Source organism: Aquarana catesbeiana, linkage group LG02 (assembly GCF_042186555.1).
Source record: "Aquarana catesbeiana isolate 2022-GZ linkage group LG02, ASM4218655v1, whole genome shotgun sequence".
NCBI classification, from domain to species: Eukaryota; Metazoa; Chordata; class Amphibia; order Anura; family Ranidae; genus Aquarana; species Aquarana catesbeiana.
The window spans coordinates 595918187-595990275 of NC_133325.1; positions in this window are offsets into that span (position 1 = coordinate 595918187).

The following is a 72089-nucleotide window of genomic DNA, read 5'->3' on the forward strand; positions in this document are numbered from 1 at the left end:
GATCAAGGGGTTAAATGCGTGTCCTAGGGAGTGTTTCTAACTGTGGGGGGATGGGACTGCCTGGAGGAGGAGGCCGATCGATGTTCATAACCCGTATGAACAGCAGATCTGTCTCCTCTCTCCTGACAGAACGGAGATCTGTCTCTTTACATTGACAGATCTCTGTTCTGTCTCTCTCAGAAGTGTTCACGGGTGCCCGGCAGACATCGCGGCTGCCGGGCACACGCATTGGCTCTGTCGTTGTGCCGTAGGCGCGCACGTTTGCGTGCTCCCCCAGAGCTCTTAAAGCGGCCAACATACAGCTAGGGCAATTTGCCCAGGGGGGCCAAACTGGTCCTTAACTGGTTAAAGAGTCATTGTAATCATTTGATGAAGATTTTTCATTTGTTTGTTCACTTTGCCACATTCGAATCGAAAAAAAAAACTAAAGTTTTCGATTCGACCAATGAAAAATGTATTGATTCAAACTTTTCAAATAGAAAAAAAAGGTAAAGTCGAAGAAAATCCGAAAAACACATAAAATGAATTCCAAATATGAACTGAACAAATCAACTGAATTTAACGAAAATAAATAACTAGATTAACTAATCAAAACAATTTTTTTCATTGTGCACATGTCTATAATACATATATTACTTTTTAATTTTTGTATATCATTTTTTTCTTTATTTTTGGAATACTGGTCCAAACTATTTTCATTAAAATGTAATCTTTTTGTGACACAGTATTTTTTAAGAATTTATGTTAAAGAACTGTGAACATTTTTCTTGCTGTGCCTTTTTATCATTATGTATTTTTTCAACTGACTCATTTGTCATTATCCTTTCTTGTCACTTTTTTCAATTTATCTCAATTGAAGCAGTTAATGAGGTCATACCACAAGAAGGGTGTTCATACATTGCATTAGGTATAGTATTGCTCCATTCTTTTTCTTTTGTTCTATATTTTATTCTGCACAGTGTTGGATAACTACCAAGAATTGCTTTAAGAAGCACTACGTGGGAAAGAAAATCTCAGAGAGATAAAACCTTTTTATGGGTTTTAGCCAAATCCTACTTCTTATTCTTTGTGAAATAGAAGAAATATTTCTGGATTTAAAATTAACATTTCTGAGCTTTGACAATCAGGTCAGCACCAATAAACCTCGTAGATATTGAGCAAATGTCCGAAATGCAGGGGCGGACTGACCATTCGGTCGATCGGACGCCGACCGAGGGCCCGCAGCCAGTAGGGGGCCCGGGAGACATGCTCGTCGGATCTAGGGGTATGCTGCTGGGCGTGCTGCGGTGGAGCCGTTCTGCCGACTGCCGCGGGGGGGGGGGGGGGGGGGATGAGGCGGGCATCTCCTCTTTCAGTTTGGGATGCAGTGAGGGGAGTGGGAGGCGGCGATCAGCAGCTCTATGGTGCTCGCAGCATCTCCCGGGGACTTGTATTTCTCCTCCAGATTGTAGAGTGGAAAGGGGAGGGGCCACTGACCCGGGCAGCTACAAGTTTCACTCTCTGCTTGTACGCTGTTGCCGACTGCTGCCCGGGTCAGAGGCCCCTCCCCTATCTACTGTTCAGAATCAGAAGGAGGACTACAAGCCCCAGTGAGATCCACAGGCACCATAGAACTGCCGATCGCCACCTCCCACCTCCCCCTTGGGTTGGAGGTGCACAGCCAGGTACAGGGGAACCTCTGGGGGGGTTAAGTCTGGGGACCCTGATGTATGGGGGGTTCTCTGGGGACCCTGATGTATGGGGGGGGGGCTCTCTGGGGACCCTGATGTATGGGGGGCTCTCTAGGGACCCTGATGTATGGGGGGGGGGCTCTCTGGGGACCCTGATGTATGGGGGGGGGCTCTCTGGGGACCCTGATGTATGGGGGGCTCTCTAGGGACCCTGATGTATGGGGGGGGCTCTCTGGGGACCCTGATGTATGGGGGGGCTCTCTGGGGACCCTGATGTATGGGGGGGGGCTCTCTGGGGACCCTGATGTATGGGGGGCTCTCTAGGGACCCTGATGTATGGGGGGGGCTCTCTGGGGACCCTGATGTATGGGGGGCTCTCTGGGGACCCTGATGTATGGGGGGGCTCTCTGGGGACCCTGATGTATGGGGGCTCTCTGGAGACCCTGATGTATGGGGGGCTCTCTGGGGACCCTGATGTATGGGGGGCTCTCTGGGGACCCTGATGTATGGGGGGCTCTCTGGGGACCCTGATGTATGGGGGGGGCTCTCTGGGGACCCTGATGTATGGGGGGGGCTCTCTGGGGACCCTGATGTATGGGGGGGCTCTCTGGGGACCCTGATGTATGGGGGGGGCTCTCTGGGGACCCTGATGTATGGGGGGGGCTCTCTGGGGACCCTGATGTATGGGGGACTCTCTGGGGACCCTGATTTATGGGGGGCTCTCTGGGGACCCTGATTTATGGGGGGCTCTCTGGGGACCCTGATGTATGGGGGGGCTCTCTGGGGACCCTGATGTATGGGGGGGCTCTCTGGGGACCCTGATGTATGGGGGGGCTCTCTGGGGACCCTGATGTATGGGGGGAGGCTCTCTGGGGACCCTGATGTAAGGAGGAGGCTCTCTGGGGACCCTAATGTAAGGACGAGGCTCTCTGGGGACCCTGATGTATGGGGGAAGGCTCTCTGGGAACCCTGATGTATGGGGGGAGGCTCTCTGGGGACCCTGATGTATGGGGGGGCTCTCTGGGGACCCTGATGTATGGGGGGAGGCTCTCTGGGGACCCTGATGTAAGGAGGAGGCTCTCTGGGGACCCTAATGTAAGGACGAGGCTCTCTGGGGACCCTGATGTATGGGGGAAGGCTCTCTGGGGACCCTGATGTATGGGGGGAGGCTCTCTGGGGACCCTGATGTATGGGGGGGGCTCTCTGGGGACCCTGATGTATGGGGGGGGGCTCTCTGGGGACCCTGATTTATGGGGGGGGCTCTCTGGGGACCCTGATGTATGGGGGGGCTCTCTGGGGACCCTGATGTATGGGGGGGCTCTCTGTGGACCCTGATGTATGGGGGGGCTCTCTGGGGACCCAGATCTTTGGGGGGCTTTCTGGGGACCCAGATCTATGGGGGGCTCTCTGGGACCCTGATGTATAGGGGGGCTCTCTAGGGAGTTGACCCTGATGTATGTGGGGCTCTCTGGAGACCTTGATGTATGGGGGGGCTCTCTGGAGACCTTGATGTATGGGGGGGCTCTCTGGGGACCTTGATGTATGGGGGGGCTCTCTGGGGACCTTGATGTATGGGGGGGCTCTCTGGGGACCTTGATGTATGGGGGGGCTCTCTGGGGACCTTGATGTATGGGGGGGCTCTCTGGGGACCCTGATGTAAGGGGGGTTTCTCTGGGGACCCTGATGTAAGGAGGGGGCTCTCTGGGGACCTTGATGTAAGGAGGGGGCTCTCTGGGGACCCTGATGTAAGGAGGGGGCTCTCTGGGGACCCTGATGTAAGGAGGGGACTCTCTGGGAACCCTGATGTAAGGAGGAGGCTCTCTGGGGACCCTGATGTAAGGAGGAGGCTCTCTGGGGACCCTGATGTTTGGGGGGCTCTCTGGAGACCCTGATGTATGGGGGGCTCTCTGGGGACCCTGATGTATGGGGGGGCTCTCTGGGGACCCAGATCTATGGGGGGCTCTCTGGGGACCCAGATCTATGGGGGGCTCTCTGGGACCCTGATGCATGGGGGGGCTCTCTGGGGAGTGGACCCTGATGTATGTGGGGCTCTCTGGAGACCTTGATGTATGGGGGGGCTCTCTGGGGACCTTGATGTAAGGGGGGCTCTCTGAAGACCTTGATGTAAGGGGGGGCTCTCTGAAGACCTTGATGTAAGGGGGGCTCTCTGGGGACCCTGATGTATGGGGGGTTTCTCTGGGGACCCTGATGTAAGGAGGGGGCTCTCTGGGGACCTTGATGTAAGGAGGGGGCTCTCTGGGGACCCTGATGTAAGGAGGGGGCTCTCTGGGGACCCTGATGTAAGGAGGAGGCTCTCTGGGGACCCTGATGTAAGGAGGAGGCTCTCTGGGGACCCTGATGTAAGGGGAGGTTCTCTGGGGACCCTGATGTAAGGGGAGGCTCTCTGGGGACCCTGATGTAAGGGGAGGCTCTCTGGGGACTTGTTTACATAGGCAGACCACAGTTCTGCCTCTGTTGGAAACGATCGTCGGGGCCTGGCGGACATGGGGTCCTCCGGACCCGCTGGTTAGCTCTCGGTGTGTCCAATCACAGCGGCAGCAGGTCAAACAGCATGCAGACCCGCAAGTGCAGAATCAAGTACCTGTACATGATTCTGCTCACAGGAGACGCAGCCCTGCAGTAAATGTATATGGTTAAAGTGAGTTTATTTTTCTTTAATCTTTAAACATTTATTTTGAACATGAAGTAGAGAAATTCTGTGACCAATGCATGTAATGTAGCAGTGCAATATATACGTGGGGCTTTGTGAGGGTGTGGCTTGTGTGTGGGTGGGTGGGGACTAAGGGGGCCCCATGAGCCCCTATTGCCCGGGGGCCCCATGAGTTGTCAGTCCGCCCCTGCCGAAATGCTTTGTGTAAATTATTCACACTAGACTGAATCACTGTACAATCCAGAGGTACAAAGGCAGGCATATAAGAATTCAGATTTACACAAATATTTATAAACATACCCTATATTATTACATGCACACAAGTTATCGCCTGCCTATCATGGAATTAACAGTATAAAAAATATATGGAAATTACCTGAAATTACCAAATTCTATAAATTTTACTCTATTTTTTTAATTTATCTAAAAGATAAAAAGGTTGTGAAAAACTCATGGATTTTGCTAAAACTAACAGAATAGGTAATTAGCTGAATGATCAGACATGGAGTAATTGTAACGTGCAGTTTACTAAACAGGTGCAGAGTTAGATTAACTAATGTAAAACAAATTCAAGGTAACAAAGAACATGCATTCCCTGCACAATAATAAAAAACGTAGGCTTTTCACACTAGACATGTGCACACTGAAATATTTCATTTTGGAATTTTGTTTTCGTCCGAAAAAAAAATGTATTTAGTTACTCCCGAAATTCGTTTTTATTTATTTTGTTTCGTTAAAAAATGCATTCGTCCGGAAATCCAAAATAATTATGGTTGAATCTTATATTGAAGGCTTATGGTGTCTGTCGAATGTTCTAAGAAGATTCGACGGAGCAGCTAAACTGTACAATGCCGCAATTGTACATTTCCGGTCAAATGTTCCGCTTACAAGCTAAAGTGGAATTCTAATGTTGTATGACACTAGTAATAATTATATTTATTAATTATTATTACTAGTCAACCAACATTAGAATTCTTCTATAGCCTATAGGCTGAGCATTTGACCATAAATGTCCACTCGTGGCGACTGCCTCGTCGAAACTTCATGTCGAATCTTTTCTCTCTATGTCCAATAATCTTGGACTAATAGAGTTAGGTTAGGCACATTCGACCTTTTTTTGCTATTGTCTCTATAATGTCGAATCTTTTCTCTCTATGTTGAATCTTTTCTCTCTATGTAGAATAATCTTGGACTAATAGAGCTAAGGTTAGGCACATTCGACCACATGTTTGATGGACACAGATCGCTATTGTCAGCGTCATGTCGAATCTCCTATCTATATCGAACCATTGTCGCAACGAAAACGAAAATAAAGCATTTGTTTATGTTGGTTCTTTCGGTTTTCGGATTCTGCACATTCGCTATCGTTTGTTAAAACGATAACATAAATACCCGAAATTCGGACGAAAATGCATTCGGACGAAAATGAATGCACATGTCTATTTCACACTAATGTAACCAGGGTAGCATGTGCCTGTATAACATAGTCCCCATAATAAACTATAGCAAGAGAGAGTCTAGATGAAAATCATTACTTCAGTAAAACAGTTCAGGGCACAACTACTTATGCTCATAAACTGTTTCAAGGCCTAGAGTAGCTCTTGTAGGCAGGTCAAGAGCTGGTGAGATCTAAGGACAAAGAGCCAACCCACTGAAACTGTAATATTCTGGTAGCAATCAGGGAGGGACTCCCCACAGTAGCTGGGTCTTCTGGAACTGTTGCATGCTCTTAGACTCTGGCCTGGCTGCTTCTACCCTGGTTCTGACAGTGAAAGGCTCTCACCTGGCTGTAGATCACTTGCCCAGCTCCCACTGTCTTATCAGGTGTGGATTCTGTGAGCTACTGAGAGAGAGAAGCTGATGAATCTGTACTCCCTGATTGTGCCCAGAAACCCAGGGGGCAGTATAAAATGGAGTTAAAGGGGCCTCCACCTACATCTGAGCATAGTATACAGGAGATCCCCCAAAGTTAAATGTCTGGAAGCATCTCAGGGTTGAGTTTCAGGATGATCTTCTGGGGCAAGAGATGACACATACAGTATATGTCTTTAGGCACATCAGTTGATCAAGCATAGACTTGAGCTGGGTGACCATTGTGCCGTGTAATATTGTCAAGATCCGTGATTACTCCTGGGAATTTTGCAGATATTGGTGGAAAAGAAGAAGGCAGCCATCATTGAACCACTGGTGGAAGAGATGTTTGTTGCTCCCAACCTTGGCAGATTCCTCAAAAACTCTCTGTGGATCTTAATTGGTTTGAAATAGGTTTTTTTTATTGGGTTCCTTCCTTCTGGGAATCATAGACTGGCACACCAGTAATGAACTGTTTTAGGACAGCTTCTGGGATTCTTACAAGAGTGCTTGCAACTTTCCTTATTAGTGTGCGCTTTAGCATCAGACTAGCACTGTTCCCAGGTTTAAGGTCAAAGTCTTCTGCTTCAAACTCTTCTTACTGCATCCATGACTTGTCTTTAACAAACTGTTCAACTTCAGATAGACTTTGTTTCTACACTCAAATACAAAAATTCTGTGGATATTTGGCCCATAGATTTGTGGGCAGAACAGAACAGAACAAAGAGGACTTTGGCAATATGACCTGGCAGGGCACTGACAAGTCAAGGAGGAACATTATTCTGAAGAACAATATACAACGTCTCAGGACAAAACGGGACCACTCACTGAACAGATTGTAGGTTTCAGGTAGTAGCGGGGTCAGTCACTGGATTTTTGCAAGTTTTACTCTTCCAGTACATCCAGTACATAGATAAGGTTCGCCTGAGTCCCACTTTAGGCCTTTAAGTCAGGGATTTCTATCTCTTCAACTTTTTCATCCACATCTGAGTGAGGCCTGGCTAGTGAGTACTGTGATAAGGCATCTTCCACCATGTTGCTCTTTCCAGAGAGATAGTACAAGCAGAATTCAAACTTCTTCAGATAGGCTGCCCTACATTGCTCCAGAATGCCAAGTTTAGTTATTTTGTGATGTACCTGTGAACAGAGGCACAGAGAAAAACACATGGATTACTTCAGAATAACAAAAGGTCTGATGGAGTGTTAGAACTACCGATCCCGTATTGTACCTTGGGTTTTGGGAGACCATAATCCCTATGCTGGGCGAGACTGCCATAATAGCAGTCATCGCCGTCTGGTAAGCAGACTCTACTCACACACGTTTTGGTGGACCATATCTAGGCACCTTTTGTCACAAACCTCTCTTGGATGGGTGTTCTTCATTTATTTACTTTATTTGTGGACTTATCAAGAATTTTTGGACTTTTTTTCACATACATTTGTGATTTTAGTTTCATTTGTTATTTGTAATATGTTTTTTCACTAATTGTTTTACATGTCACTTGGTGGAACTCAATTTTAACTTTTCACATATGTTATTAGCGCTGCACTTTGCTGTTTATTATACCTGTGAATTGTTATCTGTCCAGACCTCAAATTTTTCTCCTGTCAGTTACTCAGCAAAGTGATTGCTCACACCAAGGCCAATATCTCCAGCTTGAAGGAGCTGTAGTTTGCAAGGTTCCTCAGTGACATATTTTTTTTTTTTTTTTACCATATAATCTGATGACAGCACCACTGTGTTCTTTTGCCTTACCATATCAGCAATGGTAAAAGTAATAGTCATTCGAGTGCCACATGCATGAAGAAACAAATGATTCTATACCAAAGACCTTGGTGGGAACAGCACCTCAATGAGACAAGCCAACAGAAAAAGATGCAGCCTCCTTGATCTTCAAGGGTGCATAACAACCACTTTCTTTGAGTGTTCTGATAAAGCCCCCCTAACCTCCCTCCCTTCAAGGTTGCATAGCAACCATTATTTTTAGGACCGCTAATAAACCTTTTTCTTCCCCCTCTTCTTTTGCTAATCCCATCATAGGGGGAGGTGAAGAGAAGAGATGTGGTGCTGACACTGAGTAGTTTAGCAAAACCAAAAAAGACTGCCTGCCCTTCCACAGCACATGGAAAAAGGCAGGCAGCATGAAAAGAAGGGGGGAAATTATGCAGAATGGGGAAGGGAAGGCAGCAGCTAAAATGTAGAATTCTCTGGTCATAGAGGATAGAGTGCCACAGCACCACATCCAATCAAGCCAGAGAAGATGAATTAGGCAGTACTGAGCTGCTGCCTAGCAACAACCAAATGGAGGCACCATCTGCCAAGCAACAGAGATGCTGACCAGGCAGGCACTGCCACTGCCTGATAAAAGCACAGGGGGTGTTGATTCTGTAAACAGAAATGCAGGCAGCAGAGAGCAACTGGGCAACAATTTGCAAAGTAGCATTACCCCTCCACAAGGAGGGGCCCCAGGACTCTTTGGGGCAAATTTGTTAGGGCTAACATGATGAGAATTACTTTCCCCTGTCCTAAGCCTAAGCCTGTTCAATTGATGCAGAAAGAAGGGAGAGATGAGTGTACTCTGGTGAGGCTGGGTATACAGTCCTTAGTAGCAGTGGAAAGATGGCACTGAAGGCAGCACTTTGTAGAGAAGAAGCAGGTCCGGAGGGTCATAAAGGAAAGAGAAAGGCGCCTCTAAGTGCAGTGGTTAAAAGATTTATTACAGGCACAATGGGATTAAAAACACTTACAAGATAGTAAGAGGTCATATGCATATAATGATTTGTCCTCATGCAGATCACTGTAATCCTTGTCGGGGGGAGAGAGAGAGCCATCCTGCAGCTGTCAGAGTCCCTGGTGACCTGGTGAAGGTGTTGGGCAGGAAACGCGTTTCAGAGCATGCACAGCTCCTTCGTCATACCTACGCCCATGCTTGACGAGCTTATGAGGGGGGGGAGAGAGGGGAGGGGTTGGTGCCTGCTAATAGCCTGGGAGAAAAGAGGGGCAGAATGTAGACCTGTTGATGGATGTTGGTTTAATAAAGGGCCAGAGTCATGTGACTGAACATGTGACCTATTCAGCACATTCAGTTTAGTGTGGGTCTGGTCTTAATGGTCCCGAAAGGAACAGACAGGGTTAGAGCAAGATTAGCACAATGTAACAGCATAATGAAATGGAGGCGTGCGTATATATATATATATATATATATATATATATATATATATATATATATATATATATATATATACACAGTACCTGTCCGTACATACATATAGGGGTGGATAGTTTATAACCAAAGTTACCATGTTGGGTGATGAAGGAAGTCAAGTACATTTGATGTAAACAAAAAAAAAAAATATATATATATATATATATATATATATATATATATATATATATATATATATATATATATATATATATATATATATGTATATGTATATGAAGCGCCACCCCCGAAAGAACCGCTGGTATTTTTTTATTGGGTCCCTTCTGCCCTGCACCCGTGATGACTCGTTCCTTTCCTGGAACCGAGAACACTGACACAACTCAAAGGTTTAAATGGGCTTTATTTAATGGCAAAGCCCTAGAAAGGAATGGGTTAAATAACAACAATTTACAATATAGCAATGTAGGCACCTTGTTAAGTGACACCATTCACAGGGTGTCACTGTTCGTTCACCACATCTGCCTGGGAAGCAACTGGTGCACAAACGTACACTAGGCAGGTGCTAGTGAGCGATACTGGCTTGTAATTGCTGAAGAAAGACAACCGAACACAGTAAAGCAATACAAATGGCATTTTTCAAAGGTGATACAGCCTACCTACTACCTAATTATAATTATTTTTATTATTATACACGATTTACATAGCGCCAACAGTTTACGCAGCGCTTTACAGTGTAGAGGGGGACAGCACAATTACAGTATAGTTCAATACAGAAGGGACAGGAGGGCCCTGCTCATAGAGCTTACATTCTAAAGGTTGAGGGCGGTGGTACTAAAGGTAATAGATGCAGGGAATTAAATGTGAAAGATGATGTTACGCCGAGTAAATAGATACCAAACATGTCACGCTTTATAATTGCACGCACTTGTGGAATGGCGACAAACTACGGTACCTAAGAATTTCCATAGGCGATGCTTTAAATTTTTTTTATGGTTACCAGGTTAGCGTTACAAAGGAGGTCTAGTGCTAGAATTATTGCTCTTGCTCTGGCGATCGCGGCGATACCTCACATGTGTGATTTGAACACCGTTTACATATGCAGGCGCAACTTCCATATGCGGTTTCTTTGCTGCGCGAGCTCGTGGGGACGGGGACACTTTAATTTTTTTTTTTATTATTTATTTTATTTATTTTTATATTTATAAATTGTGCTTAAAAAAAAAAATTGATGATTTATATTGCTGTCACAAGGAATAATAGGTGGTGACAGGTACTCTTTATGGAGGGATCCCTCCTTTGCACTTCAAACTATTCAGATCGCTGAAAACAACGATTCTGAATACTGTGTATTTTTTTTAAATCGGCGCCATTGGCAGCCGAGTAAACGGGAAGTGATGTCATGACGTCGCTTCCGCATTTACAATTAGTTGGCTGGAAAAAAGCCGCCCACAGCTTCGTTCCAGCCCGCCCCCAGCCGCCGGAGGTAGCTGATTGGTAACCGGGAGGCCCGGTAAGAGCGGCGGGAGGCAGCGGGAGGGAGGGACATCCCCTCCCGCTGCTCCGGTATAACAGCCGAGCGGCTTTTAGCCGCATCGGTTGTTATACTCGGGTAGCCAATCGCCCGCTGTAAAAAACGGTACCGGGATGATGCCTGCAGCTGCGGACATCATCCCGGTATAACCCCGGAAAGCCGAGTACGCACATCTGCGTACACTCGGCAGGAAGAGGATAAACTGAAGGGGGGATAGCACGCGTAAGGGTAGGCCATTAAGGAGAGAGTTGCAGTAGTCAAGGCAGGAAATAATCAAGGAGTGAATAAGTTGCTTTGTGGTGTCATTAGTCAGGAAGGGTCGAATTCTGGGGATGTTGCGGAGGTTAAGGCGGCAGGATTTAGCCAGTGATTGGATGAGGGGGCTGAAGGAGAAGTCAGAGTCAAGGATTAAACCCAGCACCCTGGTATGTGTGGAGGGACCAATGGTTGTGCTGTTGATCTTAATGGTAAAGTCATGGGGGGGACCGGGAAGGAGGAAATATAACAAGCTCAGTTTTAGAAAGATTGAGTTTGAAAAAGTGGTGTGACATCCATACCGATATGTCATTCAGTAAGTTTGAGATCCGAGGAGATCAAGGGGGTGAGTTGAGGAGTGGATAGATAGATCTGGGTGTCATCGGCTAAGAGGTGGTATTGGAAGCCATGGGAGGTTATCAACTGGCCCAGGGAAGAGGTATAGAGCAAGAATAGGAGGGACCCAAGCATGGAGCTTTGGGGTACCCCAACAGAAAGAGGAAGAGGAGCGGAGGAGATGGAGTTGTAAGTGACACTGAAAGTGTACTGAGATAGGTAGGATGAGAACCAGGATAAAGCAGAATCATGGAGGCCAGGGAAGTGTAGTTTGCTGAGCTAGGAGCAGGTGGTCAACTGTGTCGAAGTCAGCAGAGAGGTCTAAGAGTATGACTATGGAGTAATGGCCATTGGTTTTAGCAGTTAGTAGGTCATTGGTGAGTTTTAGTAGGGCAGTTTCAATGGGATGTTGTGGACGCAAGCCGGACTGTAGGGGGTCGAGCAGTTTGTTGTCCTTGAGGTAGAGACTCATTCGGTCATGAACAAGGCGTTCAATGAGAAAAAGAGGGGATAGGTATGGCGCTGCTCTTATTAAGAGGTGACCTACAACCTCTAAATACTTGAGGGGTGTGTGTCACGGGTGCATTTAGTGGAAAAAGTAACAATAAAAGTGCAGAAAATAAATATTTGTATATTCACAAAAAACCACAAAAAAATCCTACTGTGTAAATTTCCTAACCGCTTATACATAATACATATTGTTATGTTCAAACGAAAATAAAATAAAATAAACACAATCCTGTGCAAAACCTGCAATTCAAAATGACATTTCTGTGCAAAAAAAATCTAACATATATGACTTTTGTATATTGTTGCTGTGAAACTAGGTTCAGAAATATGCATATACCGTCCTTAAACCCTGGTGTATTAAAAAAAAAAAAAGCCCAATAAAGTGACAATGTGCTCCTTCAAATTGTTCTTTGCTTCCTGGAAAACAGTGCCCCATAAGAAACGCACTCACTGCTATTATTCACCCCACACAAGGAGGTATTTCACCTTCACAGTATGAGCCACTGTGCAGCCTGTGGAGTGGGAGGAAACTTCCTGTTCTGTGTTCTCCAAGTGCCTCCTTGTCTGCGATATAAGTGGTCTCCTCACTGTTAACCTCTTAGATGTTGCCCACATGTAGAGAGGAAAGAGACTCCATAGTGTGATACCGTACAAATATCCAAAAATGTATTAATAATACTGATGGGTACTCACATTTAATAAAAATCATTAAAAGCGAAAACAATGTTTAAAAACAGGAAACTGGAGAGCTCTGTGCTCCACGGCTCGAAACCGGAAGTGATGCAATGATGCTGTATAGTCTCTCCCTATGAGTTTCATCAATGGGACGTCATCTGACCACTCCACTGACTGAACTAGAGCATGGTATAGAGTCCACAGACATTATCAGGATCAGGCAAAAGGGCAGGGTGGACAGCAGCAGGTGTAGTCAGATACAAGCTAAAGACAGTAAACTGAGAAACAGGAACAAAAAAAAAAAACATGAACTGGGGCTAGGAAATTAACCAAATTCCCAGGCAACAACTGTTGGTCCGAGCATAGCTAAACAGTAAGTTTGATTGACATACGGTGGGGACCTATCCTAACCAAACCAGTAGGTGAGTTTTTGTTATCTATATTCCACAATCTTATAAGAAAGCATGTAATTTTTCCATAATTTACCTTTCCTTGTGCATCTTCATGGCAGCTTACAGACTCCCACCCTTGAGGTAATAGATACAGAGAATGCTGTAGTAGGCTCCTTTTCAAAATGTATAGCTAACCAGTCCTATCAGATTGTGGCAGTGGAGCCACAACCCAGTGTATGCTGCCATGATGTGCCAGGAAATAAAATTAGCGCCTGGATTGACTGTCAGCAACAACTGAAAAAAGTGAAATGCGGGCTTAGCACATATATATATATCCACTCAAATAGAGTGGTCACTCATAGATCATTCACCGTGTAGGGTGCTGCGACCGTAACCAAAAGAAGAGAATATATCAAAAATGGCAGCCCGGCAAAAGACACCGGGTAAGGGTTACAAATGGTAGCAGAAATCAGATCATATTAGAGTTATCATAAAAATCATATGTTTTTATTATATTGCAAAAAGGCTGGCACAATCTCAGGCCCAAATGTAGAAAAATACAGCTTCACCATGGGTGGCCTATAGGGAGTCACTAAGATGTAAGTAATCACCACACAAAAAGACACAGACACAAGACAACAATTATAACAATTAAAAAGAAAACATCCGGACACCGTGTGACGACACGCGGGCAAACTGTGAGATGAAAAAAATCATCATAAGGTAGTTCCTAAAAAAGGGGGAAGAGCCTCAATGGCTATAACAGTAAATGACAGCCCAGCCGTGAGTGGCCCCAGGGGAGATCTCAATAGAGGAAAGGAAAATAGGCTAGTAAATATTGATATAGGGGTTGATTTACTAAAGGCCAGTAGACTGTGCTCCTTGGGAAGTGCAATTGCACTCTGCAAGTGCAGCTGCTCCAGAGCTTAGTAAATGGGGTAAAGCTTCACTTTGCAAAGAATACTGAATCACATGCAAGGAAAATAAAAAAAAACAGCATTTTTGTTTGCACATGATTGGTTGATGAAAGTTCAGCAGAGCTTCTGCTCATTTACTAAGCTCTGGAGCAACTGCTCTTGCAGTGTGCAGCTGCACTTTCCAAAGTGCACAATCTTTTTGCCTTTAGTAAATCAACCCCATAGGGTTTTAAAGAGCTTAACCTGCTCACATTATCACAGTGGTTGGAGGTTTTAATCCTGATTGGTCCATCTAGAAAGTAGTCATGACCACCTTATATTGAGCTTCAAAAGCGAAAGGAAAAAATTATTTTTTCAAAAAATTATTCTTTCAAAAGGAAGTCCTGATTGTATGTAAACCTTAGCACATATAAGTCCCAGTATCGGTATCAGATGTACCCTTGATTATGGGTGGGTATCTGGAGTAGATCTGTAAGTTAGAAAGAGACACGCTCTGGCAGTGAGTGAGCTTGGTCTACCATTAACCACTTGAGCCCCGGACCATTATGCTGCCTAAGGACCAGAGGTCTTTTTCCAATTTGGCACTGCGTCGCTTTAACTGGTAATTGCGCGGTCATGCAATGTTGTACCCAAACGAAATTTGCGTCCTTTTCTTCCCACAAATAGAGCTTTCTTTTGATGGTATTTGATCACCTCTGCAGTTTTTATTTTTTGCGCTATAAACGGAAAAAGACCGAAAATTTTGAAAAAAAATGATATTTTCTACTTTTTGTTATAAAAAAAATCCAATAAACTAAATTTTAGTCATACATTTAGGCCAAAATGTATTCGGCCACATGTCTTTGGTAAAAAAAATGTCAATAAGCGTATATTTATTGGTTTGCGCAAAAGTTATAGCGTCTACAAACTAGGGTACATTTTCTGTAATTTACACAGCTTTTAGTTTATGACTGCCTATGTCATTCCTTGAGGTGCTAAAATGGCAGGGCAGTACAAAACCCCCCCAAATGACCCCATTTTGGAAAGTAGACACCCCAAGGAAATTGCTGAGAGGCATGTTGAACCCATTGAATATTTTTTTTTTTTTGTCCCAAGTGATTGAATAATGACAAAAAAAAATAAAAAATATTTACAAAAAGTTGTCACTAAATGATATATTGCTCACACAGGCCATGGGCCTATGTGGAATTGCACCCCAAAATACATTCAGCTGCTTCTCCTGAGTATGGGGATACCACATGTGTGGGACTTTTTGGGAGCTTAGCCGCGTACGGGGCCCCGAAAACCAAGCACCGCCTTCAGGATTTCTAAGGATGAAAATTTTTGATTTCACTCTTCACTGCCTATCACAGTTTCGGAGGCCATGGAATGCCCAGGTGGCACAAAACCCCCCAAATGACCCCATTTTGGAAAGTAGACACCCCAAGCTATTTGCTGAGAGGCATATTGAGTCCATGGAATATTTTATATTTTAACACAAGTTGCGGGAAAGTGACACTTTTTTTTTTTTTTTTGCACAAAGTTGTCACTAAATGATATATTGCTCACACAGGCCATGGGCATATGTGGAATTGCACCCCAAAATACATTTAGCTGCTTTTCCTGAGTATGGGGATACCACATGTGTGGGACTTTTTGGGAGCCTAGCCGCGTACGGGGCCCCGAAATCCAATCACCGCCTTCAGGATTTCTAAGGGTGAAAATTTTTGATTTCACTCTTCACTGCCTATCACAGTTTCGGAGGCCATGGAATGCCCAGGTGGCACAAAACCCCCCCAAATGACCCCATTTTGGAAAGTAGACACCCCAAGCTATTTGCTGAGAGGCATGGTGAGTATTTTGCAGCTCTCATTTGTTTTTGAAAATGAAGAAAGACAAGAAAAAACATTTTTTTTTTCTTTTTTCAATTTTCAAAACTTTGTGACAAAAAGTGAGGTCTGCAAAATACTCACTATACCTCTCAGCAAATAGCTTGGGTGTCTACTTTCCAAAATGGGGTCATTTGGGGTGGTTTTGTGCCACCTGGGCTTTCCATGGCCTCCGAAACTGTGATAGGCAGTGAAGAGTGAAATCAAAAATTCACGCCCTTAGAAAGCCTGAAGGCGGTGCTTGGTTTTTGGGGTCCCGTACGCGGCTAGGCTCCCAAAAAGTCTCACACATGTGGTATCCCCGTACTCAGGAGAAGCAGCAGAATGAATTTTGGGGTGTAATTTCACATATTCCCATGGCATGTTTGAGCAATATATCATTTAGTGACAACTTTGTGCAAAAAAAAAATTTGTCTCTTTCCCGCAACTTGTGTCGCAATATAAAATATTCCATGGACTCGACATGACTCTCAGCAAATAGCTTGGGGTGTCTACTTTCCAAAATGGGGTCATTTGGGGGGGTTTTGAACTGTCCTGGCATTTTATGCACAACATTTAGAAGCTTATGTCACACATCACTCACTCTTCTAACCACTTGAAGACAAAGCCCTTTCTGACACTCATTGTTTACATGAAAAAGTTATTTTTTTTTGCAAAAAAATTACTTTGAACCCCCAAACATTATATATTTTTTTAAAGCAAATGCCCTACAGATTAAAATGGTGGGTGTTTCATTTTTTTTTCACACAGTATTTGCGCAGCGATTTTTCAAACACATTTTTTGGGGAAAAAACACACTTTTTTAAATTTTAATGCACTAAAACACACTATATTGCCCAAATGTTTGATGAAATAAAAAAGATGATCTTAGGCCGAGTACATGGATACCAAACATGACATGCTTTAAAATTGCGCACAAACGTGCAGTGGCAACAAAATAAATACATTTTTAAAAGCCTTTAAAAGCCTTTACAGGTTACCATTTTAGATTTACAGAGGAGGTCTACTGCAAAAATTACTGCCCTCGATCTGACCTTCGCGGCGATACCTCACATGCATGGTGCAATTGCTGTTTACGTTTGACGACAGACCACCGCTTGCGTTCGCCTTAGCGCGAGAGCAGGGGGCGACAGGGGTGCTTTTTTTTTGTTTTGTTTTTTTTTTGTTTTCTTTATTATTTTTTTGCTTTTTTATCTTATTTTTAAACTGTTCCTTTCATTTTTTTTTTTTTTTATTGTTATCTCGGGGAATGTAAATATCCCCTATGATAGCAATAGGTAGTGACAGGTACTCTTTTTTGAAAAAATTGGGGTCTATTAGACCCTAGATCTCTCCTCTGCCCTCAAAGCATCTGACGACACCAAGATCGGTGTGATAAAATGTTTCCCCAATTTCCCAATGGCGCTATTTACATCTGGCGAAATCTAAGTCATAAAATGCTCGTAGCTTCCGGTTTCTTAGGCCATAGAGATGTTTGGAGCCACTCTGGTCTCTGATCAGCTCTATGGTCAGCTGGCTGAATCACCGGCTGCATTCTCAGGTTCCCTGTCGAGACAGGTGAGCCAGAGAAAAACACGGAAGACGGTGGGAGGGGCATTCCCTCCCACGGCTTGTAAAAGCAGTCTAGAGGCTAATTAGCCGCTAGGATTGCTTTTACATGAAAGCCGACCGCTGGCTGAAAAGAATGATACCAAGATGATACCTAAACCTGCAGGCATCATTCTGGTATAACCATTCAAAGTCGTGAATGGCGTACCTAAAGACAAAAAAATGGTTAACAATAAAGCACAGTAAACAGTAAAGTATAAAAAATTGCATACCTGAAAAGCAAACATGATAAAACATAATAACAATAAAACATTGCAGAATAGAATACAGTAAAAAAGAGCAGAACAATAGAGAGAGAGAGAATAGAGAGAGAGAGAACAATGAAACGACAACTATTTTTTTTTATTTTATATATATTTTTTTTTTTTTTTTACACTTTTTTTGTAACTAACTTTTATAACGGTAACCGGTTCCAGGTTCGGGTCTCTCAAAATGCGATGGCATCTTGGGATACCCTGTGAAAGTGTGCCTAGTCTGTGCAATGCTGTACCCTACGCTAATACTCAACTAATGAATGGTAGCGTTCAAAACATTCACCAATGCAAAGACCAGGATTGTCAGGACAGGAGGGACAATAATAGCGGGTGTCACGCCTATATCCACGCTTGCTGCAGACACAACATCTTTTTTGGGGGGGGTTCGTTGGGTAGGGGTACTCGGGAGAACATAAAGAAAATGCCTCTCATGCAGCCGACTGCATTTGGTTGGGGATGTGAATGGGGGAAGTACGGGCACTGCAGAAGCGGTGGGTTCCCAATTAGGATTGGCGAATGCAGCAGGAAGGGCACTATGGGCACGACGGGCCTGTGTTTGTCTTCTTGGTGGCAGCGGGACACTACTTGTGCTTGCCACCTCACCAGCTTGAACTGCACTTATGGGACTCGCCACGTCACCAAGTGTTACTGCAGTGCTGGTTTGACTACGACTGGGGTGTACTAGGCTGCTGGCGCTTGCCAGTTCAATAAAAAGCTACCAAAAAAACTGTTAGGGATCGCAGGGATCAGGCCTGACTCTGCAAACGCTGCAGTTATGCGTTAAGTGTTTTGTAAGTGACAGTGATTGATCGATACTGCACTTGGGTGGGGTGGGCTGGGCCGGGCGGAGGGGCAAAATGCAGGTGCTAGCAGGTATCTGGGCTGATCCCGCTAACACTGCGTTTTTGGGAACCCTGAACTGCTGGGGACGCCAGTATAGATCTGATCGGATCAGATATTGATCCGTTCAGATACTATACCACTAAGAGAGGCGTATGCTGCGTGCGTGGGTGTTAGCGGTACTGGCGCTAATCTGACGCTGCTTGGGGCTGGTGCTTGCCAGTTCACCAAAATACTACCAAAAAAACTGTTAGCGATCGCAGGGATCAGGCCTGACTCTGCGAACGCTGCAGTTATGCATTTAGTGTTTTGTAAGTGTCAGTGATAGATCGATACTGCACTTGGGTGGGCTGGGCTGGGCCGGGCGGAGGGGCAAAACGCAGGTACTAGCAGGTATTTGGGCTGATCCCGCTAACACTGCGTTTTTGGGAACCCTAAACTGCTGGGGACGCTAGTATAGATCTGATCAGACCAGATATTGATCCGTTCAGATACTATACCACTAAGGGAGCTGTACGGTGCGTGCGTGGGTGTTAGCGCTACTGGCGCTTACCTGACGCTGCCTGGGGCTGGTGCTTGCCAGTTCACCAAAATGCTACCAAAAAAACTGTTAGCGATCGCAGGGATCAGGCCTGACTCTGCGAACGCTGCAGTTATGTGTTTAGTGTTTTGTAAGTGACAGTGATCGATCGATACTGCACTTGGGTGGGCTGGGCGGAGGGGCAAAACGCAGGTGCTAGCAGGTATCTGGGCTGATCCCGCTAACACTGCGTTTTTGGGAACCCTAAACTGCTGGGGATGCTAGTACAGATCTGATCGGATCAGATATTGATCCGATCAGATACTATACCACTAAGGGAGGCATATGCTGCGTGCGTGGGTGTTAGCGGTACTGGCGCTAATCTGACGCTGCCTGGGGCGACGCATATCACCGCCGGGCGATCAGGGGGCTAAACCTTTATTCGGTAATAAACGGCGGGTGCCCTGACACTATAAAAAATAAACAAACTAACCAGCGTCACCCGTAACAGTTATAAGGTGATCAGTGGTGAAAGGGTTAACTAGGGGGCCATCAAGGGGTTAAAACATTTATTAGGTAGTATATGGGGGTCCCTGTCGCTATAAAACGCTGATGGTGAACCTAAATTTTTAGGTCCCTAACTAGCGTCACCAGCGACACTAATACAGCGATCAGAAAAATGATCGCTTAGCGACACTGGTGACAGGGGGTGATCAAGGGGTTAAAACTTTATTAAGGGGGGTTAGGGGGGTATCCTAGACCTACAGGGGGCTAATATTCACTGTCCCAACACTGTAACTGTCACAAACTGACACCAATGCAGTAATCAGAAAAAAAAAAACTGCTGGTGTCAGTTTGTGACAGGGGGGGATGATTGGGGGGGGATCGGGGGGCGATCGGGGGGGGGATCGGGGTGTTTTGTGTGCCTGGCATGTTCTACTGTGTGTGTGTAGTGTTGTGCACTCACATACCTGTCTTCTCTCCTCGGGCCGGAACGGAAATTACCGAGCCGAGGAGAGATGACATAATTTCCTTTGCTGCTGTTTAGCATACAGCAGCAAAGGAATGATTCGATTGGCCGGCGGTGATTGTGAGGGGGGGGCCACGAACGGATGGCCTCCTCCTCACCTCCGATCGCCGTGGGACAAAAGACGACCGCCTCGGGCACCAGGGGGGGTCCGATCGGACCCCCCACCCGCGGAAGGCAAATCACGTATATGTACGTGATTTTGCCTGTCCGTGCCACCTTGCCGACGTACATCGGCGTGAGGCGGTCGTCAAGTGGTTAATCTAAAATCCACAAGAATGGCACAGTTGTATTTATCACAATATGGCAGGGTAACACAATAGGAGCAAACTTCTTTTTTTTTTTTTTTCCACAAAAAAAGGAGCAAACTTCTTTTATGCAGTAAGTTTAAACAGCACAAAACATCCTTGGGCTGACTTGTCACCCTATATTGGAGGTACTTTACCATCCTGTGTGATGGATGTCGACTGGTCTCCGTCCTTCAGAGTCCCATTCGGGGATTTTAGTGTGGCCAATCGCTTACATAGGTGCCGGTTGGTGCTCATCGGGTTGTGGTCCGGAACTTTTAGTAGTTGGAAGTTCGGCTACATGCCGACTGCAGTCAGGAATCTCCTATCCACGTCTAGCGTCCTCTGTTCTGGAAGCATCACAGAAGCGGCGTCACATGACGAGACGGCTGTGACGTCAACGCGTTTCTCTAGAACAAATAACGGAGCTTCATCTGGATGATCATTGGACGGCGGGCCTCACTCCCTTTGTATCATAATTTTTTCGTAAGGGCGCCGCCCATTAGAATGTATTAAAGGGATAAGTGTCTTATTATCAAAGTAAAGCGTGGTGATCTTCAGAATAGCCAATTAAAACAAAAGAGCTCTTATCAGCTTGGCCCATAATTCGGTCAGCATCACTAATATAGACTTTCTACTTAAAGGGGTAAACAGCAAGGAAGGAAAAAAAGAGTGAAAAGAGGAGAAGAAATGAAAGAAGAAAAAGAAAAAAGGGGAAAAGAGAAGAGGGGAAGGGGAGATATATACAGATAACAACATAGCACAATATCGCGATTTAGAGCTCTTTAAGTACACAGGAGTAGATACAGTATCTCACAAAAGTGAGTACACCCCTCACATTTTTGTAAATATTTTATTATATCTGTTCATGTGACAACACTGAAGAAATGACACTTTGCTACAATGTAAAGTAGTGAGTGTACAGCTTGTATAACAGTGTAAATTTGCTGTCCCCTCAAAATAATTCAACACACAGCCATTAATGTCTAAACCGCTGGCAACAAAAGTGAGTACAACCCTTATGCCCCGTACACACGGTCGGACTTTGTTTGGACATTCCAACAACAAAATCCTAGGATTTTTTCCGACGGATGTTGGCTCAAACTTGTCTTGCATACACACGGTCACACAAAGTTGTCGGAAAATCCGATCGTTTTAAACGCGGTGACGTAAAACATGTACGTCGGGACTATAAACGGGGCAGTGGCCAATAGCTTTCATCTCTTTATTTATTCTGAGCATGCGTGGCACTTTGTCCGTCGGATTTGTGTACACACGATCGGAATTTCCGACAACGGATTTTGTTGTCGGAAAATTTTATCTCCTGCTCTCCAACTTTGTGTGTCGGAAAATCCGATGGAAAATGTCCGATGGAGCCCACACACGGTCGGAATTTCCGACAACACGCTCTGATCGGACATTTTCCATCGGAAAATCCGACCGTGTGTACGGGGCATAAGAGAAAATGTCTGTAAGGTAAACCGGACCTCCACCACCAAAAGGCCAGTGCAGATACCTGCTCATGCTCGCACACATTGCACCCGTGCTAATATTTATGAGAAAAGGACCAACAGAATGCCCGCAATGCCAGTTTGTCGCGCACGGGTATGTGTACGTGTGCACATTGGTGTGCGAACGAGTGTGCGGGTGCGCGTGCACACACCAATCAGCACTTGGCACCCAGTGGCCTAAATAAACTGCTCTGTTACTGCAAACGAGTGCTGGATGATCTTCAGCTCCTTCCTGAACTACCAAGTCCTGATCCTGTGTTCCTGTTTATTGGTGTATGACCCGGCTCGTCTTTGGACTTCCCCTCTGCTTGCTCCTTTACTTGTTACCTGGAATCCTGACTTCGGCCTGTTTATTGGACTTGATCTGCCTGCTGACTTGATACCCCTTTGCCTGGCTGTTACCTGACCTTGGCCTGCCCTCTAGACTTCCTTTTGCATGCTGATTCGGTGCCCTGCTGCCCGGTTGTTGCTGACTGCTGCTCTTCTCCTGGTTCTGCTCCTGTCCACGCTCTGGTGCCCAGCTGCTTCCTGCTCCAAGGATGACTGCCAGCTCTACCCACCTTTGGAGGGGACATTACCAGCCATCTACTCGGCACTCGTGCCACTCCTTGCCTTTACACTTTCTGTTCCCACCTTCAGGAGTGTAGGCGGAAGGAGCAAGGGAGGCCTCCACCACATTCCAGTCTCCACCAGGTACGAGATAATGTCCAAATTGGGCCCAATTAGCCATTTTCTCTCCCCGGTGTCATGTAACTTGTTAGTGTTACAAGGTCTCAGGTGTTGAATGGGAAGCAGTTGTGTTAAATTTAGTGTTATGGCTCTCACTCTCTCATACTGGTCACTGGAAGTTCAACATGGCACCTCATGACAAAGAACTCTCTGAGGATCTGAAAAAAAGCATTGTTGCTCTACATAAAGATGATCTAGGCTATAAGAAGATTGCCAAGACCCTGAAACTGAGCTGCAGCACAGAGGCCAAGACCACACTTGATGGACCGGACATTGAATTAAACACTTCCTGTTTTAAGGCTGCATGTAAGGAGGGATTCCGCTGGGGGCACCTGATGTAAGGAGGGACTCCGCTGGGGACACCTGATGGCATCTGGTGGCAGGTGACGTGGCCAGTGACACGCTCAGGGCTCCCACTGATTCTTCATTATGGCTGAGTGAAAGGTGTACTTTTTTACCATACATCTGCCGGGGAGGTGTCCACACCTAGACTCGGAACATCCGACTTCTCCAGGTCGTCCATGATTGCCATAAAGGAACCAGTGGAACCTGCCGCACACGCCTCTCCACCAAGCATCCATTTGGATCGGTTGATCCACAAGCCTGTATGACACCTAGCCGTATGGCAAACGTGTCCACCTGTTCCGGTAAGCGTATTTGCTCCTTCTATTTCCATCTGTGGATACCGAGTACTGGAACATTACCTTTGTGACTTGTATGGCACCTATGATTATCTTCTCGTCAATCTAAAACACATACTGTTTACACTGTCGGACACTTATATGATCATAATGTTTACTCAGTTGGACATTCATATGGTCATTGAAAAAAATTTGTTTATATGAGAATTACTTTTTCTCCACATATGGTTATCACACCATCACGTTGCATGCCTGATTGTCACACATTTATGCATTACCCAATATTGGTATTTATGTTTAGCGCTGCATTTTTTGATTTTAGTATTTTCCACATTGTCACTACATTGTTGATGCTGGCTGCTATATGTGTCATCTTACATCCTTTTTATAGTAGCGCAACAATATCGTAATTCCATTTTTCTCTTTGCCATGAGGTGCCATGTTGAACTTCCAGAGACCAGTATGAGAGAGTGAGAGCGATAACACTAAATTTAACACACCTGCTTCCCATTCAACACCTGAGACCTTGTAACACTAAAGAGTCACATGACACCGGGGAGGGAAAATGGCTAATTGGGCCCAATTTGGACATTATCTCGTACCTGGTGGAGACTGGAATGTGATGGAGGCCTCCCTTGCTCCTCCCGCCTACACTCCTGAAGGTGGGAACAGAAAGTGTAAAGGCAAGGAGCGGCACGAGTGCCAAGTAGCTGGCTGGTAATGTCCCCTCCGAAGGTGAGTAGAGCTGGCAGTCATGATCCTTGGAGCAGGAAGCGGAAGCAGCTGGGCACAAGAGCGTGGACAGGAGCAGAACCAGGAGAAGAGCAGCAGTAAGCAACAACCGGGCAGCAGGGCACCGAATCAGCATGTAAAAGGAAGTCCAGAGGGCAGGCCAAGGTCGGGTAACAGCCAGGCAAAGCGGTACCAAGACAGCAAGGCAGATCAAGTCCAATAAACAGGCCGAAATGAGGATTCCAGGTAACAAGTAAAGGAGCAAGCAGAGGGGAAGTCCAAAGACGAGCCGGGTCATACACGAATAAACAGGAACACAGGATCAGGACTTGGTAATTCAGGAAGGAGCTGAAGATCATCCAGTACTTGTTTGCAGTAACAGAGCAGTTTAAATAGGCCACTGGGTGCCAAGTGCCAATTGGTGTGTGCAAGTGCACGCGCACCCGCACACTCATTCGCACACCAATGTGCGCACGCGCACATACCCGTGCACGACTAACTGGCATTGCGGGCGTTCTGTTGGTCCTTTGCTCATGAATATTAGCAGGGGTGCAATGTGTGCGAGTATGAGCAGGTATCTGCACTGGCCTTTTGGTGGTGGAGGTCCGGTTTACCTTACAGACATTTTCTCTTAGGGTTGTACTCACTTTTGTTGCCAGCAGTTTAGACATTAATGGTTGTGTGTTGAATTACTTTGAGGGGACAGCAAATTTACACTGTTATACAAGCTGTACACTCACTACTTTACATTGTAGCAAAGTGTCATTTCTTCAGTGTTGTCACATGAACAGATATAATAAAATATTTACAAAAATGTGAGGGATGTACTCACTTTTGTGAGGTACTGTAGATTTATCTCAGATCGTTCAGAAAATAATTAGTACTGGTCAATTACTGCCAGGGATTGCTAGACATCCTACTGGCAGCCAAGTCATGCATTAACCTGAATTTTCAGGCAGTATAGGTAGCTCAGAAAAAAAGCCTGGCCACATTAGCTTTCCAGAAACACCTACAGGTTTAGTTCTGTGTTGAGGCCTACTGGAACAAGAGACTTTGACTTATATATCCACCATTTTTCTTTTTGGAGGAGTATACGGTCAAAGTCACCTCATCTGGCGTGTAACTTAAGGATGTAGATACCTTTTACCTTCATGCCCATGGAGCTCTCTCCGTGGCAGTAGGCAACATTTTTTCCTAAAGGTTTCTCTGCATTTTTGTCCCTGATTTCTCTTAAATGCTCACCTATCCGCACTTTTAGTGTCCTCTTTATTTTTCCAGTGTAAGTTTTTGGACATGGACAGGTGATCATGTAGATCTCCCTTGCTGTTGAACAGTTAATTAAGTCCCTGATCTCATACCTCTCATGTTCTAAGGCATCCATGAAGGTCTGGGTTCTATCTATAAAGGGATAGATCTGGCACTTATTGCATGGAAACATCCCCTTTGTCCTGGGGTAGGTCGATAGCCAGGTGGGGTCTGGTTCCTTAATGAACTCAGACTACATTAGCATGTCGGCCAAATTTTTGGCGCAAGGTGATACCATCTTGGGTGATGCACCGACTATATTTGTTAGCCCCGAGCTGTTTGTCAATATCCCCCAGTGTCTTTCCAGAATGTTACGTACCGAATTCCATTGGGTACCAAAGGCTGTTATGATTCTAACTATTTTTCGGGGAACCTTTCTCATCATTGCTGGTCTCAATATGTAGTAGGCTTTCCATGCTTCTTCTTTTTGGCTATCCTAATTTGTCCATGAGAGTATCCACATTCTCAAAATCTTTTATACATCTTGGCACCCTCTCGTCTGTAATCATTTGTTTTTGTGCAATTTCTTTTGATCCTTAGAAATTTCCCTACTGGAATTCCATTTTTCATCCAGTGTGGATGATGGCTGTCGGCACGCAAAAGTGTGTTAGCAGCCATTTCCTTACAGAAGGTACAGGTGTGTAACTGTCCATCCTCAACTGTTATCCAAAGGTCCAGAAAAGAGATCTCAGTCCGGTCATAGGTATATGTTAGATGTATGTTGCGCTAATTTTGATTAAGTTGGTCGATGAACATATGTAAATCTTCTAAGGTACCCTTCCACACCATGAGCACATCGTCAATGTACCTTAACCACGTGTGTACGTGGTCTCGGTACATCAACGAGTTGAAAACCTCTTCCTCCTCCCAGAGACCCAGGTGGAGACATGCATACTCAGGTGCCCATGCTGCCCCCATCGAGGTACCTCTAATTTGTTGATAGTTCTGGGCAGAGAACTGGAAAAAATTAAGTAAGGCAAATTCCAATAACTCTATCAAGAACTTGTTCTGTGGGCTATACTGGGGGTAGTAGAGGTCAAGAAAAGTTTTGACTGCCTGGATACCCATGAGTGGGGGATTGAGGCGTAGAGTGATCCCACATCAATGCTCAGTAATTTTGGCTAGCACATGACGGGTATCCTGGACAAAAGATTTCAGATTTCTCACCATATCCTTAAGGAGTGAATCCAAGTAGCCACCAATCCTCTCAAGGTGACCCTGGCAAGCCAAGACTATCGGTCTGCCGGGTGGGTTCTGTAAATTTTTGTGCACCTTGGGGATGATATAAAAGGTGGGCACATTGAATTCCCTCACTTGGAGGTGCTTGTTGTTTAATTGTTATAATTGATGTCTTGTGTCTGTGTCATTTTGTGTGGTGATTACTTCATCTTAGTGACTCCCTATAGGCCAGCCTTGGTGAAGCTGTAGTTTTCTATATTTGGGCCTGAGATTGTGCCAACCTTTTTGCAATATAATAAAAACATATGATTTTTATTATTACTCTAATATGATCTGATTTCTGCTGCCATTTGTAACAATTTCCCATTTTGCCAGGCTTTCATTTGTGATATATGCTCTTCTTTTGGTTACGGTAGTAGCACCCTACACAGTGAATGATCTATGAGTTACCACTCTATTTGAGTGGATATATATGTGCTATGCCCGCATTTCGATTTTTTTTCTGCCTTTGTAAGATCACCTTTTGATCATTTCCAGCGGGCGCACATTTTATAATTATAGTTCAGCTTCCAAATAGGGGATTCTTTGTATCAGTACATATTTGGGGGGCACACCCTACAATGCGTTTAAATTCAAGATGGTGCTGTTATAAGACCTACAAACAGTACAAAATATTTTACAGCGCACACATACAAGAATGACATTTCCTGCAAGGCTAGTTAAAAACACCTGAACATATTCAAAAAATACGGGGGTTTGGTCACACTATATGGTCATATAGTGCTAAGCCCACTTACTGCGACAAAGTACCCCGAATTAGTGGGTCCTACTCTAGTAATAGAATGGAAGATCCTTTGTCTCAACCATGGGAGCTAAACTCCTCTATGTGGGAGAACTGAAGGGGGTACATCCTATACACTGGTGGCCAGTAAATAAGAGGTAATGAGGAGGGGGAGGGGTGCTCCAGCCCAAAAAAAACCTGGTCAGGGTCTATTCCAATATACAAGTACATATTTGGGGGGCACACCCTACAATGCGTTTAAATTCAAGATGGTGCTGCTATAAGACCTACAAACAGTACAAAATATTTTACAGCGCACACATACAAGAATGACATTTCCTGCAAGGCTAGTTAAAAGCACCTGAACATATTCAAAAAAATACAGGGGTTTGGTCACACTATATGGTCATATAGTGCTAAGCCCACTTACTGTGACAAAGTACCCCGAATTAGTGGGCCCCACTCTAGTAATAGAATGGAAGATCCTTTGTCTCAACCATGGGAGCTAAACTCCTCTATGTGGGAGAACTGAAGGGGATACATCCTATACACTGGTGGCCACTAAATAAGAGGTAATGAGGAGGGGTGCTCCAGCCCAAAAAAAAACCTGGTCAGGGTCTATTCCAATATACAAGTACATATTTGGGGGGCACACCCTACAATGCGTTTAAATTCAAGATGGTGCTACTATAAGACCTGCAAACAGTACAAAATATTTTACAGCGCACACATACAAGAATGACATTTCCTGCAAGGCTAGTTAAAAACACCTGAACATATTCAAAAAATATGGGGGTTTGGTCACACTATATGGTCATATAGTGCTAAGCCCACTTACTGCGACAAAGTACCCCGAATTAGTGGGTCCTACTCTAGTAATAGAATGGAAGATCCTTTGTCTCAATCATCGGAGCTAAACTCCTCTATGTGGGAGAACTGAAGGGGGTACATCCTATACACTGGTGGCCAGTAAATAAGAGGTAATGAGGAGGGGGAGGGGTGCTCCAGCCCAAAAAAACCCTGGTCAGGGTCTATTCCAATATACAAGTACATATTTGGGGGGCACACCCTACAATGCGTTTAAATTCAAGATGGTGCTGCTATAAGACCTATAAACAGTACAAAATATTTTACAGCGCACACATACAAGAATGACATTTCCTGCAAGGCTAGTTAAAAACACCTGAACATATTCAAAAAATACGGGGGTTTGGTCACACTATATGGTCATATAGTGCTAAGCCCACTTACTGCGACAAAGTACCCCGATCTCCCAGTCTATGGATAGAGTAGGACCCACTAATCATGGGGTACTTTGTCGCAGTAAGTGGGCTTAGCACCATATAGCAATATGGTGTGACCAAATCCCCATATTTTTTGATAATGTTTTTTTTTTTCTTAAATGTTTAGGTGTTTTTAAACTAGCCTTGCTAGAGGTAAATGTCTTTTTTGCATGTGTGCGCTGTAATATTTTCTTCTACTGTATGGTCTTATGGCTGCACCATCTTTAATGCATCTTTTAGGGTGTGCCCCCCAAATATCTTGTTTGTATATTGTATGGATTCTGATCAAATCCCTTTGGGTGAGGAGCACCCCACTCCCTCATCAAGTACCTCTCATTAGTGTCCACTTGTGTCATGGGTGGAGACCTCAAAATTCTCCCATTTAGAAGAGTGTATTGCTCTCATGGTTCAGAGATGCAGGATCTCCCAGTCTATGGATAGTGTAGGACCCACTAATCATGGGGTACTTTGTCGCAGTAAGTGGGCTTAGCACCATATAGCAATATGGTGTGACCAAATCCCCATATTTTTTGATAATGTTTTTTGATAATTTTTTTTTTTTTTTTTTAAATGTTTAGGTGTTTTTAAACTAGCCTTGCTGGGGGTAAATGTCTTTTTTGCAAGTGTGCGCTGTAATATTTTCTTCTAACACTTAAGAAATGACACTTTGCTACAATGTAAAGTAGTGAGTGTACAGCTTGTATGACAGTGTAAATTTGCTGTCCCCTCAAAATAACTCAACACACAACCATAAATGTATAAACGGCTAACAACAAAAGTGAGTACACCTGTAAGTGAAAATGTCCAAATTGGGCCCAAATTGTCAATATTTTGTGTGGCTACCATTATTTTATTTTTCAGCACTGCCTTAACCTTCTTGGGCATGGAGTTCATGAGAGCTTCACAGGTTGCCACTGGAGTCCTCTTCCACTCCTCACGACATCATGTGATGACAACATCACAGAGCTGGTGGATGTTAGAGACCTTGCGCTCCTCCACCTTCCATTTGAGGATGCCCCATTGATGCTCAATAGGGTTTAGGTCTGGAGACATGCTTGGTCAGTCCATCACCTTTACCCTCAGCTTCTTTAGCGAGGCAGTGGTCGTCTTGAAAGTGTGTTTGGGGTCATTATCATGCTGGAATACTGCTCTGCGTCTCAGTCTCCGATCATGCTCTGCTCCACTATGTCACAGTACATGTTAGCATTCATGATTCCCTCAATGAACTGTAGCTCCTCAGTGCCAGCAGCCCCAGACTATGACACTCGCACCACCATGCTTGACAGTAGGCAAGACAAGACACACTTATCTTTGTACTCCTCACTTGGTTGCCGCCACACACACTTGACATCATCTGAACCAAATAAGTTTATCTTGGCCTCATTAGACCACAGGACATGGTTCCAGTAATCTATGTCCTTACTAGTCTGCATGTCTTCAGCAAACTGGCTTTCTTATGCATCATCTTTAGAAGAGGCTTCCTTCTGGGACGACAGCCATGCAAACCAATTTGATGCAGTGTGCGGCGTATGGTCTGAGCACTGACAGGCTGACCCCCCACCCATTCAACCTCTGCAGAAATGCTGGCAGCACTCATATGTCTATTTCCCAAAGACAACCTCTGTATATGACGCTAAGCATGTGCACTCTACTTCTTTGGTCGACCATGGCGAGGCCTGTTCTGAGTGGAACCTGTCCTGTTAAACCGCTGTATGGTCTTGGCCACCATGCTGCAGCATAGTTCCAGGGTCTTGGCAATCTTCTTATAGCCTAGGCCATCTTTATGTAGAGCACCAATTCTTTTATTCAGATCCTCAGAGAGTTCTCTGCTATGAGGTGCCATGTTAAACTTCCAGTGACCAGTATGAGAGAGTGAGAGCGATAACACCAAATTTAACACACCTGCTCCCCATTCACACCTGAGACCTTGTAACACTAACGATTCACATGACACCAGGGAGGGAAAATGGCTAATTGGGCCAAATTTGAACATTTTCACTTAGGAGTGTACTCACTTTTGTTGCCAGTGGTTTAAACATTAATGGCTGTGTGTTGAGTTATTTTGAGGGGACAGCAGATTTACACTGTTATACAAGCCGTACACTCACTACTTTACATTGTAGCAATGTGTAATTTCTTCAGTGTTGTCACATGAAAAGATAGAATAAAATATTTAAAAAAATGTGAGAGGTGTACTCACTTTTGTGAGATACTGTAGATCAAGAAATCAGGACAGCTTTTCAGCGAGACACATCCCAATCCCTTGAGCAGGAGGAAGAAATTAGGAGGAAGAAATTAAAATCAAATTCAAAGAACATAAGAAACTCCTGATTAGGCATTTGAATAGAAAATGGGATGTGTCTTCTCTGGAAACCTACATTGAACACAAAATAATACCAAGAGGACTGAGAGATAGAATTACTCCAGCACAACATTTACATACCAACAGATTCCTTCCGAAATGGAAGATCCAGTTAATAGAGATTAAGGAACAGATTGAGGAAAGTGCACGTGGCCTAGAAGCCCTAAAAGAGACAGGGGAGTTTTCAAAACTAAATTAAATTCTCAAAAAAGAGATAAAAAGGGTCCAACATAACCTAAAAACTATGAAACTGAGTAAGTTTAGAAGAGACATTTCCGACTTTGAAAAAGACGAAGTCTTTGATTTAACTACCTGATGTAGATGGAGTAGATCTATCAAGCTCCTACTTACCAGACCGATGAGTCCGCTTGGGCAGAAGGTAGGCTCCCTTATGCGTCCGACTCGCGGCCCCTGGTAAGTAGAACAGGAGGCAAAGGAGTGCGGAGTGGTATGAGAGCCTGTATGCAGGTGTCCAGATACAGATGGAAGAGCAGGCTATGATGGCTGGTGCTGGCTGGAACACAGGCAACAAGACTGAGCAGGATGGTCAGGAGACAGTCTGGGTTCGGCAACAGGCAGGCAGTTGAGGTACAGTGGAGCAGGCAAACGGATGGTCAGACAGGCAGAGGTCGGGTGCAGGCAGAGTTCAGAGGGAGGTACAGGTAACAAAGCCGGGTCGTCAGGAGATCAGGAACAATACAGGTACAAGGGTCAAGCACTAAGGACGGCAGAGCTGTTGATCAGGCAGCACTGATCACAGAGGGAAGCTGGCTTAAATGGGCCGGTTGGCGCCAAACGACGTGCACGTGCGCACACCCGCACACACATCAGACCTGACCAGGACACGAATGCCAGCACTGCGAGGAACGCACGCAGTGGGACCCGCAGGAACGCGCGCGCCAATGCGCGCCAACGCGCCCCGACGCACACCACCGTGAGCACCCTACCCGCCGAGGTACACTCTCTGACAGTGCCCCCTCCTCAAGGGCAGCCTCCGGAAGCCCAGCTGGGCCAACTTGGTTGTGTGGGAATCTTTAAAGGCTTGTAACAGTTCCTCAGCATGAAGATTACTTTCAGGCTCCCAGGAGTTATCCTCGGGTCCATACCCCCTCCACTTGATGAGGTACTGGATTTGATTACGCCTTTTTCTGCAATCCAGGATTGCCTCAATTTCAAATTCCTCCTCGTTATTAATCATAACAGGCTCAGGAGGCTTGGCATTGCGGTCAGAGAAAAAATTAGGAACGACTGGTTTCAGTAGGGACACATGGAAAACCGGGTGTATTCTAAAGGAATCCGGCAGGTTGAGTTCATACGCAACGTCATTTACTTTCCTTTTTACCGGGAAAGGACCCATAAACTTAGGCCCCAGTTTCCTAGAGGGACAAGCCATCTTCAAATTAGTTGTGGATAACCACACTTGGTTGTCAGGCTCTAGGATGAGTTCCCCATGTCTCTTCTTGTCAAACATCCTTTTATAAGATGCCTGGGACTTGGCCATGGTCTCCTGCAGAAGCTTACAATTGGTAGAGAAGAACTCCATTGTTTCGGTCACTGCAGGGAGGGCACATTCCGGTATAGATCTGGGTAGGAAGGAGGGATTGAATCCATAGTTGGCAAAGAATGGGGTTTGGTTGATGGCTGAATGCAGAGAGTTATTATATGAGAATTCTGCGACTGGTAACAGGGAAACCCAGTCATCTTGGGAAAAGGCCGAGAAGCAGCGGAGGTATTGCTCCAAAGTTTGGTTGGTTCTCTCCGTCTGGCCGTTTGGCTGGGGGTGATAGGCCGAAGAGAACGCTAGTTCAATTTCAAGAGAACCGCACAGTGCTTTCCAGAACCGGGAGGTGAACTGGACACCACGATCCGACACAATATTAGAGGGCACCCCATGTAGTCTCACAATTTCCTTAACAAAGATCTTCGCCGTTTCTACGGCTGAGGGTGTACCTTTCATGGGAAGGAAATGTGCCATTTTAGGCAGTCTATCAATTATAACAAAGATAGTAGAGAAGCCTTCGGATGGGGGTAGTTCCACGATGAAATCCATCGAGATCATCTTCCAGGGCCTGTCAGGAATGGGCAAGGGTTTCAATAAGCCCCAGGTCTTCGTCCGGTTGCTCTTGCTTCAGGCACAAGTGTGGCAGGAACTGACATAATTCCTACAGTCAAATTAGTTGTGGATAACCACACTTGGTTGTCAGGCTCTAGGATGAGTTCCCCATGTCTCTTCTTGTCAAACATCCTTTTATAAGACGCCTGGGACTTGGCCATGGTCTCCTGCAGAAGCTTACAATTGGTAGAGAAGAACTCCATTGTTTCGGTCACTGCAGGGAGGGCACATTCCGGTATAGATCTGGGTAGGAAGGAGGGATTGAATCCATAGTTGGCAAAGAATGGGGTTTGGTTGATGGCTGAATGCAGAGAGTTATTATATGAGAATTACCTATTATATGAGAATTGGAGCAATACCTCTGTAGGTGTGGGCCACTCCAATTATGGCCACCAAAAGGTGCGCTGCACCAGTTCGGTTGTCTTCCGGGCCCCGAAATGACCTGCCAGCTTGTGGTCATGGCACAGCTCCAGTACCGGCACCCTAAGTTTCTCAGGAACCATGATCTTGCCTTCGTGCCAAAGGAACCCATCGCTTAGGCTGGTCCCAGTAGGCTGGGGAATTTCTGAGGAGGCTTGCCTTATTCTGGAGATTAAATCTCCCTGAAGAAGTAAAAAATTTCCCGTGGGCAGGATAGTGTCCGGAGGGGCGGTTTCTTTGGAGTCATGGAACATTCGTGACAGTGCGTCTGGTTTTACATTTTTAGAGCCAGGTCTGTAAGTGATGTGAAATACGAAGCGGGAGAAGAAGAGTGCCCATCTGGCCTGACGTGGTTTTAGTCTCTTGGCAGATCTCAAATATTCCAAGTTTTTGTGGTCCGTATAGATTAGAATAGGATGTACAGCACCCTCCAGAAGATAGTGCTACTCCTCCAGAGCCGTCTTGATGGCCAAAAGCTCCCGATCTCCCACATCGTAGTTCCTTTCAGACACAGAGAGTTTGCGAGAGAAGAACGCTATTGGAAACAGAAGAGCCTTGGGGCCCTGGCGTTGGGAGAGTACTGCCCCTACTGCGATTTCCGAGGCATCGACCTCTAGCACAAAAGGCAGGGCAGGGTTAGGGTGTTTGAGGATAGAGGCTAAAGTGAATAGACTTTAATTTTTCAAAGGCCAATTGTGCCCTGGACATCCAGCAGAATCGGGTTCCCTGCTTTGTTAGTTCTGTAATGGGAGCAATGATTTTAGAGAAGTCTCTGATGAATTTCCTGTAAAAATTATAAAATCCTCCGAAGCGCTGAACCCCTTTTCTGTCTGTAGGTGTGGGCCACTCCAAGATGGCGGACACCTTTTGAGGGTCCATCTTAATACCTTCAACTGAAGTGATGAGCCCCAGGAATTGGATGCATTGAAGTTCAAACTCGCATTTGTCGAGTTTAGCGTACAGTCCGTGTTGCCTGAGCCGAGCAAGGACATTCCGAACGTGCCTGCGATGATCAGCCAAGGAAGAGGAAAAAATGAGGATGTCATCAAGGTAAACGATGACGTAGAGATCCAAGAATTCCCGGAAAATGTCATTCACAAAATGTTGGAATGTGGCTGGGGCATTACAAAGACCGAAGGGCATAACGAGATACTCGAAATGCCCAAAACGAGTGCGAAAAGCGGTCTTCCACTCGTCTCCCTCTCTGATGCGGATTAGGTTATAGGCTCTGAAGATCCAATTTCGTGAAGACCCTTGCAGTTCCCAGCCTCTGGAATAACTCAGGCACCAGTGGTAGCGGGTAGCGATTTTTAATCGTTATCCTGTTCAATTCTCGATAATTGATGCATGGTGGAAGAGAATGATCTTTTTTCTCTACGAAGAATAGGCCGGCGGCGGCCGGAGATGTGGACGGGCAGATAAACTTTTTCTTTAGATTCTCATCAAGGTATTGTTTTAACGTGTCCAGTTCCTGCTCAGTCAACGGGAAGATCCTGCTGAAAGGTACCTCGGTTCCGGGTAGCAGCTCTATAGGACAATCATAGGGCCTGTGTGGGGGTAGTATCTCTGCACCTTTTTTGCTGAATACGTCCGAGAAGTCTCGGTAGGGTTCTGGGATAGTTTGGAGCAAGTTGGCATCAGGATGTAAGCAGAGAAGCTGGGGAAGCTCATGGTTGTCTCGTTGCAGACAGTGTTGCTGACAGTACTCTGAAAGAAACTCTACTCTTCCGGAAGCCCAGTTGATTTGGGGATTGTGAACCTGCAGCCATGGCATTCCAAGAATGACTGGAAAAAGGGGAGAGGAGATGACATTCAAACAGAGGTATTCCCGGTGCTGGGAGTCCATAATAGCTTCTAAGGGAACGGTCTCTTGAATGACCGGGCAGGAACAGAGGGCGGAACCGTCTGCAAGATGAACTGCCAGGCTTTGGGTCTTGGGTCGAAGGGGTATGTCATGCTGAGCTGCAAAGGTCAGGTTGACGAAGCAGCTGCAGGCTCCGGAGTCGATGATGACTGGGACTTGGATAACCTTTGCGGGAAGCTGAAAAGTGACAGAGATAGTTAGATGTGTACTTGGTTTTGGCATGATAGTTGCACATGTACGAACAGTGGAACGACACTTACGCATCTTGTTGGGGCAGACGCTGGCGTAGTGCCCAGGTTCCCCACAGTAGAGACATAGATTATGGGCACGTCTGCGTAATTTCTCTTCAGGAGTCAAGGAGGGACGGAGCAGGCCAAGCTGCATGGGTTCTGGGACGTCAAAAGCTGGAGCAGGTGGTGGAGCGGAGGGCCTACTGGGAGGACTGGGTACTTGTGGAAGCATCCAGGTCGTTCTCTCAGCCGACGGTCAATCTGAATTGACAGGTTAATCAACTCTTCCAAAGTTTGAGGCACCCCTACCCGTGCTAGCTCATCCTTGAGTGGGTCGGACAAGCCCATCCTAAACTGGTGGCGCAAGGCTGCGTCGTTCCTGAGCTCGTATCTGAGCTCCAGCGCCTGAATTCGACAGCGTAGTCCTCTGCCGCTCGACGGCCTTGACGGAGGGAGTGCAGGGTAGCTTTGGCAGTGGCAGTTAGCTGAGGATCTTCGTAAAGTTGTGACATTGCCAAGAAGAAGGCATCCAGACTCTCCAAGGCGTCAGACTTTTGTTCCAAGAGTCAGTGGGCCCAGGTTTGAGGTTCACCGGATAACAAGGAAATGACGAAACCCACCTTAGTGGCCTCTAGGAAAGGTGTGAGGCTGTAAAGCGAAATAGAGTCCACATGCATTCCGGAATCCACGGTACTTGCTACGGTCTCCGGAGAACCTTTCTGGTATAGGTACTTTGGGCTCTGGAGAGAGCATGACTACAGAGGGTGCGGCTGAGGCCCCCTGGGGACTGGTGGGTGCAGACAGGGCCTGAACACGTTCTTCCAGTCTGGTATAGCCCTCTTGTAAACTTTTCACCGCTTGGGTTAATCCCGCCAGATGTCTGCAAAGTTCATCTATAGGGGAGCCCCCCTGCCCGTACTCGGTCATGGCTGCCTGATACTATCAAGCTCCTACTTACCAGACCAATGAGTCCGCTTGGGCAGAAGGTAGGCTCCCTTATGCGTCCGACTCGCGGCCCCTGGTAAGGAGAACAGGAGGCACAGGAGTGCGGAGTGGTATGAGAGCCTGTATGCAGGTGTCCAGATACAGATGGAAGAGCAGGCTATGATGGCTGGTGCTGGCTGGAACACAGGCAACAAGACTGAGCAGGATGGTCAGGAGACAGGCTGGGTTCGGCAACAGGCAGGCAGTTGAGGTACAGTGGAGCAGGCAAACGGATGGTCAGACAGGTAGAGGTCGGGTGCAGGCAGAGTTCAGAGGGAGGTACAGGTAACAAAGCCGGGTCGTCAGGATATCAGGAACAATACAGGTACAAGGGTCAGGCACTAAGGACAGCAGAGCTGTTGATCAGGCAGCACTGATCACAGAGGGAAGCCGGCTTAAATGGGCCATTTGGCGCCAAACGAAGTGCACGTGTGCGCACCGGCGCGCACAGGCACGCACACCCGCCCACGCACACTCACGCACACCGGCACACACAACAGACCTGACCGGGACACAAATGCCAGCACTGCGAGGAACGCGTGCAGCAGGACTTGCAGGAACGCTCACGCCAACGCGCCCCGACGCACACCACCGCGAGCACCCTGCCCGCCGAGGTACGCTCTCTGATTGGATCCTGGGGAAGGGGATCACGTCAGGAATTGAGATCATGATGTAGAAAATCCAATTGCGACACCAACGAGGAAAATACTAAGACAGTGACTTTTTTAGAGAAGGAGGAGGTGGAGCAGGCCACAGACCATACCACCCCTCCAAAAATAACATCAAAAACAAAAACCTCAATCGGCGCCACCGAACAAAGAGAAACAAATAAAAACAGGCAGCCAGCGATCGCATACAAGGAGCCAGAAAAGACACTAATCTCGTCCCCACTTGAGAACGACAACCAAAAAGATATGAAAGCGGTTAATCTATTTGACTTTTCCCTCTCTCATGACCATATTAAGGGAAGGTATGACATTCTCCCCCGTAAATAAGGATGAGTGGATGAGTTTACTGTCTATAAAGATATAACACTCTTCCTTCGGAAAGTCTTCTTGCGATCTCTCTATGAGAGAAAAGACACTATAGGCGCTGGTGAACCCCACCTAGACGCCGAGGACCAGAAAGCCTTGGAAATTTTGAATTCCCTCCTGGAGGAGAATGAGGACATACTGGAGACCACAAATCCTAGTAAGAGAGTGGCAAACCTAAAGATTCGATCTAAGAGAATGACGCCCCTATCCAAGAATAGGTGGTTGAACCTCTTTTTGGAAATGGTGCAGGTGGACCTCGACGGTATTGACTAGACACAAAAAGGCACTGACAACTTGACCCACGCTGAAATACGAGCCCTTAAAGAGCTTAGGGAAATGAAAAATATTGTCAACAAAATAAGCGATAAGGGAGGTAATGTAGTCTTAATGAATGAACACCACTATGAAAAAAAAGCAAGACGCCTTCTAAATGATTGATCAACATAAAAGGAGATTGGACCACAATCCCTTCCCTGAAGTTGTTCCTGAACTAAATCAGAAACGAAAGGATGCTAGAGAAGCAGGCCTCCTGAGCACACATGAACACGAGCACGTCCAAGTGAGGGAATTCAGTGCGCCCACCTTTTATATCATCCCCAAGGTGCACAAAAATTTACAGAACCCACCTGGCAGACCGATAGGCTCAGCTTGCCGGGGTCCCCTTGAGAGGATTGGTGGCTACTTGGATTCCTTCCTTAAGGATATGGTGAGAAATCTGTAAACTTTTGTCCAGGATACCCGTCATGTGCTAGCCAAAATTACTGAGCTACAGGTAGGGGATGAGGTGTTGCTGATAGGCATTGATGTGGAATCACTCTACACCCTGATCCCCCCCACTCATGCGGTATCCAGGCATTCAAAGCTTTTCTCGACCTCTACTATCCCCAGTATGGCCCACAAAATGTGTTCTTGATAGAGTTACTGGAATTTGCCTTACTTAACAATTTCTTTCAGTTCTCTGCCCAGAACTAGCAACAGATTAGATGTACTTCGATGGGGGCTGCATGGGCACCTGCCTATGCGTGCCTCCACCTGGGTCTCTGGGAGGATGAAGGTGTTCAACGCATCGATGTACCAATACCACATACACACGTGGTTAAGGTATATTGATGATGTGGTCATGGTGTGGAAGGGTACCTTAGAAGACCTACATATGTTCATCGACCAACTTAATTGAAATGAGCGCAACATACATCTGACATATACTTATGACCAGACTGCGATCTCTTTTCTGGACCTCTGGATAGCAGTTGAGGATGGACAGTTACACACCTGTACCTTCCGTAAGGAAACGGCTGCTAACAACAACAGCCATCATCCACACTGGCTGAAAAATGAAATTCCAGTAGGGCAATTTCTAAGGATCAAAATAAATTGCACAAAAACAAATGATTACAGACGAGAGGGTGCTGAGATGTATAAAGGATTTCGAGAACATGGATACTCTCATGAACAAATTCAGAAAGCCAAAAAGAAGGTAGCTGGTAGAAGCAGGGAAAGCCTACCACATATTGAGACCAGCAAAGATGAGAAAGGTTCCCCTGAAAAAAGTGGCCCTGTTAGAATCATAACGGCCTTTGGTGCCCAATGGAATTTGGTACGTAACACTTTGGAAAGACACTGGAAGATACAGACAAACAGCCCAGGGCTAACAAATATAGTTGGTACATCACCCAAGATGGTATCACGTGCAAAAATATGGGCGACATGCTAATGTAGTCTGAGTTCATTAAGGAACCAGACCACACTTGGCTATCGACCTACTCCAGGACAAAGGGGATGTTTCCATCCAATAAGTGCCAGATCTGTCCCTTTATAGATAGAACACAGAATTCATGGATGCCTTAGAATATGAGAGGTATGACATCAGAGACTTAATTAACTGTTCAACAGCAAGGGTGAGCTACATGATCAAAGAGGACACTAAAAGTGAGGATAGGTAAGCAGTTAAGAGAAATCAGGGAAAAAGAGCCAGAGAAACCCTTAGCAAAACATTTTGCCTACTGCTACGGAGGGAGCTCCATGGGCATGAAGGTAAAAGGTATCTACATCCTTAAGTTTCCTGCCAGACAAGGTGACTTTGACCGTATACTCCTCCAAAAAGAAAAAGAGTGGATATATAGGTTAAAGTCTCTCATGCCGGTGGGCCTCAACACAGAAATAAACCTGCAGGTGTTTCTGGAAAGCTAATTCTGGAAAGCTTTTTCTCTGAGCTACCTATACTGCCTGAAAATCCAGGTTAATGCATGAGTTGGCTGCCAGTAGGATGTCTAGTGATCCTTGGCAGTAATTGACCAGTACTAATTATTTTCTGAGATAAATCTATCTATTCCTGTGTACTTAAAGTGTTCTAAATCACGATATTCTGATATGTTGTTATCTGTATGTATCTCCCCTTCCCCTCTTCTCTTTTCCCCTTTTGTCTTTTTCTTCTTTTCTTTCTTCTCCTCTTTTCGCTCTTTTTTTCATTCCTTGCTGTTTACCCCTTTAAGTAAAAAGTCTATATTAGCGATGCTGACCGAATTATGGGCCAAGCTGATAAGAGCTCTTCTGCTTTAATTGGCTATTCTGAAGATCACCACGCTTCACTTTGATCAGAAGACACTTATCCCTTTGATACATTCTGATGGGCGGCGCCCTTACGAAAAAATGACGATATAAAGGGAGTGAGGCCCTTGGTGAAGCTGTATTTTTCTACATTTGGGCCTGAGATTGTGCCAACCTTTTTGTAATATAATAAAAAACATATGATTTTTATGATAATTCTAATATGATCTGATTTCTGCTGCCATTTGTAACCCTTTCCTGGTATCTTTTGCCGGGCTGCAATTTGTGATATATGCCATCCAATGTTCGTAAAGATGAAGTTACGTTATTCCTTCTAGCAAAACGCATTGATGTCACAGCCGTTCCGTCACATGACCCCACTTCCATGATACTCCCGGTACAGAGGAAGCTAGACGTGGATCGGAGAGTCCTGATTGCGGTCGGCATGTAGCCAAACATCCAACTACTAAAAGTTCCGGACCACAACCCGATAAGCATCAACCAACACCTATGTAAGGGACGTGCCACACTAAAATCCCTGAATGGAACTCTGAAGGACGGAGACCAGTCGACATCCATCACACAGGATGGTAAAGTACCTCCAATATAGGGTGACAAGTCAGCCCAAGGATGTTTTGTGCTGTTTAAACTTACTGCATGAAAGAAGTCTCCTCCTATTGTGTTACCCTGCCATATTGTGATGAATACAACTGTGCCGTTCTTGTGGATTTTGTGGATCTTGTGGATTACCCTGCCATTTGTGATATATGTCAGCAACAACTGCCTGATGTGCTCAAAGCTTAAAGATAGAATCTAAAAAGAAAGGTAAAAGATCCCATTCAATAGAAAAAGAAAAAGTAGCTTAGGTGTTAAAATTGAATAGCCAACTTTTAATCAGTTATTGTGGACAGTAAAAAAAAATATTTGAGTGTAGAGAGCTGTACACACAGACAGGGTAAACAAGAAAATGCACTGCAAAGCAAAGTTTCTTAAGTAGAATTAAACCCAACCACTAGAATGTTATATCTTCTTTAACAGCTGGTGATATTGAAATAAAGTTCTTTGTTTGGACACTTTGTCCTATGGGGAACAATGCTCTGTCCTTGTAACGATCATTTGCCTGCATATTACTCTGTGTCCTTCAATCTCAAAATGAAAAATAAGCTTCTGTATGGATGCACATTGCACAGGAATAATACAGTGTTTTTACAAAAAAAAGGTCTTTAAGAACAAATTTGCATCCAGAAATATGCTTATGAAAATACACAAGCAACTACTTAGCAGTGAAATGCATGTGGACTCAGGGACAGGCTGTAAAAAATGTATTGCAGCCAGCAATAGTGACTGTAGACACATGTAGAGTAGCTGTAGAGAGGCTGCAGAAGACACCTTCAGTTACTTGCCCAACGCCCAAATTTTACAATATACACAGCATTTTTTCCCCTGAGGGACACTCAGCAAGGGCTTACATCTACATTAGCAGATCAGTGCCTACAAGGCCTACGCTAATTTGTCCCTATCCAATTGACACACACAAAAGCACCCATCACTGACTATTCCAACCCACCTAACCTAAGTTCAGAAGCCAGGAAGTTCTTTATTGGCAACTGGTAGCTATGGCATCAAACAGATGCATTAGGCTAGCTATACATTATACAATCTTCTTGTACAATTTTCCTTTAGATTGACCAAAAACCATGTAATGTGAGGTCAAACCTAAACACTTTCAGTTTGTATGCAATCAGACAGGGCCTTGCATTACCCAGTCAAAAGGTAAGTCTAAGGGAATTGAACAAGAAAATTGTATAATGTATGGCCAGCTTTAGGAACAGTGAATGTGCTGGGTTCACTGCAAACTCATAAACAACCCAAACTTAAGCTCATCCCTAACAATTTACCATGCCTTGTTCTGTACTTTATCTCTGCTTGGGTGGGGGTGGAGAAGGAAACAGTTATACACAAAAAAATTCCTTTACCAAAAATACATTTAGAGTGGAAATAATGTGGTTAAACTTCAGATCCAGCTTTTAATAGATTTCCACATTTGCCCAACAATTAACTGGCATGACTTCAAATAGCACCTAATTTTCATATAAACAATGGGGATCTGCCAGTTTCACCTGTTACCTACATTGCATGGCTTTAAATGTACATTTTTATTAATACTTGAGGGCTTAAAGGAGAAGTCCAGCCTGAGCTTTTTAGGCTGGGCTTCTCCTAAGGGTCACAGGAGTGCAATTCGTTTTGCACTCCTGTGACCCATTTTGACTTTACTGACATCAGTCGAGGCAGGACGTCATCCCGACTTCCAAGTCTGGATCCGCCAGCTGCCTTAATTGATGGCAGTCTCAGTGTCTCAGCGAACCGCTGACAGTCAGCAGCTCTCCTCTCGGGGATCTGTGAAAACAGAGCCATCGGCGATATTCGGTGGCTCAGGGACAGCTGCAGCATCGGTCTGATGCTCCATCCACATAGGTAAGTACTATTCTAAAATATAATAAAATCCCATACTTCTCTTTTAACAACTGGAGCATTCATTTTTTAATATTCATATCCTAAAGGTTAACAGCAGAACCATGCATTTGCTTTCTTTTTTTGGCCTTGACTATATTTGTTTTATACAGTTAAATTGATGGTTTTGCTTTAAGCATGTTTCTCCTCTTCTGCCTGTGAATTGTTTTTTGTTATTTTTAAGTCTGATAATGTCCCCATATCATAAATATCTGCATTTGAACAGAGAATGGCCAGCACAAAGAGTGGTTTACAGACACAAACAGAAAAACATAGACTGGCACAATGATGCACTCTGGCATGAATACAAAGGTTGGCATAAAGTGACAGGCTGGCATGCACACAAAGATAATCTGGCTCCCTAAGCAATAGGTTGGCACAAAAAAAGAAAGACTGACACCTAAGCAGAAAGTCACAAGAAGACAGACAGACACATTTATTTGGATCCAGGATGATGCTGAATGTTTAGGGAATTGCAAAGAAGCTGGTGATTCATGGACTGACAATTACAAAATAAAACAGTTACCCAAATAAAACAGATGAACACTGGCCCCTACTTAGCATTTGGGATCATAGATAGAGCTTATATATCTCTCAAATAAATAATACACAAAACACAATCATCTGTGGGTTGAATAGGCCGTGCCCTTTATTATAGGTATATACTAATTTTATTTATTTTATTAATCATTTAGGATATTAAAATGTAATATTCAATAACAATATCATATCTTAAAGTATTACTTAACATACGCATAGCTCAACTATACAAGCTCGAGCTATTACTTTAAAATCAATATAAATTCACCCCTTGGTCAGTCAAGGGACAGCCAACAGAAGCAATAAATTCAACATACAGCGAAACAGACACCTCATAAACAGGGCCATGACAGGGAGGGAAGGGTGAGACAAGCTCTTTTCTTTGTTGTCTTCTTTCTTCTGCCTGTGTGATGATGCATCCTCCTTCTTATATAGCAACCTGCTCCTGCCAGAGGACCGTTTATTGGCTAACTGCCATTAATTTAAACCAATCTCAGGTAAGTATTTATTTATTTATTTTTTAAATTAATAAAACTTTATGCAAAATCACTTGTCTCTCATGATCCCATATGTGGTGGGGGTGGGGACATGTTATGCCCCACCCCTCACGTTTATGGGATCAAAGATAGAACTTATATATATCTCAGATAAATAATACACAAAACACAATCACCTGTGGGTTGAATAGGCCGTGCCCTTTATTATAGGTATATACTAATTTTATTTATTTTATTAATTATTTAAGATATTAAAATGTAATATTCAATAACAATATCATATCTTAAAGTATTACTTAACACACGCATAGCTAAGCTATACAAGCTCGAGCTATTACTTTAAAATCAATATAAATTCACCCACATTAACGAGACTGGCACACCCCACGAGCCACAGCCAACTCCACACAGGTTTGATTGTCCAGATTAAAAATATCTAAAGCTATATCTGACAAGTGAACCTTATCAGGTCTGTACAAACCCGGTAAGCCTCCCTCCAGTTGAACATGTCGGAAAGAAAACCCATTAATTGTGGACATAAATGTAATTAAAGACCTATTAACACACTTGCGAATTTTATCAAAAAACACAAGCTCAGCAGACATTGACCAAAGAAATCGAGGAATAATTTCCAAAAAAACAAAAATAGTATTAGGCATTACCACATGAAAACAAGACAAATCCAATTTCATTTGAGCTATCAGACCTAAAGTATTACAAAGACCTATATCATTACCGGATAAGTACAAAATGACAATATGTGGAACCGCCCATTGTCCATGAAGAAACAATAAAGTGTCATGCAAATCTTTCCAGTGCATACCTCGTTTCCCGAACCAATGCACTTTATACACGTCAGATGGCAAACCAAGATTGGAACCATAGACTCTTCGGTCAGCGCGTTTCTTTGTTCAAAAAAACAAAGGGAATGGCCGACAATCCACACATTACATAAGGTATCTGAAATTAAAAAGAAAAATTAGGTCTCACATAAGATCTAAAACAGTAAGATTTCCACCTACCCAAGCTTTTAATAACAGGCTCATTAAAACCCAACATGGCCGCTTCAGTGGCTGCTCCAATTCTAAAGGAGTGCGATGTTATATTCATGTTTCCCAAATTCAAGTGGAACATACACTTCTTCAAAACAGCTGAAAACTGGTACACCGTCACAGGTTTCCCATCGACATGGATTAGTAAATGCGACGAAAAGGACGGCTGAAAAGCCAAATAATGTTGCAGAAGAGTAAACACACAAAATCTAGAACCCAAGTTCTTCCTCAAAGTGATCCATCGTCCATGACCCAACTGATCGGTCTTATGCCCTGTACACACGGTCGGACTTTGTTCGGACATTCCGACAACAAAATCCTAGGATTTTTTCCGACGGATGTTGGCTCAAACTTGTTTTGCATACACACGGTCGCACAAAGTTGTTGGAATTTCCGATCGCCAACAACGCGGTGACGTCAACCACGTACGATGAGACTAGAAAAGGCCAGTTCAGAACCAAGCGCGGCACCCTTTGGGCTCCTTTTGCTAATCTCGTGTTAGTAAAACTTTGGTGAGAGACGATTCGCGCTTTTTCAGACTCGTGGCTTTCAGATCGTTTTCTGCGGTTCAGTTTGTGCTTGTGGGTTTGTATCTGCTCTTCAGTGCATGCAAGCAAGTTCTGTGTGACTTTAATTAGTCATTGTGTTCTTGTTCGTTCGTTACTGTTTTTCAGGTCGCTCTTCACAGGCCTTGCTGTTCTTCAGTGCGTTTTGTTACTTCGTTCTGAGCAGCCGACCGTTTTCTAGCCATGTTTCGTATATGTACTCCTCATAGAGTTTGTGCTGTGCGGGTGCTTGATGTTGGGGTCCTGACCTTGACACAAGTCCAGTCCATGAACAGGGTGGGGAGGAGTTCATGGACCAAGAATTGGTTGCTTCAGCCTGACCAGTTCTCTCATATGCCTTTGCTCCGTGAGATCCGTGAGAATAATCCTGATGATTTCAGGAACTTTCTCAGAATGACGGACCCCGTATTTCACTGTCTGCTGGCTTCGCTGACCCCCTATATCAGCAGGCAGGATACCTGCATGAGACAAGCCATCACTCCGAACAGAGGCTCGTCGCTACCCTGCGGTACTTGGCGACAGGGAGAAGCCTACAGGACCTCAAGTTCTCGACAGGCATCTCCCCCCAGGCTCTGGGGATCATCATCCCAGAGACCTGTTCTGCCATCATCCAGGTCCTGCAGAAAGAGTATATGAAGGTAAGATTTTTATCCTTTAATATGACATTTTATTGTACTTAATGTTTGCTAAGATATTGTATTTCTTTCCTCATTCCCTATTTACCATGATTGTAATATGCTGAGAATGTCCCCTTTGTCCTCATGCATGCTGGATTTGTATGTAATTATTTTTTTAGTCCTTCATACATATTTGCCTTCACTTACCTCCCCAACATGCTCTCCTGCAGGAAAAATTCACCTCATGTAGTCACTTAACAATGTATTTTATCAGCTCCATAGTAGTGCTTTACCCCAAACACCCCCTAAAATGTTTAGAAATGTGATTTGTGCTTTAAATTCAGGCAGAGTGCCAGAGGCTTTTTTTTGTAGTGTCCCCAAAACATTTTCCTAAATCCTCCCTCCCCCCAACTGCTAAGTCAGCTGATCCCAATTCTCTATCTATCCTCAATCATCTATCTGCTGACTTTGCCAAACCCATACACACTATACCCATCTCTTTTGTGCTCAGATTTATGGATGAATTACCCAAAGCATGTAGTGCAAGGGCCTGCCTGTATACTTTAAAATGGTACTGTTTAAAGTTGTTGTATTCTATTATTATCTTGATAGGTAATATCAGAATGTCCAAATGTCCTCAAATGTTTACAGTGTGTATTTATATCTTTGTATTATGACACTTCTTACCTGTCCAGTGGGCTGCCAATAGTGTAACTAAGGAGGGGCCGTTCCAAGTAATACCCTTTATTTACGCATTCATCTCTCAGTGAAGTGAAGAGGGTTACCTGTCCAAGATCCCCCCCCTATAATGTTAGAAATGGCCCATGAGAGGGGGGGGGAATATGATAGGTGTACCTTATACTTTGGTGTTAATTTCCCCTTAATAAATGCTATCTGGAGGTTGGCCAAGAATGTTTGTGCCTAATCTGCTTGCCATGTTTATGTGCAAAAATAGTAATTTATTTTTGTTTTCCTCAACAGTTTCCTTCCACGCCACAGGAATGGCAGACTGTGGCCTCCCACTTTGCCCAGCGGTGGGACTTTCCTAACTGCGGAGGGGCAATTGATGGGAAACACGTCCACATCGTCCCACCACCCAACTCGGGGTCGTACTATTTCAACTATAAGGGATTCAATAGTATTGTGATGTTGGCGGTGGTGTGGGCTATATACGACTTCTTGTATGTGGACGTGGGGAAGAATGGCCGGATGTTCGATGGTGGAGTCATCGCCCAGACGGAGTTCTACAGGCGTCTCCAGAATGGCAGCTTGGACTTGCCACCTCCAGAGGACAATGTGGAAGGACTCCCATTCGTCTTTGTTGCGGATGAAGCATTTGCGCTGGGGGACCCTCTTATGCGGCCATTCCCGATGAGGACCCTCACCCCGGAGCAGAGGGTTTTTAATTACCGGCTGGCCAGAGCCAGAAGAGTGGTGGAGAACACATTTGGAATCATGGCCAGCCGGTTCCGCCTATTTCTGACACCCATCCATATGGCGGAGTATAAACTTAATCATCTAATCCTGGCGTGCTGTGTTCTCCATAACTTTTTACGCAAACATTCTGCCAACTATGCTGGCTCAGTTGGGCCTGAGGCCGGAATTCTACATGATACAACCCTGACGGTCTTTGAAAGTGGCCGTCCTGGCTTGCCCTCCCTGAGTGCCCGTGATGTCCGGTTAAGATACCTTGAGTTCTTTGCGGGTAGGGGGGCCATCAATATGCCAGACAATTTGTGAAGCATTTATCAAATTAAAAAAAAAAGCTAATCTTTGGTGACATTTACTGCTTGTGTTTGTTTTAGCTGACCCTGACAGCAATGTGAGGAGTCCTGAAAATGGCGTGATTGTGTAACCTTATACAAAGCACTGTTGGGTGTTATTTACTAAAGGCGTATACACTTTTTATACTACAGGTGCACTTGAAACTGCACTGAAACTGCACTTGTAGTGCAAAGAGGATTTGCCCTTAGGAAATAACCACCATTTTCTCAGAAAACAGCAATTACATCACCACAAAAGTGTTGTAGCGTTGAGACAATAATCCACACATTCTTGATTAACAAACTTTTTAATACCTGCACAATCACATGTGCATTTAGAAAAGGTTTTTAAAACAAACCAATATGTTTGTTGTATAACAATTTTTGGGGTGGCATTATCAAAAATAGAAATGTCCATTTACGATAAAACAGGCCTGTGTAAAACCAACAAGAAAGACAAAAATCTTGAACTTACAAAGTTCACATATGGTAAAACTTGAAGGCAATATCAGACATGAGTATTTAGGAACTGTGTTTGATATTGCGTTCAGATGGGGTGAAGTCTCCCCTTGAAAAGCCAAATTTGGAAGATGCACACCAATTTACGAATGTCAACATGTGCTAGCTGCCATCATGGGGGGATCAAGGGACGTGTTTTGTGGGAGCAACCCCTTCCTCACCGCTACTTTAATATTGAGGAAGGGGTTGCACCCCCAAAACGCGTCCATTGATCTCCAGTAGGGATGAGCCGAACACCCCCCTGTTCGGTTCGCACCAGAACATGCGAACAGGAAAAAAGTTCGTTCGAACACGCGAACACCGTTAAAGTCTATGGGACACGAACATGAATAATCAAAAGTGCTAATTTTAAAGGCTAATATGCAAGTTATTGTCATAAAAAGTGTTTGGGGACCTGGGTCCTGCCCCAGGGGACATGGATCAATGCAAAAAAAAGTTTTAAAAACGGCCGTTTTTTCAGGAGCAGTGATTTTAATAATGTTTAAAGTCAAACAATAAAAGTGTAATATCCCTTTAAATTTCGTACCTGGGGGGTGTCTATAGTATGCCTGTAAAGGGGCGCATGTTTCCTGTGTTTAGAACAGTCTGACAGCAAAATGACATTTTGAAGGAAAAAACTCATTTAAAACTACCCGCGGCTATTGCATTGCCGACAATACACATAGAAGTTCATTGATAAAAACGGCATGGGAATTCCCCAAAGGGGAACCCCGAACCAAAATTAAAAAAAAAAAAAAGACGTGGGAGTCCCCCTAAATTCCATACCAGACCCTTCAGGTCTGGTATGGATTTTAAGGGGAACCCCGCGCCAAAAAAAAAAAAAAAAAACGGCGTGGGGTCCCCCCAAAGATCCATACCAGACCCTTATCCGAGCACGCAACCTGGCAGGCCGCAGGAAAAGAGGGGGGGACGAGAGTGCGGCCCCCCCCCTCCTGAACCGTACCAGGCCACATGCCCTCAACATTGGGAGGGTGCTTTGGGGTAGCCCCCCAAAACACCTTGTCCCCATGTTGATGAGGACAAGGGCCTCATCCCCACAACCCTGGCCGGTGGTTGTGGGGGTCTGCGGGCGGGGGGCTTATCGGAATCTGGAAGCCCCCTTTAACAATGGGACCCCCAGATCCCGGCCCCCCCCCTGTGTGAAATGGTAAGGGGGTACAGAAGTACCCCTACCATTTCACTAAAAAACTGTCAAAAATGTTAAAAATGACAAGAGACAGTTTTTGACAATTCCTTTATTTAACCACTTCAGCCCCGGAAGGATTTACCCCCTTCCTGACCAGAGCACTTTTTACAATTTGGCACTGCGTCGCTTTAACTGCTAATTGCGCGGTCATGCAATGCTGTAACCAAACGAAATTTGCGTCCTTTTCTTCCCACAAATAGAGCTTTCTTTTGATGGTATTTGATCACCTCTGCTGTTTTTATTTTTTGCGCTATAAACGGAAAAAGACCGAAAATTTTGAAAAAAAATGATATTTTCTACTTTTTGTTATAAAAAAAATCCAATAAACTCAATTTTAGTCATACATTTAGGCCAAAATGTATTCGGCCACATGTCTTTGGTAAAAAAAATGTCAATAAGCGTATATTTATTGATTTGCGCAAAAGTTATACCGTCTACAAACTAGGGTACATTTTCTGGAATTTACACAGCTTTTAGTTTATGACTGCCTATGTCATTTCATGAGGTGCTAAAATGGCAGGGCAGTACAAAACCCCCCCAAATGACCCCATTTTGGAAAGTAGACACCCCAAGGAAATTGCTGAGAGGCATGTTGAACTCATTGAATATTTATTTTTTTTGTCCCAAGTGATTGAATAATGACAAAAAAATAAAAAATAAATAAATAAAAAATTACAAAAAGTTGTCACTAAATGATATATTGCTCAAACATGCCATGGGCATATGTGGAATTACACCCCAAAATACATTCTGCTGCTTCTCCTGAGTACGGGGATACCACATGTGTGGGACTTTTTGGGAGCCTAGCCGCGTACGGGGCCCCGAAAACCAAGCACCGCCTTCAGGATTTCTAAGGGCATACATTTTTGATTTCACTCCTCACTACCTATCACAGTTTTGAAGGCCATAAAATGCCAAGATGGCACAAAACCCCCCCAAATGACCCCATTTTGGAAAGTAGACACCCCAAGCTATTTGCTGAGAGGCATGGTGAGTCCATGGAATATTTTATATTTTGACACAAGTTGCGGGAAAGTGACAATTTTTTTTTTTTTGCACAAAGTTGTCACTAAATGATATATTGCTTAAACATGCCATGGGCATATGTGGAATTACACCCCAAAATACATTCTGCTGCTTCTCCTGAGTACGGGGATACCACATGTGTGGGACTTTTTGGGAGCCTAGCCGCGTACGGTGCCCCGAAAACCAAGCACCGCCTTCAGGATTTCTAAGGGCATAAATTTTTGATTTCACTCCTCACTACCTATCACAGTTTTGAAGGCCATAAAATGCCAAGATGGCACAAACCCCCCCCAAATGACCCCATTTTGGAAAGTAGACACCCCAAGCTATTTGCTGAGAGGCATGTTGAGTCCATGGAATATTTTATATTTTGACACAAGTTGCGGGAAAGTGACAATTTTTTTTTTTTTTTTTTTGCACAAAGTTGTCACTAAATGATATATTGCTCACACAGGCCATGGGCATATGTGGAATTACACCCCAAAATACATTCTGCTGCTTCTCCTGAGTATGGGGATACCACATGAGTGGCACTTTTTGGGAGCCTAGCTTCATACGGGGCCCCGAAATCCAATCACCGCCTTCAGGATTTCTAAGGGCGTTAATTTTTGATTTCACTCCTCACTACCCATCACAGTTTCGAAGGCCATAAAATGCCAAGATAGCACAAAACCCCCAAAAATGACCCCATTTTGGAAAGTAGACACCCCAAGCTATTTGCTGAGAGGCATGGCGAGTATTTTGCAGCTCTCGTTTGTTTTTGAAAATGAAGAAAGACAAGAAAAACGTATTTTTTTTTTCTTTTTTCAATTTTCAAAAGTTTGTGACAAAAAGTGAGGTCTGCAAAATACTCACTATACCTCTCAGCAAATAGCTTTGGGTGTCTATTTTCCAAAATGGGGTCATTTGGAGGGGGTTTATGCCATCTGGGCATTCCATGGCCTCCGAAACTGTGATAGGCAGTGAAGAGTGAAATCAAAAATTTACGCCCTTAGAAAGCCTGAAGGCGGTGCTTGGTTTTCGGGGTCCCGTACGCGGCTAGGCTCCCAAAAAGTCTCACACATGGGGTATCCCCGTATTCAGGAGAAGCAACAGAATGTATTTTGGGGTGTAATTTCACATATTCCCATGGCATGTTTGAGCAATATATCATTTAGTGACAACTTTGTGCAAAAAAAAAAAAAAAAAAAATTTGTCTTTTTCCCGCAACTTGTGTCACAATATAAAATATTCCATGGACTCGACATGCCTCTCAGCAAATAGCTTGGGGTGTCTACTTTCCAAAATGGGGTCATTTGGGGGGGTTTTGAACTGTCCTGGCATTTTATGCACAACATTTAGAAGCTTATGTCACACATCACCCACTCTTCTAACCACTTGAAGACAAAGCCCTTTCTGACACTTTTTGTTTACATGAAAAAATTATTTTTTTTTGCAAGAAAATTACTTTGAACCCCCAAACATTATATATTTTTTTTAAAGCAAATGCCCTACAGATTAAAATGGTGGGTGTTTCATTTTTTTTTTTTCACACAGTATTTGCGCAGCGATTTTTCAAACGCATTTTTTGGGGAAAAAACACACTTTTTAACATTTTAATGCACTAAAACACACTATATTGCCCAAATGTTTGATGAAATAAAAAAGATGATCTTAGGCCGAGTACATGGATACCAAACATGACATGCTTTAAAATTGCGCACAAACGTGCAGTGGCGACAAACTAAATACATTTTTAAAAGTCTTTAAAAGCCTTTACAGGTTACCACTTTAGATTTACAGAGGAGGTCTACTGCTAAAATTACTGCCCTCGATCTGACCTTCGCGGTGATACCTCACATGCATGGTGCAATTGCTGTTTACATTTGACGCCAGACCGACGCTTGCGTTCGCCTTTGTGCGAGAGCAGGGGGGGACAGGGGTGCTTTTTTTTTTTTTTTTTTCCTTATTATTTTTTTGCTTTTTTATCTTATTTTTAAACTGTTCCTTTCATTTTTTTTTTTTTTTAATCATTTTTATTGTTATCTCAGGGAATGTAAATATCCCCTATGATAGCAATAGGTAGTGACAGGTACTCTTATTTGAAAAAATTGGGGTCTATTAGACCCTAGATCTCTCCTCTGCCCTCAAAGCATCTGACCACACCAATATCGGTGTGATAAAATGCTTTCCCAATTTCCCAATGGCGCTGTTTACATCCGGCGAAATCTAAGTCATGAAATGCTCGTAGCTTCCGGTTTCTTAGGCCATAGAGATGTTTGGAGCCATTCTGGTCTCTGATCAGCTCTATGGTCAGCTGGCTGAATCACCGGCTGCATTCTCAGGTTCCCTGTTGGGACAGGAGAGCCAGAGAAAAACATGGAAGACGGTGGGGGGGGGGCATTCCCTCCCACTGCTTGTAAAAGCAGTCTAGAGGCTAATTAGCCGCTAGGATTGCTTTTACATGAAAGCCGACTGCTGGCTGAAAAGAATGATACCAAGATGATACCTAAACCTGCAGGCATCATTCTGGTATAACCACTCAAAGTCCAGCAACATACCAGTACATTGCTGGTCCTTGTTGGGCATACATTGTAAACTTTTTTTTCATGCAGCCTGTGGGTTGAACGAAAAAAAGATCTTGATCGGTGGGTATGCCCACCATTAGAATACCTCCCTTCATCCACCCACTTCTAATGATGGGCATACATGCACCGTTTTATATATGTCGAAGCATGGGGGCATCCTCCCGCAAAAGGCAGGAGCAAATCGCTCCTCCACCCACTGCTGCCCCCACGCTTTGGCATATATGCTGAAGTATGTAACTGTGGTGGTGAAATCACCTCCGACAGCGCTGGAGTCACGGCTTTATGTATCGTGGGAGCAAACGCTGTTGCTGTCAAGATAAATAAATCCACGCTGCAACTGAATGGCGTACCTGCTAAGCAAATGATGGTTAACAAAAAACAAAGTAACATTACAGTATAACAGTAATACTTACCATACCTGCAAAGCAAATACAAAAAAAAAAAAAAACATAGTAAAAAATAAAACATTTAACGCAACCTGTGCCTACCTAAAATATATATATGCCGAAGCATGGGGGCATCCTCCCACAAAAGGCAGGAGCAAATCGCTCCTCCACCCACTGCTGCCCCCACGCTTCGGCATATATGCTGAAGTATGTAACTGTGGTGGTGAAATCACCTCCGACAGCGCTGGAGTCACGGCTTTATGTATCGTGGGAGCAAACGCTGTTGCTGTCAAGATAAATAAATCCGCGCTGCAGCTGAATGGCGTACCTGAAAACAAAAAAATGGTTAAAACACATTAAACTATAAAAAAATTACATACCTGAAAAGCAAACATGATAAAACATAACAATAAAACATTGCAGAATAGAATACAGTAAAAAAGAGAAGAACAATAGAGAGAAAATAGAGAGAGAGAGAACAATAAAAACGACAACTATTTTTGGTTTTTTTATTTTATATTTTTTTTGTGTATTTTTTTTTTTTTTACATTTTTTTTTTTTATAACTGTAACTTTTAAAACTGTAACGGTTCCAGGTTTGGGTCTCTCAAAATGCGATGGCATCTTGGGAGACCCTGTGAAAGTGTGTCCTAGTCTGTGCAGTGCTGTACCCTACGCTAAAACTCAACTAGTGTATGGTAGCGTTCAAAACATTCACCAATGCAAAGACCAGGATTGCCAGGACAGGAGGGACAATAATACCGGGTGTCACGCCTAAATCCGCGCTTGCTGCAGACACGACATTTTCTTTGGGGGGCTCGTTGGGTAGGGGTACTCTCGAGGACATAAGGAAAATGCCTCTCATGCAGCCGGCCTACTGCATTTGGTTGGGGAAGGTGAGGTGGAGCACCGTCTGGAAACAGAAGGGCTCTGACGATCTCTTCCTGGAATTTAAGGAAGGATCCAGTCCGTCCTGAAGCTCTGTATAGCACATGAGCGTTCAGCAAAGCCAATTGAAATAAGTATACAGACACTTTTTTGTACCAGCGTCTGGCCTTACGGGCAATTAGGTACGGCGCCAACAACTGGTCGTTGAGGTCCACCCCTCCCATATTTTGGTTATATTCGTGGACACAGAGGGGTTTCTCCACAACACCAGTCGCCGTAGTAATTTGGGTCGTCGTGTCTGCATGAAGGGAGGTAAGAACGAAAACATTCTTATTGTCCCTCCACTTCATAGCGAGCAAATTATTACACTGCAAGCAGGCTCTCTCCCCCAGCCTAAGACGGGAATCTACAAGCCGCTGAGGAAAGCCCCGGCGATTAGGTCGCACGGTGCCACATGCTCCAATTTGATGATCAAAAAGGTGACTAAAAAGTGGCACGCTCGTGTAATAATTGTCCACGTACAAGTGGTACCCCTTTCTGAATAAGGGTGACACCAAGTCCCACACTATCTTGCCAGCGCTTCCTATGTAGTCAGGGCAGTTGATCGGCTCTACGTGACTATCTTTGCCCTCGTAAACCATAAATCTACATGTATAGCCTGTGGCCCTGTCACAGAGCTTATACATCTTGACCCCGTATCTGGCACGCTTGCTGGGAAGGTACTGTTTGAATGACAAGCGGCCAGAAAATTTAATCAGGGACTCATCAACGCAGACAACTTGATGGGGGGTAAACAAGTCTGCAAAACGTTGGTTGAAGTGGTTTACGAGGGGCCGAATTTTGTAGAGCCGATCGTATCCAGGGTCTCCACGAGGACGACAGAGTTCATTGTCGTTGAAGTGCATGAACCGCAAAATCTGCTCGTATCGTGCCCTGGCCATGGAGGCAGAGAACACGGGCATATGGTGAATTGGGTCAGTGGACCAATATGACCGCAACTCACTCTTTTTGGTTATGCCCATGTTGAGGGAAAGGCCCAGAAAGACCTTAAATTCGGAGACCGTAATTGGTCTCCAATCTCTGGCAAGGGAGGACTGGGGAATAGTGGCGATGTGTTGACCAGCGTACAAATTGCTTTGGTCCACAATAGATCTATAGAGATCTTCGGTGAAAAACAGTGAATAAAAATCCAGTGGCGTAAAATCAACTGTTTCCACCTGAATTCCGGGTTGGCCAGTGAATGGGGGCAATACGGGTGCTGCAGAAGTGGTGGGTACCCAATTCGGATTGGCCAATGCAGCAGGAAGGGCACTATGGGCACGACGGGCCTGTCTTTGTCTTCTTGGTGGCAGCGGGACATTACTTGTGCTTGCCACCTCACCAGCTTGAACTGCACTTATGGGACTCGCCACGTCACCACGTGATACTGCAGTGCTGGATGTACGACCAGGGTGTACTAGGCCGCTGGTGCTTGCCAGTTCACCAGAAGGAGTAGCGGCACTAGTACTGCTCTGCTCCATACGAGGGACCTGCGGTTCTTGCACTTCAAGGACAGAAGAAGAAGTTCGGGGTCTGGTACGCCTGACCCTAGCAGGGACCACAACTCCGTCGTCAGAGCTATCTGTCATGGAGCCGCTGTCCTCTACAGGTTCGTATTCTGAGCCTGAACTTGACAGATGAGTGACTTCCTCTTCACTATCTGTCATACTCAGAAACGTGTAGGCCTCTTCACTAGTGTACCTTCGATTTGCCATTTTGGCCTCTAAATTTAGGGGTACACTAGTGAGACTCACAGGCAAAAAAGCTCCTGACTGTCAGCGACTGATTCAAAAAGCTACCAAAAATCAGGCCTGACTCTGCGAACGCTGCAGTTATGTGTGCTTAGTGTTTTGTGACAGTTATCGATTGATACTGCACTTGGGTGGGGTGGGCTGGGCTGGCCGAGGAGCAAAACGCAGGTGCTAGCAGGTATCTGGGCTGATCCCGCTAACACTGCATTTTTTTGGGGGACCCTAAACTGCTGGGGAGTATAGATCTGATCGGATCAGATATCGATCCGCTCAGATACTATAGCACTAAGGGAGGTGTATGCTGCGTGCGTGGGTGTTAGCGGTACTGGCGCTAACCTGACGCTGCCTGGGGCGACGCAGACCTAAGCTGACCCTAAAAACTTAAGTTATATCACCGCCGGGCAATTAGGGGGTTAAACCTTTATAAGGTAATAAACGGCGGGTGCCCTAAAACTATAATAAACTGTAATAAACTATAATAAACTACAAAAAACAAACCAACTAACCAGCGTCACCCGTAACAATTATATGGTGATCACTGGTGAAAGGGTTAACTAGGGGGCAATCAAGGGGTTAAAACCTTTAGAAGGTAGTATATGGGGGTCCCTGTCGCTATAAAACACTGACAGCGAACCTATATACTTACCTCCCTAACTAGCGTCACCTGTGTCACTAATACAGCGATCAGAAAAACGATCGCTTAGTGACACTGGCGACGGGGGGTGATCACGGGGTTAAAACTTTATTAGGGGGGGTTAGGGGGGTACCCTGGACCTAAGGGGGGTACCCTAGACCTAAAGGGGGCTAACCTAACTGCCCTAACACTTATAACTGACACAAACTGACACCAATGCAATAATCAGAAAAAAAAAAAAACCTGCTATTGGTGTCAGTATGTGTGGGGGTACAGGGGGGTGACAAGTGTGCCTGCGTGTTCTACTGAATGTGTAGTGTTGGTGCACTTACTTGGATGTCTTCTCTCCTCGGCGCCGGACGAAAAGACCGTCTTGAGGAGAGATGACATCACTTCCTCGGCTTCTGTTTACATTCACAGAAGCCGAGGAAGCACATCATTGGCCAGGAGCGATCGCGAGGGGGGAGCCACGAATGAGTGGCCTCCCCCTCACCTCCGATCGACCCTGACCTCGATCCGACCGCCGCTGGCACCGGGGGGGGTCCGATCGGACCCCCCACCCGCGGGCAGGCAAGGACGTACCTGTAAGTCCTTTTGCCTGCCCGTGCCATTCTGCCGACGTATATAGTCGTGCGGCGGTCGGCAAGTGGTTAAATACTTCTTCTTTCTTCTATCTTCCTTCATCTTCTGGTTCTTCTGGTTCTTCTGGCTCTTCTGGTTCTTCCTCCGGCGTTCTCGTCCAGCATCTCCTCCGCGGCGTCTTCTATCTTCTTCTCCTCGGGCCGCTCCGCACCCATGGCATGGGGGGAGGCTCCCGCTCTTCTCTTCTTCATTTTCTTCTCCGGGCCGCTCCGCATCCATGCTGGCATGAAGGGAGGCTCCCGCTGTGTGACGGCGCTCCTCGTCTGACAGTTCTTAAATAACGGTCACCGGGTGGCCCCGCCCCCCGTTATTTAAGAACTGTCAGACGAGGAGCGCCGTCACACAGCGGGAGCCTCCCGCCATGCTAGCATGTGTGAGGAGCGGCCCGGAGAAGAAAATGAAGAAGAGAAGAAAAGAAGAAGAGAAGAAGATGAAGAAGAAGAGAAGAGCGGGAGCCTCCCCCCATGCCATGGGTGCGGAGCGGCCCGAGGAGAAGAAGATAGAACACGCCGCGGAGGAGATGCTGGATGAGAACGCCAGAAGAAGAACCAGAAGAGCCAGAAGAACCAGAAGATGAAGGAAGATAGAAGAAAGAAGAAGTATTTAAATAAAGGAATTGTCAAAAACTGTCTCTTGTCATTTTTAACATTTTTGACAGTTTTTTAGTGAAATGGTAGGGGTACTTTTGTACCCCCTTACCATTCCACACAGGGGGGGGGCGGGATCTGGGGGTCCCCTTGTTAAAGGGGGCTTCCAGATTCCGATAAGCCCCCCGCCCGCAGACCCCCACAACCACCGGCCAGGGTTGTGGGGATGAGGCCCTTGTCCTCATCAACATGGGGACAAGGTGTTTTGGGGGGCTACCCCAAAGCACCCTCCCAATGTTGAGGGCATGTGGCCTGGTACGGTTCAGGAGGGGGGGGGCCGCACTCTCGTCCCCCCCTCTTTTCCTGCGGCCTGCCAGGTTGCGTGCTCGGATAAGGGTCTGGTATGGATTTTTGGGGGGACCCCACGCCGTTTTTTTTTTTTTTTTTTTGGCGCGGGGTTCCCCTTAAAATCCATACCAGACCTGAAGGGCCTGGTATGGAATTTAGGGGGATTCCCACGTCATTTTTTTTTTTTAATTTTGGTTCGGGGTTCCCCTTTGGGGAATTCCCATGCCGTTTTTATCAATGAACTTCTATGTGTATTGTCGGCAATGCAATAGCCGCGGGTAGTTTTAAATGAGTTTTTTCCTTCAAAATGTCATTTTGCTGTCAGACTGTTCTAAACACAGGAAACATGCGCCCCTTTACAGGCATACTATAGACACCCCCCAGGTACGAAATTTAAAGGGATATTACACTTTTATTGTTTGACTTTAAGCATTATTAAAATAACTGCTCCTGAAAAAACGGCCGTTTTTAAAACTTTTTTTTGCATTGATCCATGTCCCCTGGGGCAGGACCTGGGTCCCCAAACACTTTTTATGACAATAACTTGCATATTAGCCTTTAAAATTAGCACTTTTGATTTCTCCAATAGACTTTTAAAGGGTGTTCCACGGCATTCGAATTTGCCGCGAACACCCCAAATTGTTCGCTGTTCGGCGAACTTGCGAACAGCCAATGTTCGAGTCGAACATGAGTTCGACTCGAACTCGAAGCTCATCCCTAATCTCCAGTGATGGCAGATAGCACATGTTGGCACACTGTGTGCATCCTCCAAATTTGGCTTTTCGAAACATCGCTCAAAAATTTTTAAGATTGTAGCACACAAAAAAAGAAAGTGATTTTGTGGGGTTTTAAATTCGCTCCAAAACATCAATGATGTTATTATTTTTTTGAATAACATCATTGATTTTTTTCTTGAGGTTTTCCAATTCTAAATTACACCCCATGATCTCCCCGATCAGGATCTGGGCACTTTCTGATGTGAAAGGATCTCGATTCATAACATCACGATCACCTAAAAAGAGAGAAACCAAACAAAAACAGGTATCAAAAATCTGCCAGCATCCATCTCTTACCTGAGTCTGTGGTCGCAGACACTCACTTGTTGTGGTGCCAATTTCCACCACATCTTCTTCCTCCTCCTGCTCAGCTTGTGTTTGGGGTATTTCCCCTTCTTCCAGAGGTGGGGGGTCTCTGGTCTCCTCGGATGAGGGGTGTCCTCCGAGTCTTTTCTCCCCTATGTAAAACAAAAATGGTATAATTAGCACACAGATATTTGATGGCAGAACTATAAATAGGAAACATTGCTTGGAAGTGGGGTACAATTGTCAATTTTAGCAGAGTTCCAAGATGTAGCTTTTTTAGTGTCCTTTGTCAACCTGCAATACTTTACCTGTTTTGTACAAGCTTCACAGATGGAGACCCCCCTATAGTATACACTGGAGCACCTGTGTGCCCCCCTACTAAAAATGGTGTTCTTGTGTCCCACACTAGTGCTCCAGTGTCCAGATGTGAAAACAGCTGCTCAGTGTCCTCTCCTTACACAGAATCTAGTTTGCATTTCATTCTAGTAACAAAACCATCTACACAACCAAATATTTTTCATCCAAGTAGGCCCTAAAAAATGTAGGAAAATGCATATGGACTAAACAATGGAGTTCTAGAGGCCGAAATAAAAATGTTTGATACGAACGAATAATGGGCCCATGAACATTAAAATTGCCATTTTAAACTGGACAACAATTAAGAAAAGCATATGGAGCAGCACGAACGTAAGAAAGACAAAAAGAATAGGAACACAGCACAACTACTTACTTTTTTTGCAGCACTCTCCTGATCTTTCTGTACTGCTCGGGCTCTCTTAATTCCAGATCCGACCACCGCTTCCTGAGCTGATCTTTCGATCATCGTACCCCGAAATTCTGGTGCAGACTTTTGACCACTTTCACAATGATCTTGGCCTTTCTGATATTGGGGTTGGGGTAAGGTCCATACTTTCCATCATAGTCGGCCTTCTTCAGGATGTCCACCATCTCCAACATCTCCCCAAAGGACATATTTGTGGCCTTAAATCTTCTCCTTCTGGATCGGGACGTGTCCGGATCTGGGCTTTCCTTCTCCTCCTCCTCGTTCCTGTAATTAGCACGCATCTGCTGTGTATCCGCCATGTGCTCTTCCCCCACTGCGCAGAACGAAAAGGGGCGGGGAATAGACTAGAAAGAACATCAAGGGCGGGCGGAGTTACACGCATGTATAAAGCGTACCACACGTGCGTATTACGTACGATCTGTGAGCGGAGGAAGGAGCATTGGAGGCGCCGATTGTAAGAACGAAGGTAAGAGACATACTTGTGCCTATACTGCTTCTACATTGAGGCCTATATTGTAACAAGATTAGGAGAGTTTGGCCTGACATTAAGGTTTGTCTTGTGTTGTGTCTTGCAGTGAAAATGGATATCTTTCAAGATAATGACTTCATGGCAATATTCATTGACATGTTCAGGGAGCTGCCTTGTCTGTGGGAGATCAACCACCCACATTACAGGAACCAAACAAAGAGGAAGGCAGCGCTGGATCAATTGTTGGAAATTGTGAAGCAGGTGATCCCCACGGCAGACATCACATATTTGAAGATCGTAATTGGTGGCCTGAGGAGCACATATGTAAGGGAGCGCCAGAAAGTCCAGGATTCACAGAGACCTGGAGCAGCAGATGACATCTATGTCCCCAGGATGTGGTACTACGACAGGCTGCATTTTCTGGCAGGTCAGACTGAATCCAGGTCATCACTCTCCAGTCTTCCTTCCACACTTCCTTCCCCTCCAGTTGAGGCTTCCAACCTGGGCCTTCCAGGCAACAACATGTGGAGGAGCCCAGATTGAGCCAGGTATAGCATTCCTCTAAATATTGCTGGTTGTCCAATCAATGATGTTAACTAGATGTTAGTTTGGAGTACTAATTTCTGATTGTGATTGATGATGCAAAAACTAAAACCATGTCCCTTTTTCATACACAGGGAAGTCTCAGCCAGGAGGTGGCCGGGCCGAGCAGGCTGCCTGATCTGCAGGTCCCTCCCCTACACCTGGAAAGAGAAAGTGGCAGGAGGAGGAGTGCCCTAGAGGAGGCTGCCATAGGCCTCTTTTGGAGGACTACAGAGGCCCTGGGAGCACCACACACCGTGGAGGATGACTTCGCTGCCATCATTGCCTGTAAAATGCAGAGGATGGAGGAGAGACAACAACTCATGTGTGAGTCCTTAATATTGGAGGCTCTTAATAAGGGGATGAGGGCCCAAATTACATCTGATACACACCTTTGTGAACTCACACATGGTCCTCCTCCTCCTCCTGCAGGTCCTCCTCCTCCTCCTTCTCCTCCAGGTCCTCCTAGTCCTCCTCCTCCAGGTCCTACTCCTCCTCCTGCCACATCTCCAACAGCAGAGCCACAGCCAGGAAGGAAGCGTGGAAAGAAGACCAGAAAGTGAGGACCCTGGATCCAGTCTGGTCGGCCAAAAGATGCAGCCTCTTGTGTTACCACAGCCTTGGGACACAGATGTCATCTGCTGCTATCCTGATCTCTGGGACTTCTGGACCAGACTGCCCTCCCTTACATATGGACTCATCAGGCCACCAATTTTGATGTTCAAGAACTGATGTCTGCCCTGGGGGTCCCAGGCTTCGCTAATTTCTTCTGTTTATTGGGCGTTGCCTCCCTCTTTGTTTGGTTCTGAGCCCTTAATAAAGGATTTTGGTTTGAATTATACTTGCCTATGTGTGTTTTACTTCAAAAAGGACAGTTTGTTTGTGAGGATTCTGGTACATTTCAAAAATACAGTGTGAAATTAACAAGGGACACCAACACCAAAAAATCTCCTTGAGATTAAATAATAAAAGATATCAATGGTGTTGTGGTAAGTTGACACACAAAACACACACAAAAATATTCTGGAGTAAAACTAAAAATAACATTAAACAAAGATCAGCCTTTGAAAAAATACAAACATAAAATCTAAAAGAAAAATGGCTTTAACCACTTCAGCCCCCGAAGGTTTTACCCCCTTCCTGACCAGAGCACTTTTTACAATTCGGCACTGCGTCGCTTTAACTTCTAATTGCGCGGTCGTGCAATGCTGTACCCAAACGAAATTTGCGTCCTTTTCTTCCCACAAATAGAGCTTTCTTTTGATGGTATTTGATCACCTCTGCCGTTTTTATTTTTTGCGCTATACACGGAAAAAGACCGAAAATTTTGAAAAAAAAAATGATATTTTCTACTTTTTGTTCTAAAAAAAATCCAATAAACTCAATTTTAGTCATACATTTAGGCCAAAATGTATTCAGCCACATGTCTTTGGTAAAAAAAATGTCAATAAGTGTATATTTATTGGTTTGCGCAAAAGTTATAGCGCCTACAAACTAGGGTACATTTTCTGGAATTTACACAGCCTTTAATTTATGACTGCCTATGTCGTTTCTTGAGGTGCTAAAATGGCAGGGCAGTACAAAACCCCCACAAATGACCCCATTTTGGAAAGTAGACACCCCAAGGAAATTGCTGAGAGGCATGTTGAGCCCATTGAATATTCATTTTTTTTGTCCCAAGTGATTGAATAATGACAAAAAAAAAAAAAAATTACAAAAAGATGTCACTAAATGATATATTGCTCACACAGGCCATGGGCATATGTGGAATTGCACCCCAAAATACATTTAGCTACTTCTCCTGAGTACGGGGATACCACATGTGTGGAACTTTTAGGGAGCCTAGCCGCGTACGGGGCCCCGAAAACCAAGCACCGCCTTCAGGATTTCTAAGGGTGTAAATTTTTGATTTCACTCTTCACTGCCTATCACAGTTTCGGAGGCCATGGAATGCCCAGGTGGCACAAACCCCCCCCAAATGACCCCATTTTGGAAAGTAGACACCCCAAGCTATTTGCTGAGAGGCATGGTGAGTATTTTGCAGCTCTCATTTGTTTTTGAAAATAAAGAAAGACGAGAAAAAACATTTTTTTTTTTTCTTTTTTCAATTTTCAAAACTTTGTGACAAAAAGTGAGGTCTGCAAAATACTCACTATACCTCTCATCAAATAGCTTGGGGTGTCTACTTTCCAAAATGGGGTCATTTGGGGGGGGGGTTTGCCACCTGGGCATTCCATGGCCTCCGAAACTGTGATAGGCAGTGAAGAGTGAAATCAAAAATTAACGGCCTTAGAAAGCCTGAAGGCGGTGCTTGGTTTTTGGGGTCCCGTACGCGGCTAGGCTCCCAAAAAGTCTCACACATGTGGTATCCCCGTACTCAGGAGAAGCAACAGAATGCATTTTGGGGTGTAATTTCACATATTCCCATGGCATGTTTGAGCAATATATCATTTAGTGACAACTTTGCGCAAAAAAAAAAAAAAATTGTCTCTTTCCTGCAACTTGTGTCATAATATAAAATATTCCATGGACTCGACATGCCTCTCAGCAAATAGCTTGGGGTGTCTACTTTCCAAAATGGGGTCATTTGGGGGGGTTTTGAACTGTCCTGGCATTTTATGCACAACATTTAGAAGCTTATGTCACACATCACCCACTCTTCTAGCCACTTGAAGACAAAGCCCTTTCTGACACTTTTTGATTACATAAAAAAATAATTTTTTTTTGCAAGAAAATTACTTTGAACCCCCAAACATTATATATTTTTTTAAAACAAATACCCTACAGATTAAAATGGTGGGTGTTTCATTTTTTTTTTTTTCACACAGTATTTGCGCAGCGATTTTTCAAACGCATTTTTTGGGGAAAAAACACACTTTTTTCAATTTTAATGCACTAAAACACACTATATTGCCCAAATGTTTGATGAAATAAAAAAGATGATCTTAGGCCGAGTACATGGATACCAAACATGACATGCTTTAAAATTGCGCACAAACGTGCAGTGGCGACAAACTAAATACATTTTTAAAAGCCTTTACAGGATACCACTTTAGATTTACAGAGGAGGTCTACTGCTAAAATTACTGCCCTCGATCTGACGTTCGCGGTGATACCTCACATGCATGGTGCAATTGCTGTTTACATTTGACGCCAGACCGACGCTTGCGTTCGCCTTAGCGCGAGAGCAGGGGGGACAGGGGTGCTTTTTTTTTTTTTTTTTTTTCTTTATTATTATTATTTTTTTTATCTTATTTTAAAACTGTTCCTTTCATTTTTTTTTTTTTTTAAATCATTTTTATTTATCTCAGGGAATGTAAATATCCCCTATCATAGCAATAGGTAGTGACAGGTACTCTTTTTTGAAAAAATTGGGGTCTATTAGACCCTAGATTTCTCCTCTGCCCTCAAAGCATCTGACCACACCAAGATCGGTGTGATAAAATGCTTTCCCAATTTCCCAATGGCGCTGTTTACATCCGGCGAAATCTAAGTCATAAAATGCTCGTAGCTTCTGGTTTCTTAGGCCATAGAGATGTTTGGAGCCACTCTGGTCTCTGATCAGCTCTATGGTCCGCTGGCTGAATCACCGGCTGCATTCTCAGGTTCCCTGTTGAGACAGGAGAGCCAGAGAAAAACACGGAAGACGTTGGGGGGGGGGGGGCATTCCCTCCCACTGCTTGTAAAAGCAGTCTAGAGGCTAATTAGCCACTAGGATTGCTTTTACATGAAAGCCGACCGCTGGCTGAAAAGAATGATACCAAGATGATACCTTAACCTGCAGGCATCATTCTGGTATAACCACTCAAAGTCGTGAATGGCGTACCTAAAGACAAAAAAATGGTTAACAATAAAGCACAGTAAACGGTAAAGTATAAAAAAATTGCATACCTGAAAAGCAAACATGATAAAACATAATAACAATAAAACATTGCAGAATAGAATACAGTAAAAAAGAGCAGAACAATAGAGAGAGAATAGAGAGAGAGAACAATAAAACAACAACTATTATTTTTTATTTTATATTTTTGCTTGTGTTTTTTTTTTTTTTTTTTTTTTTTACACTTTTTTTTGTAACTAACTTTTATAACTGTAACCGGTTCCAGGTTCGGGTCTCTCAAAATGCGATGACATCTTGGGAGACCCTGTGAAAGTGTGCCTAGTCTGTGCAATTCTGTACCCTACGCTAATACTCAACTAGTGAATGGTGGCGTTCAAAACATTCACCTATGCAAAGACCAGGATTGTCAGGACAGGAGGGACAATAATAGCGGGTGTCACGCCTATATCCGCGCTTGCTGCAGACACAACATCTTTTTTCGGGGGGTTCGTTGGGTAGGGGTACTCGGGAGGACATAAAGAAAATGCCTCTCATGCAGCCGACTGCATTTGGTTGGGGATGTGAATGGGGGAAGTACGGGCGCTGCAGAAGTGGTGGGTTCCCAATTAGGATTGGCGAATGCAGCAGGAAGGGCATTATGGGCACGACGGGCCTGTGTTTGTCTTCTTGGTGGCAGCGGGACACTACTTGTGCTTGCCACCTCACCAGCTTGAACTGCACTTATGGGACTCGCCACGTCACCAAGTGTTACTGCAGTGCGGGTTTGACTACGACCGGGGTGTACTAGGCCGCTGGTGCTTGCCAGTTCACCAAAACGCTACCAAAAAAACTGTTAACGATCGCAGGGATCAGGCCTGACTCTGCAAACGCTGCAGTTATTTGTTTAGTGTTTTGTAAGTGACAGGGATCGATCGATACTGCACTTGGGTGGGCTGGGCCGGGCCAGGCAGAGGGGAAAAACGCAGGTGCTAGCGGGTATCTGGGCTGATCCCGCTAACACTGCGTTTTTGGGAACCCTAAACTGCTGGGGACGCCAGTATAGATCTGATCGGATCAGATATTGATCCGTTCAGATACTATACCACTAAGGGAGGTGTACGGTGCGTGCATGGGTGTTAGCAGTACTGGCGCTAACCTGACGCTGCCTGGGGCTGGTGCTTGCCAGTTCACCAAAACGCTACCAAGAAAACTGTTAGCGATCGCAGGGATCAGGCCTGACTCTACGAACGCTGCAGTTATTTGTTTAGTGTTTTGTAAGTGACAGTGATCGATCGATACTGCACTTGGGTGGGCTGGGCTGGGCCGGGCGGAGGGGAAAAACGCAGGTGCTAGCAGGTATCTGGGCTGATCCCGCTAACACTGCGTTTTTGGGAACCCTAAACTGCTGGGGACGCTAGTATAGATCTGATCGGATCAGATATTGATGCGTTCAGATACTATACCACTAAGGGAGGCGTATGCTGCGTGCGTGGGTGTTAGCGGTACTGGCGCTAATCTGACGCTGCCTGGGGCAACGCATATCACCGCCGGGCGATCAGGGGGCTAAACCTTTATTCGGTAATAAACGGCGGGTGCCCTGACACTATAAAAAATAAACGAACTAACCAGCGTCACCCGTAACACTTATACGGTGATCAGTGGTGAAAGGGTTAACTAGGGGGCAATCAAGGGGTTAAAACATTTATTAGATAGTATATGGGGGTCCCTGACGCTATAAAACGCTGACGGCGAACCTAAATATTTACGTCCCTAACTAGCGTCACCAGCGACACTAATACAGCGATCAGAAAAATGATCGCTTAGTGACACTGATGACAGGGGGTGATCAAGGGGTTAAAAGTTTATTAGGGGGGGTTAGGGGGGTACCCTAGACCTAAAGGGGGCTACCACTCACTGCCCTAACACTGTAACTGTCACAAACTGACACCATGCAGTAATCAGAAAAAAAAAAAAAAATACTGCTTGGTGTCAGTTTGTGACAGGGGGGGGGGATCGGGGGTGTTTAGTGTGCCTGGCATGTTCTACTGTGTTGTGTGTAGTGTTGTGCACTTACATGTCTTCTCTCCTCGGCGCTGGAACGGAAACTGCCGAGCCGAGGAGAGATGACATCACATCCTCTGCCTGTGTGAAACTACACACAGGCAGGGGGAGGATTCCGATTGGCTGGAAGCGATCGCGAGGGGGGGGGGCCACGATCGGATGGTCTCCCCCTCGCCTCCCAATGCTCCCAGTCACAAGCCGACCGCAGCTGGCACCGGGGGGGGGTCCGATGGGACCCCCCGCCCGCGGGAGGCAGATCACGTACAGGTACGTGATTCTGCCTGCCCGTGCCATTCTGCTGACGTATATCTACGTTAGGCGGTCGGCAAGTGGTTAAATAAAAAAAAAAATAAATAAAAAAAAATTATGTCAGATGTGACAAATAACAATATATTCAGGGAATCCCAAGAAAAAAAAAAAAAAAAAAAAAGTTTGTGAGAAGTGTGTGTGAATATGAGCAGCAAAACGACTTAATTCTTGTCACATTATAAAGAAGAAGAGAGTGCGCTGTATTAAACCATTTTTAACATTGCAGCGTGACGAAAGTGCTGTATCCATTGCGAACGCTAATTTTACCAGGAAAAAACAAATCACCGCGCTATAAACGGAAATTAGTGCGTAAAAAACATACTGAGAGAAACAAAATTGAAAAAACAAAAAAGTGACAGTTCACTGATCAAAACCAAACACAAGAGCAGCCGCTGAAGGTGGGATACACACATTACATAATAAATACAAAAAAAGCAGCGCTGTGACAAAAAAAAGTGAAAAAAGTATATATGATATAACCAAATCAGATAAGTTGAATATTAGACCCAAATTTGAGATAGGCTCCAAAGTTCATATAGAAGTACATAATAAACAAAGGTAAAAAAGTCCTATCCAAAATCGATCATAAATAGTGGATAAAGTGGGAAGCGTAGATAGGTGGAAATACAAATAAATCAATATGTCCTTCACCGCACCACTGTGGTATTGATAAGAATGCGCGCTTACCAAACGGCAAGCTTAAAGAAGCTTGCGACCTTAACCCGGTCGGGGCCTTTCAGGATGGAACCATCAAAGGAAAAGCACACCACCTTCGCTTGGATTAAGCACGCTGTTCACCAATTATCACTGTATTGTGGAGATGTGACCCCTGGCTAAGGATAAACCTCGAGAGAGGTATACCAAAGAAAGAAGGAAAGCAACATAGCGTAATCCTGCTTTCACTTTTTATTAAAATTAATAAAATTGCACTTACATTCGGAAAGGTAAACAAAAGCACATAAGCCGGCCGGCTAGAAGCGAACGCCCGTCCTACAGACGGTGGATGCAGCACGTCAGCACGCCCGACGTACGTTTCGTCACACTCTGACATCGTCTGGGGCTAATTTTACCAGACCGAGCTGTTCCGTGTCGGAATTTCTTTTGAGCATGCGTGGCACTTTGTGCGTCGGAACAGGCCACACACGGTCGGAATTGACGCGATCGGATTTTGTTGTCGGAAAATTTTATAGCCTGCTCTCAAACTTTGTGTGTCGGAAAATCCAATGGAAAATGTCCGATGGAGCCCACACACGGTCGGAATGTCCGACAACACGCTCCGATCGGACATTTTCCATCGGAAAATCCGACCGTGTGTACGGGGCATTACTCTTACACAACAATACGTGAACACAATCAAACTTCAACAAAACATCACTGAATAAAATACCAGTATTGTCTCCCAGTTTACAGAGAAGCAACTCGGAAACTCAAAATGCACAAAAAAACAAAGAAAAAAATGCAACTCTAAATAAAAATGCTTCATAGGGTGAAAAACAGACTACATTAGTAGCATCCCCAATGGATGCCAACAATTCTCCAGAAATAGGCAACCTAGAATCAGGCACTTTACGTTGTTTAAAGTAGCCTTTCAAAGCATTTCGTACAGCAAAGAATTGCATGCAGGATCCAAACCCCGAAATACGCATGAAAAAAAACACCTGCTAAATTCTTCACAATATAAGAGTAAGAATACAAAAAAGACATAAGGTAGTGAAGGAAAGATAAAATCAAGCCTTCTGAGAAGGAAGCTTGTTGTAACACAGACGACTGCAAATAAGAACACCATAACGGCCATGCTGCTTTGTAGGATGCCCATGTGGTAGGAGCTACTGAATTTGTAATTGCCTGAAGTAAAGGATCTACACAAGGTCCCATAAGTGTTGCAGGCACGATGTGCAATTCAGATCTGCGTCTGGCACCAAAGCCTTGAATTCCAAAATCTGCAAACGGGACAAATGATCAGCAATTAAATTCTCAACTCCATTCCTACAAGCGAACATTGAGACGACCTATCCTACAAATTCAGGTATGTCCTTTTTCATAAGCGTACCCCCACAACATACCAGTCATGACTGATAACCACAAGGCTCGTCCAACACTTAATTTTACCTCCCACAACACTCAAGGATTGGACTCCCCTGTTAAGAGGAGGAAATTGTTCCAAGTATACCAATCCATGCACACGGATATTCTTTTTCTACAGGAAACTCATTTCCCCATCTCATATAAACCTACATTTCTCCATCGCTACTTCCCCCAATTTTTTATCGCATCAGCTCCCAACAAGACAAAAGGGGTGGCCATATATTTTGCAAAACACATCAATCTCTCTCATTCTAACACAATTATAGACCCCATGGGACAGTACTTGCTAGTTTCAGGGACCATAGATGGCTCATTATACACTTTCGTCTCATATTACGCCCCTAATAAAGGCCAGCGGGCATTTTTTGATTCCATGCTACACAAACTTCGCCCTCACTTCAAGGGAACAACTATCTTGGGGGGGGGGGGGGAATTCAAATTTAGCCTTTGACTCCTCAATGGATAAATCAGGAGAGGGTCTAAAAAAACTAAAACGCCCTACTAAACAGAGCGTTAAAGTGGCCCAGTTACTACACGAAGCGGGATTGGTAGACACCTGGAGGGAAACTAATCCTCGTACTAAGGATTATTCTCATTTCTCTGCTCCCCATAGTTCTTATGCCAGGATTGACCACATCTTCGTACAAACCTCCATGATCCCTGTGATTGTTAAATCCCGGATTATAGACTCCCCACTGTCGGACCACTCAATGGTTACTCTGTCCACCCATAGATCATCAGGCCATAGAGAACGCAACCTCTGGCACCTGCAGGAATCCCTCCTTAACGACCCCATACAAGCCACCATAATAGGGAAATCTATTAAAGAATATTTCACAATAAACACCCAATCAGGTATTTCTCCGTCCACAGTCTGGGCTGCTCATAAAGCAGTAATCAGGGGGAAAATAATGCAACTAACAGCTTCACTGAAAGCAGAACACAAAAGCGATATGATCAAACTGACCGCGAATTTTCGTGAACTTGCAAAAGCACATAAGCGTAATCCTACTGCGGAATCACAATCCCAGATGGATAGAGCTCGGGCCCTTCTTAACCTGAACCTAACGACAACAGCAGAAAGACACCTCAGGTGGACTGGGGCGCGTTTTTACTCACAGAAAGATAAGATAGGTGCGAAACTGGCGGTAAAACTCACTCCTAAGCCTCGCCTACTGACATTCCCTAAAATTAAATTGAACTCAGGTGACCTGTCCCAGAACCCTACCAAGATCATGGAAACCTTCTATCGGTTCTATGCGGAACTTTACAGACCCCAAAGTCAAAGTCCAGATCTATCACGGGATGACTTCTTTAATTCCCTGCCTCTGCCCTCATTGTCCCTAGAACACAGGAACTTACTTAAAAGCCCTTTCTCGGTCCCAGAGGTTCTAGACACCATTAATTCCTTGAAGATCGGCTCCTCCCCTGGACCAGATGGGTTTTTCACTGGGTACTATAAAAAATTTGGGGAAACCTTAGCCCCTCATCTCACAAAGCTTTTGAACTTCCTTAGGGAAGGTCACCCTCTGGGTCCTGATCTAAATGCTGCATACATTTCTGTGATCCACAAGCCAGGGAAGGATCCGAGCGAAGTAGGCAATTACAGGCCGATCTCCTTAATCAACAACAACATAAAGATTATGACCAAGATCCTAGTCAATAGACTTTCCAGTTTTATCCCCGTATATATAAAAAATGATCAGGTAGGGTTCATACCTGGAAGACAAGGCCCAGACCAGATCAGAAGGACAATAGACGTAATCTCCTTCCTTAAATCTAGCTGGGATGGAAGCTCCCCACAAACAGGTTTTATTCTTTCTATCGACCTCCACAAAGCCTTCGATTCAATCGACTGGGAATACCTTTCTGAAACCCTTAGACGTTGGAACTTTGGCCCCCATTTCCTAAATATAATTAACTCCATGTATTCTAACCCACCTGCACAAGTTCGATTAATGGGAAGATATTCTTCCTCCTTCTCAATTGGGAGGGGCACTAGGCAGGGCTGCCCCCTATCGCCCCTTCTCTTTGCTATGGCCATTGAATCACTGGCCATAGTGATTAGATCGAACCCTGATATTAAGGGGGTGACTTGCGGAGAACAGGAACATAAATGTGCACTTTATGCGGATGATCTCCTACTATACATTACCTCCCCTTTAATAACTACCCCGAACATTTACAGGGTCCTGAATACATTTAGCAAAATATCCGGTTTAAAAGGTTAATATGTCCAAATCCATTGCTTTAAACATAACTGTTAATCCCGACATAAAGACACAACTAACTAATAACTTTGAATTCTCCTGGGCTCCCATAACCATTCCTCATTTGGGGATTAATTTAACCCCAGATGTTAATAACCTCTTTAAAGCCAACTACCCCGTCATGTTTAATAAGTGTAGAGGGGATTTACAAAAGTGGTCAAGATGTGGTCTATCCTGGTTGGGGAGAATTCACGCAGTGAAAATGACCCTCCTTCCCCGTCTCTTATACTTATTTCGCTCTCTACCAATCCCGCTTCCGAGGAATGTCATACGAAAGTTTCAATCAGAGATTACTTGCTTTATCTGGGGTAAAAAGGGTTACAGATGTCCCTCCAAGATACTGTATCGCCTTAAGACACAAGGAGGCTTAGGCCTCCCGGATCTATGGAACTACTTCCAAGCGGCGCAATTGTCG